The sequence below is a fragment of the Lissotriton vulgaris genome, chromosome 6, assembly GCF_964263255.1.
Source record: "Lissotriton vulgaris chromosome 6, aLisVul1.2, whole genome shotgun sequence".
Taxonomy (NCBI): Eukaryota; Metazoa; Chordata; class Amphibia; order Caudata; family Salamandridae; genus Lissotriton; species Lissotriton vulgaris.
The window spans coordinates 1,431,798,839-1,431,870,927 of NC_141694.1; positions in this window are offsets into that span (position 1 = coordinate 1,431,798,839).

Here is a 72,089-nt window from a genome sequence, read left to right on the forward strand (position 1 = left end):
ATACCTCACACGGGTGCTCGGACGACCTTTAAGATGGCGTCGAGCTGAAATGGGGGCCCCCAACAAGACAAGGGAAATTGGAGTTGGCACGGAGGGTACAGTCCTCTGCGCGGCCGCCACTCACACCGTGAGGGCGAGAGTTTTGGTAGTAGGGATCTGACACCGGTTGTGACCTTGCCGTTGGCCCTTAATGCTAGGATGTACAATTTTAATTTAGAATGTATGCATTTGCAGGATGTTAGACTCGGCTAGGAAACCTTTGTATTAGAGATTTGTTAAGGTTAGCCAATGAACATGTCTTCATCGAAATGTAATAAATGAAAATTGTACATGATATGAAACTTTTATTTAATGTTTTAATTTTGTTTCATATTTTAATAAATACGGCCGGGAGGGTGACTCCCTCCCGCCTTCCAAAAGTTCAGAACTGCGTCCGTCTTCCCATCCTTGGGGATTGTGTTGGGAGGGGGTGACAGGCATCTCGGCCATACGGAAAGGGGCGACCACTCGGTCCCCCCGAACGTATGGTTGGGTGCCCCGATCCTCCCGGGAAACCATTTTGGGCGGGGGGCGTGTCTCGGCTGGTATGCCCGAAGCGGCGTAGCTGGGGCGCGCCTTTTCCCACCCAAGAATGGTTGTCCTAGACACCTACACCGATGGCCACGCCCAGTAGGCGTACCGGCGGAGGGTACACGCCCTCCCGAAGAAGAATAAAGAGAGCGGGAATCCGAAGAAGCGGCCTCTTGTTCCTGTGCTTGGAAGCTGCACCCACTCGTTGCACGTGAGCCCTCGACGGAACAAGGAGCAATTTTGACCCACCCACCAGCCCCTTATGGCAATGTTAGTTTTGCAATAAAGTTTTGGCTCTGATAACATCTTCTTTCCCTCCGTATAGCAGAAAATGAATGTCTAGTTTAAAGATGTAAGTTCTGTTTGTAGGTACTGTTTTCCTTAGGAGTAAACAATTGATACAAGTAGACAGGATGATATTTTCTCCCTTAGTAGGTAAACAAATGTCGTATTTATTTTGGTCGGGCGGTAAGGTCATGATCGGTGAGCAGTAATTTCAAGGTCCCTAGAGGGGGGTGCCACCCACTATGGATGGGAGCGCCCGGGGGGAGGCGGCCATTGGCCCCTCCCACTGGGAGGCGGCACCCACTAAGGATGGGTCGCCTAAGGGGAGACGGACATTGGCCCCTTCCAGGGGAGGAGGCGGCTATATGCCCCTCCTACGAATTTCCCGGGGCCCGGATATCCGCGACGGCGGATGTGAGAGAGAGTGTGGGGTGGGGGGGAGTTCACGCTGTCCTTCCTACAGATACCTCACACGGGTGCTCGGACGACCTTTAAGATGGCGTCGAGCTGAAATGGGGGCCCCCAACAAGACAAGGGAAATTGGAGTTGGCACGGAGGGTACAGTCCTCTGCGCGGCCGCCACTCACACCGTGAGGGCGAGAGTTTTGGTAGTAGGGATCTGACACCGGTTGTGACCTTGCCGTTGGCCCTTAATGCTAGGATGTACAATTTTAATTTAGAATGTATGCATTTGCAGGATGTTAGACTCGGCTAGGAAACCTTTGTATTAGAGATTTGTTAAGGTTAGCCAATGAACATGTCTTCATCGAAATGTAATAAATGAAAATTGTACATGATATGAAACTTTTATTTAATGTTTTAATTTTGTTTCATATTTTAATAAATACGGCCGGGAGGGTGACTCCCTCCCGCCTTCCAAAAGTTCAGAACTGCGTCCGTCTTCCCATCCTTGGGGATTGTGTTGGGAGGGGGTGACAGGCATCCCGGCCATATGGCATGTCAGCGAGTATTGGTACCCTCGTCATGGGAAATTGAAATGTATGCTAAGAAACTTAGGAACTCCTACATGGTTCCTCACTCTTAGCTGTGCTGAGTAGGCTTGGGAAGTCTTACTTCAATTTCTACGAAAGGCAAATAAAAACATTGAAAATATTGAATACAAGACACCTGGAGAACTGTGCTCTTTGGATCCAGGTAATGTATGCAGGTATTTCAATCATAGGTTTGAAGCTATGATGTCTTTTATTACAAACAAAAAAATCCTCCGCTTGGAGAGGTTTAGGATTTCTTTTGGAGAAAGGAGTATCAAGCAAGAGGTGCTCCTCACATACATATGCTGCTATGGATAAAAGATGCACCAACATTTGGAACAGATTCAGATGAGAAAGTGATGAGTTTCATTGAGCAGTATTCCACATGTGCTGTTCCGAAAAGTACAGAAGAAAACAATTTAAGACATCAAGTTTTATGCTTTCAAACCCATCGTTGTGGAAAATACTGTCGTCGAAAATACAAATCCAAAGACAAGTTCTACACAAAATGTTGTTTTGCATTTCCACGCCCAGTAACATCGAGAGGAAGAGTGACCAATTTGATGTCTTCTCTGCGACATACTGTGACAAGAATATCACCTAAAAATACCTACAACCTAAGAAGAAATGAGGAATCGAAATACATAAATTACTACAACCCAGTCATATTGTCCATGTGGAATGCTAACATGGATATTCAATATGTTGCTGACAACTCTATTGCTGAGGCTCGATATGTGACACCTTACATCACAAAATCAGAAAAGACGGAACTGAAGGAAATGTGGGAGGAAATTTCACATGAAAAGGGTCTAAGCAAGAAATGATACAGTTACAGTCTGAAGATGTCGCATCGAGAAATTGGAGCTTATGAATGATCTGATCGGTTATCATCAGCAAGTCTATATGCCAAATCTAGAACCATCATTTGGGTGAATCTAGGTCTTGCTGCAACACAAAACCGAGTTGTGAAATCTGTACAAGAAATAGAGTATTTGGCAGAGAAAGAACCAAACAGTACAGATATTTTGAAGACAAACATGTTGGATACATACTATCCAAATAGAAGTAGTCATCTTGAGAACATTTGTCTGTATGAAGTTCTGCAAACCTATACTTTTAAGAAGAACGTCACAGAAGATATCAATAAAGGTGTGTATGCTATAATTGGATGTGAAGGCTGTCTGGTGAAAGAAAGAAAAGGCCATTTGATTAATCATTGAAAATTGATTTGTGAATCTCCAGACAAAAGAGAATTTTATTACTGAGCTCTTTTGCAAATCTTTAAGCCTTGGCGTACAGAAGAGGAACTACTTGGAGATTTTCTTACTTATGAAGATTCGTTCAATGCAACCAAGGATACCATAGGATGTCCTGACTTTTCAAATTATCTGCAAATGTTGAACGAGGAAATACAGCAAGAAGCTACAATTGCAGCAGATTGCTAGAGACAGTTCTCAAGACAGTCAGAGTTCTGTTTCATTGAGTCAGAATCCACTAGGAGGACCAATTATCCAAAATGAAGCTGCCACTGCCATGGATGAAGTTGAAAGAGCCATGGAACAAGCTCAGGAGGATGTAGTTAACTTACAAGATTTTGAAAAATAACTAAACGTTGAGCAGAGACAAATATATAACGAAGTCACAAAACAGATTGAGCATGGTTTATCTCATGAGAAAAAAGAGTGGTCATGTACATCATTTATACCTGTCCGACTGTACGTGAGTGGAGAAGCAGGAACTGGAAAAAGTTTTCTGATTAAAGCAATTGCAACTTATCTCCAGAAAAGAACGGAGTCATCGCTGTCTTGTGTTGTTACCGCTCCAACTGGGTTGGCAGCACATAACATTAAAGGAATTACTTTACATCGGTTATTGATGCTGCCAGTAGAGCATGATAATAAATTACAATACTACAAGCTATCTGGAGAAGCTTGTTGTGAAGTTTCCCGAGTCTTGTAGAAAATGAAACTTCTTATCATTGATGAGGTAAGCATGGTATCAAATGTAATGCTTGCTTTTGTGCATGTAAGAATGCAAGAAATTCTTAAAACAGAGTATGATGTGTTATTTGGAGGCAAACGCATCATTGTTTTTGGATATCTACTGCAGCTAACTCCAGTGAAAGGACAACCAGTGTTTAAAATGCTTACACATGAAGATACAAGGAAGTGCCTAGGAAGCATTGGAAATGTTAACATATGGTTACATTTCAAATATGCAGAACTGCTACAAAATATGTGACAGGCAAAGGATGAAGATTATAAAAATATTCTACAAGATGTTAGAATTGGAAAAGTAAGTGAGCATGGGAAAGCAGCTTTACATGCACGATTAATTTCAAATTTGTTTCGAAACGAAAACATTCTCCCAGAGAATATTTTTAAGAAAATTCCTGAAAACAAATCTGTCATATGCTTGATGCCAACTCTGCAAGAATATTCAATCTTCAACAACAAAATGTTAAAGATGGAAAGTCAAGAGATTGTGAAACTGGAAGCTATTGATAAAATAGAACATGAAGGGGCAACTATTATTTTGTCAGAAAAGTTGAAATCAAAATTGGATTCTTTAGAGAAGACAATATCTAAAACTGCTGGTTTGGGAAAGAATCTGTATGCATCTTTAAATTGTCGTATAATTTTACGACGTAATTTACATGTGGAAAGAGGTTTAGTAAATGGAGAAATGGGTCATGTTGTTGATTTTGTGAATTACCGAAATAGAGATGGAATTGAATTTATAAAAATTAAATTTGATGATATTGAATAAGTACAACAAATCAGTCGTTGTTGTGCCCGATTTATGCTTGTGAAAGATTTATATGGCCGCAGAAAACAGTTTCCTGTTTCTTTGGCATATGCGGTGACTATTCATAAATCTCAAGGTTTAAGTGTAGATAGTGCTTTAGTGAATATTGGAAGTTCTGTGTTCAAGGAGGGTATGGCATATGTCGCTTTATCTCGAGTCAGAACTTTATCTGGATTGTACTTGATTGATTTTGATGAGACAAAGATTAATGCAGTTCTAAATTGTGTAAAAGAATATAATAGGTTAAGAAGAGAGTATGCTCCAAATTTACCTCAATATCCTCTATTTGAAAAGCGTGTGGTAGGCCGAAAAAGAAGAATTGAGAAAAATTGTAGTGAAGTCGTAGCAAAAAGAAAAAAGTAGATGAACCAGTTATTGTAAGCAGAAAGGAAAAGGATTCAGTTAACCCCTTCACTGCTGGCCCGTTTCCGCCTCTGTGCGGTAAACAAACGAACAGGGTGGGGCCGTAACGAACCCCAGCCGTCATCAGCACACGAGCACCGCGGAGCGTGACGGCTGGGGTTCGTCACCAGCATACAAGGGGTTAAAGATGTTGTTGAATTTCAGTTTGAAAACACTTCTGGTGTCAACGGCTATGCTAATGTAGTGGTTAATGTTGTTTTTTTCTCCAAACTGTACAAGAACAGATTGCTGAACATCGGGATCAAAGATTTTGTTCTTTGTTGAATTCTGTGTTTGGGAAATGTAGCAGTGATGGAACAAAAATACAAAGTGTTTCTGAAATTCGAAATGTTTTAGACATATGTTCTGGTCTAAATCAATTTTCTCAGAATATTCAGCAAGATTGTCAGGAATTTCTAATAAATATGCTTGTTGTATTGCAAGATGAAGGTGTAGATGTAGAAAATCTGTTTGGCCTTTCTTATAAATGGCAGCATGACTGCGACAATTGTTCCTTTTCAAGTAGTACTACAATAGACACTGAAAGATTTATATATTTGACTTTACCAGACTGCAAATCAGTGTCTTTTAATATTCTAGTTAGAGAAGCAAATCAAAACATGGTATGTCCTAAATGTAAATCTGCAATGCTATCAACATTATTTATAGAAAGATATGGACAGTATACCATTTTAATGTTCCAATGAAATAGACCTGATGGGACTAAATTGAAAACTTTAATAAAAGAAATTGTGGCTTCTCAATTATCAATTTCAGGAAGAACCTTTGCAACTGCAGCAATTACTTACCATGGTGGTCCTTCAACAACATCAGGACATTACACAGCTTATTTAAAATGTCAAAAAGGCTGGAAACACTGTAATGATACTCAATTGACTTTCAAACAATGTTTGCCTTCTGACTTACAACTTACTTAGTGTTCTTACATCTGAAATTTTAGGGAGGGTAATTGGCCTATGAAGATTGGAGCAGTTAATAAAACTTAGTTTGCTGTTCAAAATTACTTTCCAAATGAGAGTGATCAAGATAATAAAATACATGTAGTTCTCATAGAGGTAGTACAAGTGTATCACGTAGTGTGTGATGTGAGTATTATAGGAAATATTAATAAAAAGTAAGCTAGAGGTGGAAATAAAACTATTGATACATAATGTAAAAGATGTTGGAGCTTTTCTTTCAGAAACTCGGGTAAATGGTAGATTAAGAATACTCTTGAGTAATTTCCAAAGAAAAGGACTTCCCATATACTATTTGGCCTCGTGGAAAAGTATGTGGATCAAAAGTGAGTTAAGATATGTTTTTTCTAAATTTTACATTATTTATTGAAACGTTGTATGGGTTTTTTAAACACAATCATTTTATTGTGTTTTTTTTTGCCTGCTGTCATATGATGAGTAGTATTGAAGTCACTGTTTTAAGTGAAATTCAATATATTCTGAGAACAGCAAAAATAAACCATATAACATGTTGTACAAATTATTTAGTATTTTGTATTATCAAATATATATATTTCTACCTTCTTTTATGCTCACTCACCTTTTTCCACCCTCTATCACTCCTTTTAACTCACCCTCACTGGCTTTCTCTCACTCTCCCTCATCTCCCTTCCGTTATTCCACTTCCCTCACTTATCTCCATTCCTTCACTGCCCTTTCCCTCTCTCCCATCCACCACTTTCCAGCTGTCAGTCACTCTACTTTACTCCCCTTCTCCTTCTTTCCTTTCTTTGCTCCCTCAATAATTCTCCTTCTCTCACTCACCTTACTCCACTTCACTCACTCCTTCTCTCACTCCCTCTGTCCTCTCACATCCTCACTTCCCTTCCCTCACTCCCTCTCTCTTAGCCTCACTCTCTCGGTCCTCTTACTCTCTCACTTCTCTTCCATCACGCTCACTCCCTATAACTCACCCATACTCCCTTACTTACCTTTCTCTGCTCTCTCACTCAGTCCCCTTCTGTCACTCTTTCCTTCACTACCTCTATGTCCTCACTCCTTTACTTCCCTTGTTTCATGCTCACTTGCTTTTATCCTCCCTCTATCTTCACTCTTTCCTCAACCTCACTGCCCTTCACTCACCCTCCTTCACCCTTGTTCCCTTACTCCGGTTCCCTCAGTTATCCTCATTCATCATCCTTAACTCCCCTTCCTCTTTCTCTCCTCACGCACTCACCTTTTCCCAGTCCCTTTGCTTCACTTCTCTTCCCCTTCTTTCCTTCCTTTGCTCCCTCAGTCATTCTCCTTTCCTTACTCACCTTACTCCCCTTTACTCACTCTTTCCCTCACTCCCTCTCTGTTACCCTCATTCCCCTTGTCCCCTCACTGTCTTACGACTCTACATTAACCCTCACTCACCTTCCATCCCTCATTGTCATGAATCCACCGTCACTCACTCCTGCTTCCCTGTCACTCACTCCCCTTTCTTTACTCCACTTTCTTCCTTTAGTTTTCCTAATGCGCATTCCTTTAGTATCTTACTCACCTTCACTTCATTTCTCTCTCCTGCTCTTCTTCTCTGTCACTGAATGTATCCATGTCATTATCCTTTTAGTAATTTGCTCTCCCTCTATTTCCTTTTCACTCTCTCTGACCTTCACCATTCCTTTGTTTGCCTTTCTGAGTCCTTCACTCCTACTTTATCTCTTACTACCCTTTTATGACTTTTAATCTCCTGCTTTGTCTCTTGTATTGTAAAATCTATATTGTAAATATTATAACTTACTTTTTTTTCTCTTTCACAGATATTACATTTACTGAAAATATGTAATTAAGTTTACATTACTTATAAGTTAAGTTGGACGTACAAAATTTACTTTCTCAACACTCTTTTCCTTAACCTCACTACTCTTCTCTCACCCACCCACACCCCTGTTCCCTTACTGCGCTTCCCTCACTTATTCTCAATCCCCATGTTTACTCCCCTTTTCCTCACTCCCCTCCCACACTCCACCCTCTTTCATCCCTCTTTACTCATGCTCTCTGCCATTCTTTCACTCCCGTTCTCTTAGTCTGGTTCCCTCACTACCCCTCATTCCATGTCTTTCTTTCCTTTTCCCTTTACTTTCATCCCCCACTCACCTTCTCTCAGTACCTATGCTTCAGTCCTCTTCCCCTATCTCTCCCCTTCTTTAGCTCACTCACTCTTTCCCCTTACCTTACTCACCTTACTCCACTTCACTCACTCTTTTCTCACTACCTCTATCCTGTCATATCCTCATTCTCCTTCCCTCACTCCCTCTCTCTTAGCTTCACTACCTCCATCCCCTCACTCTCTCACTCTTCTTCCATCACACTTACACCCTATAACTCACCTACACTCCCTCACTTATCTTTCTTTGCTCCCTCACTCAGTCCTCTTCTCTCACTCTTTCCTTCACTTCCTCTGTCTCCTCACTCCCTCACTCCCCTTGTCTCATGTTCACTTGCCTTTATCCACTCTCTATCACCACTCTTTCCTCAACCTCACTACTCTTCTCTTACCCTTCCACACCCCGTTCCCTTACTCCGCTTTCCTCACTTATCCTCATTCCCCATGTTCACTCCCCTTCCCCTCACTCACCTCCCACACTCACCTTCTTTCAATCCCCCTACTTGACTTCCCTTCCCCTCTCGTCCCTTTCTTTGCTCCCTCACTCATTTTCCTTTCCTCTCTCACTGTACTCACTTCACTCACTCCTTTACAATATATAAAGAATATAGCTCTTTTTGGAGAATTGTTTTTTTTCTTCGTTTTTAGTTATTTTTTTTTTACTTTTTCCGAACGTTTTCAATTTTTTGTGTGTTTTTGTTTCAGAACAAAAAAAAAACTAGGGAATGCCAAACTGCTCAACAGGAGCAAAAAAAAGGGAAAAATTAGGGCTGGGGAGGGCAGCGGTGTTCATCTCTTTTTCGAACAATTAGTAGGATACTCTGCTCCCAATAACAAAGCAGTTGGTCACACTGCTTACACCTAATGGCAATGTTACTAAAACAGGCTGAATGTTTAGTATCAGCTCGACTGCTCTTCCTCTCCCCGATGATGTTGCTCCTCCGGTGAAAGTCGAGGCGCCATCTCTCGGTGCATTCCGTGCCAGGTCCCTGACACTCTCTTGGGCACAGTTCTGGGAGTGCCTTCTTTGCACATGCCTGATCATGGTGGAGTTCCCAAAGCTGTATTTTTTTCTGGGGTCAACACGAGACAGAATAGTGTTGCAGATCTTACATTCCACCTTAGGAGCATTTACCTTCTTCTCCCCTACTGGAATGCTAAAAAACCTCCAGATGGAGTGCTGCTTCACTTTTGGCTGAAGAGGTTCCTCCTGGAGAAAATCATGAAATGAAATGAAATGAAAAATTGCACTTGTATAGCGCGTAACTACCCGGAGGCCTCGCAGCACTTGTGACTGATTGCTTAACGCAAGCTCAGGGTAGTTCAGCAGGTTTTGGCAAACAGGTGTGTTTTCAGAGCTTTCCTAAAAGACATTGGTTGCTGTTTTCTCGAAGAGAGAGAGGGAGGGAATTCCAGAGTCTGGCCGCAGTATGGGAAAAGGAGCGGCCTCCCCAGCGGGCTTTATTGACTTTGATGGAAGTAGCCAGCTGAAGGGTGCAAGAGCAAAGGGGGCGGAACGGAACATAAGGCGTGACCATAGGATGTAGAATTGCGGGACCAGTTCGGTGAAAGGATTTGTGTAAAATACACATAGCCTTAAATTGCACTCTTGCCGCCACTGGGAGCCAGTGAAGTTCCTTTAGGGCATTCCTCGCTGACTGCCAGAGGGGTAGGTTATAAAGTTAGCGAGCCGCGCTGTTTTGTGTGACTTGGAGCTTCTGAGTGACGGAAATCGGGACTCCCATATAAAGAGCATTCCCATAATCCAGGTGGGAGAGTATCAGGGCCTGGACCATGACCCTCCTCGCCTGGAATGGGAGCAGAGGGAGCACCTTCCGCAACATCCTCATTAGCCCGAAACAGGTGGCGGCAGTCTTGGTAGCTTGGACCGAGAAGTCCAGTGCTTTGTTGAGCCAGATCCCGAGGCTCTTTATCTGGGACTTAGGGGCAGGGGGCGGGCCCAAACATGGTGGCCAGATGGATGCAAGGGCAGAGGGGGGAGGATTGCCCAATAGGATGATGTCTGTCTTCTCCCCATTGAGTTTCAGACAGGAAGATTGCATCCATCTGGTGACAGCCTCTAGACAGGGGCCTAAGGTGGAGGACGATCCCTCAGAGTGGTCTAAAGAGACCACCAGTTGGGTATCGTCCGCGTAGGTGACAATACGCACACCAAAGGGATGGACTATCCTGTCTAGAGGTTCCATGTAGGCATTAAAAAGGGTAGGGCTTAGGGAGGAGCCCTGGGGGACCCCGCACCTAAGTGGGTGTTTGGGAGAAGCCGCCTCACCCTCAAAGACCTGAAAGAATCGTTCATCCAGGAAGGATGTCAGCCATTCCAGGGCCACGCCCGACACGCCCATGCCAGCCAGACGTTGTAATAGCGTGGCATGGTTAACCGTGTCGAACGCGGCGCTGAGGTCCATAGGATAATGGCGACCTTTCCTCCCCGGTCCAGCACGGCTCTCGCTTCTTCTGTTACCGCTAGGAGGGCGGTTTCAGTTCCATGCTGAGGACGGAACCCTGTCTGAGAGGCACGCAGTAGGCTATTGGACTCCAAATAGTCCACTAAGGTGTTATTGACGTGCCTCTCAAGCAGTTTACTCAGCCACGGAAGTAAAGAAATAGGGCGGTAGTTAGCCACGTTACTTTGATCAAGGTTGGGCTTTTTTAACAAGGCCTTCACCATTGCACACTTCCATGGTGGTGGAACAGATTTGGAAGTGATGGATGTGTTGAGAACGTCTAAGATAACCGGACGGATGACGTCCATGACCTTGACGAGGGTCTGAGGGGGTGCTGGGTCGTTGGGAGAACCAGAAGTGATCTTAGGGATCAGTCTGTCTAATCCAGGGGTGTCAAGAAGTGGAATTTTATCAAGCATACAGGGGACAGAGGAGTCAGAGGTTGTAGGCGAGGTGGATTTCATATCATAGTTAGTGTTACTGAATGAGGAGTATATGGCCTGGATTTTCTGGGAAAAAAAGACGGCCAAATCGTTACAGCGGTTTTGGGCACCTTCAACAGGGGGCCGCTCAACGAGGGGTGAGATAAGGGATTTAGCTATTTTAAAAATTTCCTTGGGAGCATTCGCAGCCACGTTAATTTTCCCTTCATAAAAAAGAACTTGTGTTGCCTTTATCTCTATTTTATAGAGCTTTATAGCAGCCCTGTACTCAGCCTTTCTAAGTTGAGAGTGGTCCTGCCTCCATGCTCTCTCAAGTTTACGGCAGGCTAATTTCATGAGTCTAAGGGCAGGTGTATACCATGGGGCAACTTTGGGTCTTCTTTTAGATTTACAAGAGTGTTTAGGAAGAACCTGGTCAAGGGTACCGGAGATCCAATTGTCGAAGTTAATAGTGGCCGTATTGGGATTAGTTGCCTTCCTAGGTGGATCACTGGCAAGGGCGGCTTCCCAGTCAGGGAGGGGGAGTGAGTGCCATTTCCTTCCCCGGTGCTTAGTGAGGTTTTGAGAGGAGGAGGGGGGGTTAGTGCGCCAGGTGAGAGGTATTAAAAAATGGTCGGTCCAGGGTAGTGGTATAGGAGTCTCCACCGTGAGATTATCTATATTACTGTAGATGTGATCAAGAAGATGTCCCCTATTGTGCATTGGATGAAAACCCTTTTGGCATAGGTCAATGGCTTGCAAGTTGGACGGAGGTTATTGGCTGATGTGTCGTGAGGGTCATCTATATGTAATTTGAGATCCCCGAGCAAAGTAAGGTTAGGCGAGGTCAACACGACACTTGCAGCGAGGTCTGTTATCTTGGTGATAAAGTTGTTAAGGGCGCCAGGTGGACGATAGGCTAGGATACCAGAGAAGGTGGTAGTGGGGGAGAGTTCTACTGAGAAGTGAAGGCTCTCGCAAGTTGGTGTGGTGGTTGGAGTGACGCGGCATCTATAGCTGTCTCTATATATAATAGCCAATCCACCACCTCTCCCAGTCTGGCAGTCCAGTCTTTTGAGCGTATATCCTTGAGGAGTGACCCACACTGTGGTCGGGTCATTGTCTATCTGGAGCCATGTTTCAGTCAAAAAAAGAGCCTCAGGGTTGAGCTCTTCAATCAACATGTACAGTTCACTATAATGTTTAGGTAAAGACCGACAATTAAGGAGAAACATTCTCCATTTCTGTACAGGAGGCGTATAACAGCTATGTAGGGGAAATGGACTCCAGTCACAGTCTTTGCAATGGTACTCTGTGTTGGTGGGTAGGAACGAGTGGCGCCATGACGGATTGGTAAGGGGTCATAGGGCGAGAAGCGAAGAGGAGTTATAAGAGAGTGGAGCCCCTACCATGATGGGAGTCCTGTCCAAGAGCAGGCAGGAAGCGTCTGGACGCGGACTGGCGCAGACTGGCTTCTCTTTGGCGCCTCTTCGGTGCGTCTATGGCGCTACCGCTGCGCGCTACCGCTGCGCGTCACCGCTGCGCGGGACAGAGAAAGCAGATATAGATTAGGCGAAGGGGGAGACTAGCGCGTCACCCTCCAAAGATGGCCGCCCAATGTGGAGCAACCAGGAAGTAGTGCTGCTTTACCTCCCTCCACTACAAACAGCACTGGTTGCTGCGGTGGACCGGGGAGTGGGCAAACAAAGATACAGGTATTTAAAACACACTTTTAAAACAAATAGCAAAACAATTAAAATGCTTGCAGCAGTCCCTATTCACTGCCAAGCGCTGGCGCAGCGATGTTATCAAGACAACAAACGAGCGCGAGTGATTCCAAGCCCTTATGTAGTGAGGGCGAAGGGGGAGACTAGCGCGTCACCCTCCAAAGATGGCCGCCCAATGTGGAGCAACCAGGAAGTGTTGCCGCTTTACCTCCCTCCACTACAAACAGCACTGGTTGCTGCGGTGGACCGGGGAGTGGGCAAACAAAGATACAGGTATTTAAAACACACTTTTAAAACAAATAGCAAAACAATTAAAACGCTTGCAGCAGTCCTTATTCACTGCCAAGCGCTGGCGCAGCGATGTTATCAAGTCAAAAAAGTCATCAGAGTCATCACTGCTGCTTGGTGGTCTTGCAGCCATTCTTTGCAAAGAATTGAAGAGAAGAAGTTAATAGGTCTTGCTCTCTCCAAAGTGAAAGAGGCAGTGTAGGAAATGGGTGGGGTTTTCATTAGTTGTAAAAAAAACTGTTAACAACCAATGAAAAGTGTTATTTTAAGGTTACATGACTTTACGCGCTTACTCTACGCGCTCCGGAGCGCTTCCGGGGGCGCTTACGCGGCACATACGTAGGTGCTTCCGGGGGGGCTTACGCAGCACGTACGTAGGTGCTTCCGGGGGGGCTTACGCAGCACGTACGTAGGTGCTTCCGGGGGCGCTTACGCGGCGCACCTGAATGACATTTTGTTAGATTTTAGGAAATGCGTTTAAAGGTGAAATACGATTATTAAAAATGAAAATTAGTACTTTTATGAGTATGCCACTGAATGTCTTGCATTATTATTTACTTAAAATACATAATTATATATTTTTTCGCACGCGAGAATAGCGCTCTCGCTACGTGTATGGGTGCGTTTACATGTCATTCACTGATGACATCATTTGAGATGTTATCAGTGATGTCATCAGTGATGTCACTGACCATGTCATGAATGATGTAATATGTGACATCATCAGAAGGGGATTGCGAACGCGCGAGTTATAGTGAGTCCAACTAACTATAACGTGGGAATTTCAATAGTTTTGTATGAGTAAAATGTCCAGCTAACTAAAACTGGTGTGAAACCTATTATTTTTTCAGTGAATATATATATATATATATATATATATATATATATATATATATATATATATATATATATATATATATATATATATATATATATATATATATATACATATATATATATATATACATATATATATATATATATTCACTGAAAAAAACATAGGTTTCAGACATGTTATAGTTAGGAATTTGCATTTAAAAACCTTGGAAATTCAATGAAAAAAACATAGGTTTTAGGGGTGTTATAGTTAGCTGGACATTTCACTCGTACAAAACCATTGAAATTCCTCCGTTATAGTTAGTTGTGCTACCTATAACTCTCGCGCCCGCAATCCACTGCTGATGATGTCACATATTACATCATTCATGACATGGTCAATGACATCAAAGATGACATCACTGTCGACATCTCAAATTACATCACTGATGACATCACTGATTACATCATCCAGTAAATGCGGTTTGGTTCGATATTTAAATAAGTATTATATATATAGCAATCTGCATTGAATAATGAGTGGATGTATAAGTGTCTGGATGGAGGATTTAGTAGCTCTGTGATTGACTGTCTAAGTGACTAATTTAAAGTGTCTCACTAAATATATGGGATAGTGATTAAACTGTGTGAATATCTATATCACTCTATCTCTTGTTGTGTAAACTACTACATACTTTGGTTACTAGCTGTGTTAAAGTCTATATTAGTATTAATTAGTTGAGTGAGTATTTGTGTAGGATAGTGAATGTGTGTGTGGTTGGGTGGGAGGTGTGTGACTGTCCAAAGATGTGTAAATAGTTGATTTAGTAGGTATATGAGGTTAAGACTACATGTGGAAACAGTTGTTTGGGTAAGTGAATCTCTTTATGGGTGTGGTGATGAGTAAATATATTTCTCAATGATACATGTCCAACAAAGTAGAAATATAAAAGGCAGTGTATGTGACAGTTGTTGTATATACATATGTATACATAAGACTAAGTGATTGTATGAGTGACTGTATCGAAAACTTTATACACGTAATAGTGATTTTATAAAACACTAAGAATGAGTTACTATCTATATGAATAAATAAAGTGGTATTTGTATAAGTGTGTAGCTTAGTAAATGTAAGTCTGATCAATTTTTTGCATACGTGAGTGGGATGACTGCATTAGTGAATAGGATGTTTGCTGGTGTGTAATGTGGATGTAGGTGTATATGTATATTTAATAGTGTTCTATTGATCTTTGTTAGCATGTTTGAGTGAATCTATAGGTAAGTGTTTATATGTGTGTGTAGATAGAGGAATCACTGAGTGGGTTTTTTTAAGCTTATATTGGTGTGTCAATGGTTTCAAATATGGTACTCCATATTTTATAATGAGTGTTGAAAGGTTATACTAGTGTATGATGAGATGTATCAGATTGTCACGTGGATGATGTCATCAGTGATGTCATTTGAGATGTCATCAGTGATGTCACTGACCATGTCATGAATGATGTAATATGTGACATCATCAGCAGTTGATTGCAGGCACGCAAGTTATTGCTAGTACCACTAACTATAACAGAGGAATTTCAATGGTTTTGTACGAGTGAAATGTCCAGCTAACTATAACACCCCTAAAACCTATTGTTTTTTCAGTGAATTTCTAAGGTTTTTAAAAGCTAATTCCCTAACTATAACATGTCTGAAACCTATGGTTTTTTCAGTGAATTTCCAAGGTTTTTTAAATGCTAATTCCTAATTATAACATGTCTCAAACCTATGTTTTTTCAGTGAATTTCAAAGGTTTTGTAAATGAAAATCTTTAAGACTCAAAAATCGACACTAAGAAACTTTTTCAGCAAAAAACAGGCAATGATATCCTAGGGAAGAAAATTCAAGTTACTGGTAATTACGGTTAGAATTACTTTTCAGGATCAGTACTGGGCTCAAAGATGCAGCACTGAGGTCTCTCCTGATAACAGGTGAGTAAATCAGAATTTGTAGTTTGGCTGGTTTTAGAGGAATATGTGTAGGTTTCAAAAATGGACACTTGGAAACTTTTTTAGCAAAAAGCAGCAACAGCTCCATCTCGAGCAACTCCAGCACAGGATCCAACAAACCTAGAGGTAGAGGATGGCAAGGACAACATTGGCAACAACCATGGCAAGGGCCGAAGACCACGCGGAAAGAGAAGGAACACCGCACAGGTCCAATGGGCACCGGAAGAGGAACCAGTGAGCTCCAACACAAGGAACAAATCCAGGGACCGAGCAAATAGTATCCCCCCGAATCACCAGCCCATTAGTCTTCAACATCTCAAGCACACAGCTCACTAATGAGGAAACGGAAGTCCTGAATAAAGGCCTCTCCTTCGTCCCCACAACCAGACTGGATACCTTCAAGCCACATGTAGAACTAGCCGAGTTCTTCAGGAAGCTTAAGCTCAAAGCTTTCTTTGAAAAGTAAGAAAACACAGACAACAATCACGATGAGACCCCCAATGAGACAGGCCTAAGGCTAAAGTCCAATTTCATCCCACCACCAGCCAGCATTCCAGTAGAAATATCTACCTTTGAACAGGCAGTGTACACAGATGTAGAAAAACTGCAACACAGGAACACCTTCAATTAACTGTCCCACCGAGAACGCGAAACGATCAAACGTTTACAGAATGACCCATCCCTCATTATCAAGCCTGCGGATAAAGGTGGTGGCAGAGTCTTGATGGACAGAATGGACTATGACAAAGAGTGCCGCAGACTCCTGAGCGACACCAGGAATTACAAATACCTCAAAAAAGATCCCACTGAGGAGCTACGCAACACCATCAACAGAACAAATCGCAACACAAGAAGCTGATTACCTGTGTACCAAAAATGCCAGAACCCTGTACTTCTACACTGTCCCCAAGGTGCACAAAGGAGTCACTCCTCCACCAGGGAGGCCCATTGCGTCAGGGATCCTATCGCTTCTAGAACTATTGTCAACATTCTGTGATTTCTTTCTCAACCCCCTGGTTCAAAAGACACCATCATACATCAAAGACACCAAACACCTCCTCAACATCATTAAGAACACAAGCTTCGACCCGGCAACTCAACTCCTTGTCGGGCTTGACATAGAGAGCTTATACACCAGCCTGCCACAAGATGCCACACTGAAGGTACTACATGATGTCCTGATGGAAAACACCTGGGACTACCAAACCCCCGAAGCTTCATCATTGACTGCGCCACCCTCGCGCTAAAAGAAAACTACTTTGAATACAAGGGTAAATTCTATCTGCAGACCAACGGAACTTCCATGGGCAGTGTTTTTGCCCCAAGCGTGGTGGGACTTTATGTCGCCCACTACGAACAGACCCACATACAACCTCCAACCAACCCATACTCAACCAACATAAAAACATGGCGTCGCTACATCGACGATATCTTCATCATCTGGGAAGGCAAACAGGAGACGCTTAACAATTTCCTACTTTGGATCAACAGTCGGGACAACTACTTACGATTCACAAGCACTAGCAGCCCAACTAAATTAGTATTTTTGGACCTTAACATCAAAGCAGACCAAGACGGCTTAACCACCACTAACTTTTACAAACCCACAGCAAGGAACTCCCTCCTTAGATTTGATAGCTTCCACCCAAGACCCCTGAGGGAAAACCTCCCCTACGGGCAATTTCTGCGCCTCAGACGCTACTGCAGTAACATCCAGGACTACAAGCAACAATCCACCGCCCTAGTTCACAAACTGGAGGACAGAGGGTACCCTGCCAGGATCATTAGAACCACCTGTAAAAGGGCACAAAACCAAAATAGGGATGCCCAGCTTGACACCACAGTCAAACCACCTGAGGAACCCACTCTCACCTGTGTGACAATATACAATACTGCATCCAACCAGGTTTCTAACATTATCCAAAGAAACTGGAGGATCATTAACTCAGGCACCAGAAACTTGGAAAAACAACTGTTTGCATACAAAAGAGCAAAAAAACTTGAAGATCAGCTTGTCAACACAAGGCTCAGGTCAAACCCCGCCCCGACCAACAACACAATCCTCAACGCCTGGGGCCTACCGAAACTCACAGGCCACCAGCCATGTAACATCTGTAGCATGTGCCACTTGACATCACCATCCAAAACCCTCAGTTTGGAACCGGGCAAAACATGGACGCAACACCAGTTCACAAACTGCAACTCATCCAACCTGGTACACCTGATAACCTGCAGATGTGGCCTAAGGTATATCGGGATGACTACCCGAAAAGTCAGAACTAGAATGACAGAACACAGGAGCACCATCCGGTGTGGTAAGAATATAAGTAAACTGACGGACCATTTCTTGTCCCACAACCACACCCCTAATGACTTCACATGGACTGTCATTGAGCAGTTTGATGTAACAGAAAACAATGAAAAGTACCTCCTCCAGAAGGAACAACGCTGGATACACAGACTGTCTACCCACACAGTGGGGTTGAACGACTCTATCCCGTAGAATTCACTAACCCCCTGAGCAATCCACTCTTTTACAGCCTTCTGCTAGACATACCTACGGAGGTTCCCAAATGTGAACACCATGCCATGTGTCCCAACCAACTTTATCTCTACTCACAGTGCAACCCAGCATAGCTATTCATACCCTTGTGCATAATATCAGAGCCCAAGCCTACATGTAGGCACCTCTGTGTACAGCATACTATATAAAACACTGAATACACATAGATGTTTTTTGGTATGCCACCGTTTTTCGAGCAAGCCATCCTTGCTGCCGGCGCAAAACCGCGCTAACTTCTGAGCATTCTCTGCCCCTCAGCCTTACCAGCAATAGACTGCAGATACGTCTACGCACATGCGCAGATCCGGAGGCACTCCTTGTCCTTCCAACACTGCAGAGCGCATGCGCGAGAACCACTGTTCACTCAGGCATGCGCTCCGCCGCAGAATGACGAGGCACCTAGCGCGAGCGCATCCCTCCTTCTATTTCCATACTTACCCAGGTGAAAGCAATAAACGGGGCTAGTTAAACACGACGGGCGGGCCTCCGCTTTTCATTTCAGGCACCGCACATGGACGACAGGTCCAAGGAGGATCTAGACCGGCATTTCCGTGAGTAAATCCAGCACACAACTGCAACAACTGGGGTAAGCTGCTGATATCTTTTTCCCTACAGGTCGGATGTAACCAAATACTCTCACAACCTTCTTTCAGGGTCTCTTTCTCTGCCAGGTGACCCAAGGAAGCTTTTTACAGCAAATAGCCTGTGTAAAGATATTGTACTTTACTTACCTGTACCTCACCATGCTAATATCCGTTGTTTTGCTCACCACCACTACAATCGGTTTTAAGATAAAACCCACGCAGGTTATGTCTCTGACATGACCACACCCTAGCCGAATATAGGTCAAGCACCCACCTTATAAGTCGGCAAATGATGTGGAAATCATCATATCATACTAATATGACTCTACCATGAACGTCTGTCTACGTCTTATATGTTATGTGTAGTAAAGCAAGAGGGAATCCCCCTCTAACATATAACACACCTTAGGGAGTGCGCACACATAGCAAAATATCACAATCACTATAATTTAGTAATTTTATTTATCTGCGCCCTTCACATGCTCACTTGGTCCTGAGGAAAGCCAGTTTTAAAATTAAAAAAGGCCTGGCTGAAACATGTAGACCACACAGGACGCAGGAGGTCATAATTCGCACTCCAACACGTCCATTTGCCTTTTTAAGTAGCTAACGAAAGTTTATCTATTTACCCTCGGGTACTGGTACCCACTGTATAGCTTTTTAACCTTCACTTTCTCACTCACTACACTGCACACTCAGCGAACATACCAGCTCCGCAGTAAACTGGCGTCAAAGCACACCTGGAACACACTCGGTGTCACTGTGGTGGGCCCGATGATGAAGCATGCCACCAACTAGGTTGGTGGGTGAGGGCTTCATGAACAAACCAATGGGTTTGCCGGCACGCGTACTTCATTGAGTCCCCCCTCCCCCAAATGTATATATATATATATATATAACTGTGGCAAGTCGCTGACATATAGCCAAAGACATTGTTTCACCTTTAACATTAGAAAGAATAATTTCCGAGACACCAGGAAAATTGCCTACAAGTACCATCCCCAAATCAAGAGAAGGACCTGCCCCATGTTCAATCTGTATTTGTTTGATGGATTGCAATGACAAAGAGTGTAGACAGTGGCAAGAATGGTCCCCCAGGTATTGCAGTCCGCTAAAGTGGCAACCAGTCCAGTGGGTAAGCACGTACTGAGAATTCTGTCCTGTCTTGTGGTCCCATAAAGGGAAACAGAGATTTAGGTTAATTGATTTTTTGTGCAATCCATAATTTAATCTCTTCATGATTTGTAGGTAGTTTGCCCATAAATGAATAAACCATTACAGGGCTAGACAGGTGCTGCAGGCAAGTGGGCTTGCGCTTGAGTGTCAATTCTAGCTGGACCAGCTAGCAAAGTATGTGAAATATACTGAGTAAGATGTCTATATAGGACAACAAGAACATTACGCAAAGCGTGAGTTTGTACCAAATTTAAATGACCTAAACCTGGATAGGGGTATAAACTGCCAGTGCCTGCCACATGTGACCACTCCATTACTAAGGGGGCCCATTCAGACAGTATAAAGGCACATGCGGAAAGATGCCATTAAACCAAGGTTGGTGTTTCCAGACGGTATGAGAAATTTCAATAAGTGCACATGGGCGATATGCAGCAGGTACCTGGGGTGTTGTGAATTAAAAATCTTCAAAGCGGAACACTGCATCCACTGCTACAACAAAAATTACAGGAGCTCCCACTAGGGGCATTCCATGTTGTGTCAAACTTGAGTTACTGCTGGGCGGCAGTTAACAGCAATAGCAATTGGTTGTGCCATAACTCGTTTGTAATGGATTCAAAGCATAGCACAGAGTGTAAACCTTATAATATTCAAGCTTGAAAAACCAACAGAGCTAGGTGCTCCCTAAAATCTATGGATATGGAGGATAAATCCTTAGCACCACAGATATCTCTGAAAAAAGTGCAAGGGTATCGTGGACAAGCAGAAGCACTGCTCAGGATTCATGTCAGTAAGCACCTGACTAAAACGTTGACTGTGCCATGTTGCAAGGATTCAGAAGACAAATGGATAGCAAAAGCAGTGCTTGCATGGTTAACAAATCTTATATGATAAAAAGCCCTGTCATGTTATAATACAGAGTAGCCTAATTTGCCCACCCTTTCTAGTGAAGCTGAATGATTATAAATCTTTGGGATTAGTGGCCTACAGAGATGGAAATTCTACATCTCTGCTGACATAACAATCTTGTCTTCAAACCTTCTCTCAATATCTTTGCTTAAACTCTTCAGTTCAGTTATATGACAAGACATGTGTGCTCAAAAACAACAGCTGCGTTCTCATGTTGTGCCTAGGTGCTAGTCACTGACCAGAGAGAATAACAAGGGACATTGTTATCTGAGTTTGTCTGTGGTGTTCAGACCTAATCCCAAGAAAGAACAGAACATGAAAACATATGCAGGTTATGTGTGAAAGTACACTTTGACATAAAGGCAAGCATGTTTCTATAATAACTAGGCCTGGGTAGAGTTCACAGAGTTCCGCTATGTGGAACTCCACGAATTGACCAAAAACCTCTGCTGCTACAGGAAATTCTACAAATGGTGGCATGTGTTACTTCGCACCATTTGTGCCGAGTTTGAGTGCTGGGTGTTTTTCCTGGGCTGTAAATTTAGCACAAACTACACCACGTGCAGCACAAGAGGACCCTGCTTTTTTCAGCTGCTTCAGTAGATATTCTTCTCAAGCAGCAGCTTCCTCAACGTGAATGAAAAGTTTCTCAACATGAGTGGTAGTGGCTATCCAGGGCCACCTACATTGAGAAATGTGTGACTTACCTATACCTCTTGCAGTATATGTGGAGATGTCACTTCTTCGGTTTACACTGCACTAAGACAGGCAGCATGCAATGGCAGTTTGCATGGTCTTTGCAATGAGTCACTAGGGAGGTACAATGTATGGTGCAGCCTTAGAGGATGCTCTTCAGTACCCATTCCCCAAGTACCAGTTGTACCATTTAATAGGGCCTTACGGGGGGTGCTGAAGTTGTGCCAATTGCGATACTGTTTTAGGAAAGAGATATTTCACTCTGAGCCTGGTTGGTAGGGAGCCAGTGCACTTACATTGAAAATGACATCAGTCAAAAAGTGAGGACCAACCATGTCAAAGAGGCACTTTCCTACACTTACCTTTTAAACACACACCACCCTGCCCTATGGGCTACCTGCAGCCTACCTTGGGGGTGACTTATATGGACAAAAAGGAGAGTTTAAGGCCCAGCAAGGGGTTTAAATGCAAAGTCAGCATGACAGCAAAACTGTATGCACAGGCTCTGGAGTAGCAGGCCCCAGGCATATTTAAAGGACTACTTTTCTGGATGGGTGACTTGGTTGTGTCAGTAAGTTAGTACATACTTGAGTCAGTGTATCAGTCTATGTGTGTGTGTGTGTGTGTTCACTGGATGACTAAGTAACTATGTTTGTATATGACTGGCTCTCTTAGTGACACTATGGGTCTCTAAATGTGTGTAAGTTGCTGTATGGATTGCCTGCTGGCTGTGTTAGTGAGTGTTGGGGTATGTAACTTTGTATGCAACTGGCTCAGTTACTGCTGGGTGCATAAGTGCTGTGTGGTGTGTGAGTAATAGTGTAAGTGTTTCTGTCACTGTCTAACTGTGTCTGTGAGTGGCTCTATGCATTTGTACATAGGTGTGTGAGTTGCAGTGTGGGTAGGAGACTGGTTTATAAATGGGCATATGGGTCCCTAAGTGAGTATGTAACTCACTGAAAGTTCGATATCTTACCTTTTACCTACATACTCGCCTTACCTAAAGCCTACCTACAGCCTAACTTGAAGTGACTCTCATGTAGTAGTAGGGTACTTTAAGGGTTGACAAGAGGTTTTTAATGCCAAGTCGACCTTAATAAATAAATCTGCACACACAGGATCTATGCTAGTAGGCCCAAAAAAAGTTTAAACAACACATTTTCTGGATGGGGCTTAGTAGTGTCAGTTCTTCAGGACATATCTGAATGAGTATATGTTCATCTGTGGGTGTGTGGCTGGATATTTAAGTAACTATGGGCCTGATTTAAATCTCAGCAGATGTTTTACTCCGCTACCACTGCAACAGATATCTTGTCCACCAAAAAATAATTCCCATTATATCCTATGTGATTTGTATTTTTTGCGGATGGGATATTCATCGCCATTGTGACATGGTGACTCATCCTCCAAGATCTAAATCAGGATCTATGCCAGCATATGGCTGACTCTCTTAGAAACTCTATGTTTCTGTAACTGTATATGTAAGTGGTTGTATGGCTGCTTACTGGCTGTCTTAGTGAGTGTCGTAGTATCTAACTCTCTGTGCAACAACCTTAGTTACTGCTGGATACAAACATGCTACATGTGTGTATGATTGAATTTGTAAGTGCCTCTGTCACTGTCCAAATGGGTGGGTTAATGGCTTCATGTTTTTGTACATAGGTATATGAGTTGCAGTATGGGTGGGAGACTGCATGTATAAATGGCTGTATGGGTCTCTAAGTTTGCATGTAAGTCACTGAACCATCAAAGCACATGTCATACCTTTTAAGCACATAGCACTCTGCCCTATGGCCTACCCATAGCTTACCTTTCGGGTAACTTATATGCATTAGAAGGGAAGTGTCAGTCTTGGCCAGGGGTTTTAAATGTCTTGCAGTAAAGTTGCAAACACAGGCTCTGCACTAGTACACCGGACACCTATTTATAAGGCTACTAGTCTGGATGGGTGACTTGGTAGTGTCAGTTGTTCAGTACGTATCAGAATGAGTGTATCATGGCTGTATGGGTCTCTAAGTTTGCATGTAAGTCACTGAACCATCAAAGCACATGTCATACCTTTTAAGCACATAGCACTCTGCCCTATGGCCTACCCATAGCTTACCTTTCGGGTAACTTATATGCATTAGAAGGGAAGTGTCAGTCTTGGCCAGGGGTTTTAAATGTCTTGCAGTAAAGTTGCAAACACAGGCTCTGCACTAGTACACCGGACACCTATTTATAAGGCTACTAGTCTGGATGGGTGACTTGGTAGTGTCAGTTGTTCAGTACGTATCAGAATGAGTGTATCAGTCCCCTTGTGAGTGTTTCATTGGATACTTAAGTAACTATGTCAGCATCTGTCTGGCTTTCCTAGTGACTCTATGAGTCTATAAATGTGTATGTAATTGGCTGTATGGACTGCTTACTGACTGTCTTAGTGAGTGTTTAGGTATGTAACTCTCTGTGCAACGAGCTTAGTTTAGGATACATAGGTGCTATGTGCTTGAGTAAGGGAAGGTATAAATGCCTCTGTCACTGTTTGACTGGGTGTGTTAGTGACTCCATGCTTTTGTACATAAAGATGTGATTTGCAGTATGGGTGGGAGACTGGTTGTGTAACTAGGCATGTGGACCACTAAGTGCACATGTAACTCACTGAAACTTCAAAGTACATGTCTTTCCTTTTACGAACATAGCACTCTGCCCTATGGGCTACCTACAGTCTACCTCTGGGGTGACTTATATTTAGAAAAGGGGGAGTTGAGGGCTTGATAAGGAGTTTTACATGCAAAATTGGCCTGACAGTAAAACTGCACACAGAGGCTTCGTAGTAGCAGTCCCACTGCTACTATTTAATTTAAAGACCCAAGGCATACATAGAGGACTGAACTTTATACTTACAAACAAATCAAATATAGCAATTGGGGATAAGTAATTCAAAACATATTTAGGGGACTACAACTTTCACTTTACCACTATCTACTGCCAGCATACTTTACTGTTTCTTAGTTGTAACTACCTCGGTATGTAACTTGATTTATTAGTGACTGTTTCATTGCTGAAATGGGTATATATCTGACTGCATAAATGCATATATGGGTTACTGTACTAAAGGGTGACTACTTGCATCAATATTTGACTTCATATGTTACTGAGAATATCATTACCTCCTTGGACATGTGTCTGGATATGTATAAAACCTTCCCACTCTCTTTCACTTTAAATGCACTCATAACTCAGGATAAACATACATAAATTTAAACATACACTGTTATTAATATACCTGTGAAATCTTGTTGCTTTTCTTTAAGGCAGTATCACTTGAAATCTTTTCTGAGGCAAAGTGTATTATCTAAAATGCAAGAATAGTATACCACTCTCAGTACAATAAAACCAATAATGGCAATCTTTCCCACTCTTTTTTCAGTGATATTGATGTACTGAAATCATACCCTTCTTTTTTTATTTTTTGGTGTTCCACATCTTGATGGTCAGTTTCTTAAAGCCTTTTCTTAGTCTCTTGTTAAGAAGCACAATCTGGTAGTATTTGTGGGGAAATTATTTGAATCCACTGCAATGCGTAGTGCACCCCCCCATTTAATTTTGTGACAGATTCATGAATTTATATGGGAGTCCATTTAACCACATGGCTGCTAGGCGTTTTCCCGTCCTGTGCTGGAATTTGTTGTTTTACTTTATTTCATGACGAGCTCAGCTCGTCATCAGCACAGCTCAACCGTGCATCATGACGAGCTGAGCTCGTCATCAGCATCGAAAGGGTTATACATTTAACATTGTACTGTTATCACTTTGCATCTATATTTTACTGTATAAGATAGTACTGAATTAGAAAACACATGTACTCCATATTAAGCAATGTGTCTAAACTACTCTCCTTTAAAGTTTCAATTTACAGTCTCTGTGTAACCCTTCCCCCACACTCTGCTCGCTCAGCTTCCATAGCAAACCCCTTTGGAACACTCACTTGTACCAGTAGGTCAAGAGTTCACAGCATTTTCTGTAAGCAGCCTACTAGCTTCAAGTTCAAGTGTAGCAGGTTTGTTGACTATTTTCAAATATAAGCATATATTAAGTCTTTAATTTTGCCAGAGGCAATCATAGAGCTACTTACTTTTTGCTCAAAAACACTACCTAATTTTAGTTACCTGTGCATTTACATCATTCAATCAAAGGTTTTCTTTATTAAATTAGGTGTTGCCATCTGTTTTAAATACTGATTATTTTTAAATCTCTCATTCAAGCTCCAGATTTCTCCTCAGTGATACTCTTACTTCCCTTGAAAATATTTAGAGTGTGGATTAAAGGTCATAGCTTTGTGTTTTTTTGTCAGAGAGTCTGCAAAAAAGAATGGCATTGACAGGGACTTAGGTCTGCCTATTGTGGACATTACTTGAGTTGGCCACAGAGGGGTAAAATGTCATCAATTAATGCCTTTGGTAGAAAGCATTGTGGATTGCTAACATCCATACCTCATGATTGCCACTGTGGCGGTAATGCCTTAGGCACACTTACTGGAGTAAGATTGGAAATTCTAATGGAGGATAACTTTAGTCAATTAAGGTATTTTTCCCTCATACTGTCTTAGTGTTCTCCAACATTTGCCAAAGGCAGAAATGGAAGTGGTCACACAAATTCTGTCCAGAGATAGAAAAAGCCAGGAACCATGTCAATAAAACTGTTTCTGCATTCCTTAGAGAACATAACATGGGCTCTATATAACACAACAATTTACGCTTTGACATGGAGGGTATCTATAGAACTGATGGAGTTCATTTCACAGAGAAAGGCAACAGTGTGTTCCTCAACAACATAAAGGGCTGCAGCCTCTTTTATGCGTAGTTAACATCTAGGCACAATAAACACAAAGGCTCTACTCAGAGCCACCCCTTTTCCCCAACACTAGTTCATTTTCCTTTAAAATGGCTTTTTTAATTTCTTATTGAAATTCTCGAATCTGTTGTAAATCCACAAACCAAAAGTGCACTTTCAATACACAGCAGCACAATTAGGATTTCTAACTGTGTGAGTGACTCTGTGCATATGTCAATGGCTGACTGGGTGTGTGAGTGACTGGGGTACATCTCTCAGTTGGTATGTGAGTGTCTAAGTGGGTCTATGAGTGTGTGCATGATTGTCTCACTGAGTCTGTGAATGGGTGTGAGAGTGTCTGACTGAGTCTATGAGTGGATGCAAGATTATTTGAGTGGGTATATGAGTGCCTGTAAAGGTCCATACATTGATGCATGAGCATCTGAGTGGCCCTCTGGATAGATTTGAGAGTCTATGAGTGGGTGGGTAAATGGGTGTAAGAGTGCCTGAGTGGGTACATGAGTGTTTCAGTGGCTATGTAAGTGAGTGTAAGGTGTCTGAGTGGGCGTGTCAGTGTTTGAATGAGTCAGTGAGTGGCTGCATGAATGTCTGAGTGGGTCTCTGAGTGGATGTGAGAGTACATGATAAATGGGTATATGAGTGCCTGAGTGGTTTTCTGAGTGGGTACATAAATGTCTCAGTGGCTCTGTAAGAGGGTGTTAGGGTATCTGAGTGGGTGTGTCAGTATCTGAATGAGTCAGTTTATAGTTGTATCAGTGTCTCAGTGGGTCTGTGAGTGGATGCATGAGTGTCTGAGTGGGTATGTGAGTAGATGCGTGAGTGTCTAAGTAGGTATCTGAGTATGTGTGACAGTGTCTCAGTGGGTATCTGAATGTTTGCATGAGTGTTTCATTGGGAGCATGAGTATATGAGTGGGTCTATAAGTAGGTGTAAGAGTGTCTGAGAGGGTTTGTGACTAGGTGTAGGAGTTTGTCTGAGAGTGGGTGCACTATGCATCAAAGAATAATGATTTTGCGACTGTTGGAAAGAGAATATAACATTTCTGAATGCTCTGTGTTTACCTAGTACAGAAATAGTCCCCTGATGAAGGGCGCGGCCGGCCCAAAATGCATTGCGCATATGATTGAAAGAAATGAAGACTACAATTTGGTGTTATGCAAGAAGTATTTGAAAACAAGTAAATAAACATATCAATGAAATTAGAAATGTAATTTGTTGGAAAATTATTGAAACTACCTCCAAGTGTACCAAGGGGACGTTTTCCTCGTTCAGGGATAAACGCAAGTCTTAGCCCCTTACCTCTGACCACCAGGTGCCCAAGTACACTACAGTCCCCTTGTCTATCTGGTATTTACTGGCCGTGATAGTCAGGGCTGCACTACCTGCAGGTGAAAGAGGGGGTCCTCCCAGATGATACTGAAGAACGCTATATCATTTGGTAAGAAGCACTGAAGGCCTCCATCCCAGGCAAAACCTGGTTCACCAGACTCTGTAAGGGGAGGGGCATTTTTCAGGCCAAAGGGCATTACCTTGAATTGAAAGTGACCCTCTGGTGTGGAAAATGCCATCCTCTCCTTAGGCACTTTGTTTAGGTGAATCTACCAGGACCCTGAAGTCAGGTCAAAGGATCTCAAGAACTTTACAGTCAGCAATCAATCCATGAAGTCATCAGCTTGGGGATTAGGGTATCAGTCTTGGTGACTAAATTGAACCCCCTGTATTCTATATAGAAGTTACATCCTGGAGTGGTGGCTGGTGGCGTTGCCTTTGGAACCAGCACCACTTGGCTGGACCAGGAACTACTGGAGTTCTCAATCATTCCCATCTCCAGCATCTTGGAGACCTCCTCTTTGATGCTGGCCCTCACATTGCCTGAAAGGTTGTACATTCTCTTTTTGTTGGGAGACTGCCCCAATGACAATATCATATGTGCACAAGTGTGTAAGCCCAGAGGTGAGGGAGACCCATGTGGCAATCTGTCTGAACAGCTGGTGACATTCCCACTGCTACTCTAGAGTTAGGGTAGGGGAGAGGTTGACATCTTATAATGACAGGAGATCAGGGATAGATTCACTCTCCTCCTCTACTCTGTCATCAATCATCAACCACAGGGTGACCTATAGCCAGGATGAAACTCGACCAGAGTGGACTTCTGATCATACCATTGCTTAATAAACTTGCGGCTCAATTCTAAGTTTTCAGAACCCTTCTTCCAGAACTTTTACAATTGGTTGCATAGGGTAAGCATGTAGCTAATCACATATCGAAGGGGTTTCTTGGGACCTTGCTCCTACCTCTTCTTCACCAGACTGGGATGTCCCCCACTGGGTGATGTTAGAGGAATTCCAAAGGGCTGAAACCTACTTCTTTTTAGTGGTATTTTTCAGTATGCAAAGAGTAGAAAGGGTAAGTGGACATCCTACTTTCACCTCACGGTTTCAGGTAGGCCAATAATCATGCCCTTGAGGGTCTGGTTGAATCTCTCAACAAGCCCATTTGTCTGGTGATGGACAGGTATGGAGGATTTAGAGTTTACCCCAACACCTTTCACATGGACTTAATGTCTGGAAACATTAAGCCAGTGGCCCTATCTGACACCACTTTCTTGGGGAAATCCATTTGGGTAAAAATCCCCATCAGGCCCTAGAGGTGCCATTATAGTCCTCAAAGGGATGGCCTCTGGGAACCTTATGGCATGGTCCACCCAACCAGGAAAAAGTTGTTGCCCAGGGCAGTTTTGGGGTCTAGAGGCCCAACAATGCTGATGCCCACCCTCTCAAAGGATGTGTCAATAACAGGTGTGTTAGATAGGGAGCCTTGAGCTTCTTCTTCCTGTTTTTCCACTAGCATGGCAGGTGAGACAAGTCCTCATCTAGGGCCAATAAAATTGCTGACACGTCTGGTAAAGGTCTTGTCTTGCCCTGGGTGTCCTGACAGGGGTAACTCATGAGTCAAAGCAAGTGGGAAGACCTGTAACACTAAAGGACCACCAGCACACATACTGTCCCATTTTCTCAAACCTTAAGCTCAATGTATAGTAGGTTGTTCTCCTAATAAATAAGGTGATCTTTCAAGGTGTCACCAGCTGCCTGGGCTTCAGGCTGCCACTTCAGATTCTTTAAAGTTGAACACTCTCACTGCATCTTGCAGAATTCCTCCCTGGGCCCATGCTCAGCTTCTGATCCATTATGTTCAGGCAGGTCTCCTAGAGAAGCATTGCCATCCTTGGGTGGCTCCTGGGTGCCTCCACCAGCAACCTGTCCACTGGTACTGCTGGAAGTTCAGAGGCTGATTTCCCATGCCTCCTGCCTGTCACCTTATTTGTAGCTGCCTGGGCAACTCTTCCAGGCTCCAGGCTCTCTTGAATCTTCTCCTGGGCAGCCATGGGCCAAGTGGTAATGCAGGCCCACCCAGGCAACCCCATTATTTCCAGGTACAATTTTAGCTTCATTTCTTTCTAGGCAGTGTGTTCCAAGTCATTCCCTAGGAATTTGACCACAGACATGGCTAGGCTCACAGCTACCTTAAGAGAACCTGAGACCTCCCCCACTCGAAGGAAAACAGTGCCACCAGGTAGCGTCTCTCCCGGTTGTCTGCTACTATAACCTGGTGAACTGTATTGGGTATCACCTGCTCTAAGGGCATGAGATAACACCTGAAACTAGTCATACTTGCTCTTGTTCTGTGTCTCCTGGAGCCTCCACCCTCTTCCTATGGATGGTGACCCACTGCCTATGCTTGCAAGTGTTGAATTCAACAGGCATGTGGGCCTTAGTTACCATCTCTTCACCACTCAGGGACACTAAGTTAACTCAGCTATCCCCTCACATTGACTGGGACCATATCCTTGCCAAGTGCTAAACTGGTCAACCCCTGGTACTGCCCACCACTAGGAGGCTGTGTCTCTTAGAGTACTTAGGATCTCCCTTGATGTGCCCAAACTGGTACCACTAATAACTATTAGGGACGAACATAGCAATATTTTACTCCACAAAAACCTTTGTTTTGGTGGCCAGTATGGGTATGGGACCTTTCCCTTGTGGACTATTTGGGAACCTTGTGAGAACTCCTTCTTGTTTTTACTTTCCTTTTCCTTCTTCTGGTGGGATCCCTGACCATTCGTTTGGGAGTCCTCCTCAAATGCCTTTTCGGACAATCTGGTACTGGCCCAGAGATCTGCCTCTTCAGCAAACTTGATCAGATCAATCAGCTTGCAATTCACTACATACTGGGACAGCTCTGTAAAACAAATATTGAGCATGATCTCCCTCACAATCAGGTTGTACAGCCCATCATAAACTTTAACCTTGCTGCCCCTTTCCTAGCCATTGAGTGCCTTGCTGGAATAATATATAAAATCCCCCCAACCACTGGTTTGGAAGGTTGTGGCTTTTCCTGAACCTCTGATGGTACTTTTCAAGGTTCAGTCCAAATTTGAAGACAGGTATGGCATTTGTGGGGGTATACCTTGTCCGGTCATTTTTTACTTAGGGCCCTATTGCGGTCCCACCGCCATTGAACCCTGCCGGACTACCCACCGCATTACAATAGTGGGTGGATGGAGGGCGGGCAAAGAGACCGACTGCCACCAATCTGACAGGCTCTCGGAGTCTGCCAGACCATGAGAGGGACTGCAATCCATTTAACAGTGGCTGTGCCTGCTCAGGCACCACCGTAGGGATTACAATGTCCCTGTTCTCCGGCCATTTCATGGTGGTTAACCCACCATGAAAAGGCAAGTGGAAAGTGACTTGGTGGCCTGTAGCATGCCCCCTATCCCCCGGCTCTCTGATATGGTCCTGGGGGGTACCTACAAAGTATGCACATTGCAACAGCCTTGAAGGCAGTCTCATTGTAATGTGGCAGTGGGACCGCTGACTACTAGTAGGACAGTCCTGCTTCCGCCACAGTGCCGGTAGTCCGACCAGCATCGTAATGAGGTCCCTAGTGTGAGAACTGTATTCTTTCTCTCAGCAGGAATATGTTTGCACAAGCTACAACCCTCCTAATATTCCTTTGGGACCCTGGGCTCCCTCAGATCTACTTCATATGAGGCAAACCATTTGTTATTATTGTCTCCCACCACGAAGTTGGGAACCAGTTCTTTAGAGATGTATAACTTATTGTATGCCTCAGACACTGCAGGTATTCTGCCACTATTGCTGAACTCTGCTTGCCTAGGTTTTATGTTCAGGTCCCTGAGACTTAGCTCATGGGCCATTCTCTTCTCCATTTTGAGATTGGACATTTGCAGACTGAGCTCCATTTATCCCTTCCTGCCCGCCAGCTCCTCTGAGGGCAAGTTTCTTGAAGACTCATTGCTCCCTCCCCTCACACTGGTCTCTCTTTCAGTGGGCAAACGGTCTCCCTCTCAAGGGATTTCCTGCTCAATGCCCACAGCTAGGCCATTCTCTTCTCCCAATTCAAGTTACCTCTCATTAGCACCCTTCTCATTGAGAGTCCCTGTGAGAAGTTGGCCTGGTATATAATGCTCACTAATTCTAGTGATCACTTTGTACCATGCCAAGCAACCCTTATGATGATTGGTTGTAATTCAACCTTGTAGACCAGTTATCCTAGTGGTAACGTGGACAAAGCAGTCTTAGGCTAAACTCTGAAAGGCATGTGAAGCCAGCTGTATTACCATACACAACCCCCTTGAATACCAAATGAAAGGGACACCACACAGATATATATTGAAAATATATATTGATTTATTAACTATAAAATCCCCTGGACTCTTTATGAGCACAGAAGCACAAGCATTAAATCACAAGACAGTTTAAAATACACAAAAGTTGCACAATATGGATGAGCCCTAGGGGCCACCTAAACCATATACTAAGAAAGTGGTATAAGAGATACCAATCGGAATGGGAACAGGCCTAGGGCCTTGGGAATCGCTGGAGCTATTCGAGACTAGCAGTGACTAAGTCGGGAAAGGCCCGCGGGACTCGGGTGCAATGTTCAAAGTGCACACACTTTCCAATGTAAAGTCTATGGTGCGTAAAAAGTACAAAGTTAAAGAGTTAGGAACCTTCCAAGTGACCTAGAACGCTGAAACTTAAGACACAGGCCCTTGAGATGAGTACCAGTGTAGGAACACTGGCGGAGCTGAGTTACCTCACCCACAGGAAGCGGGTGCACAGGGTCGAAGTAGTGTCGGGTTTCGTCACGCTGGTCGATGGTGCTTGGAGCTGAAGATGCTGCAGGCGGCTCGATGTGAAGAGTTCCGGTCGATCCAAGGGTGGATCTGAAGATGTGAAGACCTGAAAGCAGAGGGGACAATGTTCAAAGTCACTAGCCAGTGACTACCGTGGAACCAGATTGGAACCAGGCGATGTAGGGTGCAATCAGGCATTGTCATGTAGCTTCTCTCTGCAGCCACGTGGACACCGGGGGTCGAGGACGTCCAGGAGTCGGTCACAACCTGTCCCACGCAGGCTTCTCGCTGTTGGCGGTGTCGGCAACTTGATCGGAGCAAACAGGCCTTGGCTAATGCAAGCCGCGCTGGAATCGAAAGATGCTTAACACTCGGACCAGCAAGGTCAGAGCGAGTGCTCCTTTTCACAGGAGCTTGGGTGAGTCTGGAGCAACCAGACCCGCTGTGTAGTTTGTCGGTTTCGTCGCCAAGATGGCCGCTGACCACGTGGCTAGTGGCCGGGATGGCGCGTCGAGTGGCACAATGCAAAAGGGCCCCACGCAGATCGTCAGCTTTTCGAGTGTCTTCCAAGAGGTCCGGTCCCACGTCACTCGGTGACTCCACGGGTCCCTTCTTTGCAGGGACTGTGGATCGGGCTCTGAGAGGTCTGGGAGTCTGGTTCTTGTCGGGCTCTGGGTTAGGGCTCCGGCGGGAGGCGGCGGTAAAGCAGATGTCGAGTTGCTGGTTGGTGCCTGTATTCACAGGGTGGCCACTCCTAGGCCACAAGGGAGATTCTCTTCAGTCTTCTGAGCAGCAGAATGTCGAAGTCCAGTCTTCTTCTTGTTTAAAGTTGATTTCAGGATGATCTGCCGTGCAATGGCACTGCTCCCACTCTTATTCCCAATCTGAGGGGTGGATCACCTACTAGGTCCCTCCTCTGGGAGGAACCAGGAAGGGGGGCAGTTACACCCCCTTTCCTTTGTCCAGCTCCTCGCCAGCCCTGGGTCTGGAAAGTCCCAGGACCGGTTTGGACTGGCCTATGCACGGGGACACCTTGTGTGCCCCGGGCATGTCTGATTCTATTCAGCCCTGTCCTACCCAATACACAAAACCTTGTCTGGGGTGGTGCTCGCACCTCCCAAGGCAGGAAACCCTTTGTCCAGGCCACCATCTGCCGAGTTTCGGTCAGCAGCAGGAGGCCAGACTCGTGTCTGTGTTGGCAGCATCCATTTTGTGATGCTGAGGCTCTGGTTAACTTTAACCGGGGTTAAGGCTACACACATGTCGTGTCCCTCTAGAAGGGTGGAATGCTATCCCCGTCGACAGAACTGTCGAGGGGATAGTATTCCAATTCGTATGACACCTTACTCGACATGTTTTGATAAAGCCAAACCAAAGATAGCATTTAACCGCGAGGATTATAATGCACTTAAGAGTATATGGTATGGCAATATCCCGGAACAGCTTAGGGAGTGGTTCCCGACAGCTGCAGACAGGCTCAGCTCATGCTAGAGCACCATCTCACATATTTCCAAGCACTCTGCCTCCAGGATTGATGAGGCCTTCCATAGGAGTGGCTGATAGGAACATATGTGTCCAGTTTAGGGTTAGGCACAGGCATACTGTACCTAAGTAAGAGGTGATTACACCAACTTACCCCAGCTGAGTGATCAACCAGTTGTGTCAAATATGGAGGCCAGGCCAGGGGTGGCACAATACATGCTGCAGCCCCTGGTAGGCCTTGGATGCACCTATGCCCTGGGTACCTAGGGTACACTGTTACAGGGGCCAATAAGGTGAACCAATTCCAATTGTGTTATGCACCTAAGGTACATGGAGTCCATTTTAAGGAGAGAGCAATCAGCCTGGGGCCCTGAATAGCAGGATCCCAGGCCAACTAAGTCAAAAACCAGCTAAACACCAGGCAAAAAGTTTGGGGGTAACCATAGTCAGATATCCACCTTCCTACATAACCCCCCCCCCAAACGAAAGGAGATAAGGCTATCCTTGACCAGGTAAGCCTATATTGCCTAAATGGCCATATAAGGAAGTACCAGCTCTGGCTTGGTAACCCCCTGTCTCATGGTCCACTAAGCAATCTCTCACCCTAAGGGTATCTGAGGGTCTCCACCATAGGGAATCTCTACCTGTGGTGTGTCTTTGCAAAGTTAAAGGCTGGTGTTGAGATGGAGTACTGAAGTGAGTTTCCTCTGTAGGGCTCAGCTTCCTCCAATCACTCTCCACCATGTGTGCCTTTCTTTCTCTAACTGAGTTGCACTGTGCTCTCAGGGTCAACCTCTGGCTACCTAAAGCTGGAGGCTGAGTCCCTCTGTTTGGCTTACTGGAGGGACAGTTCAGGTTTGGGCCCTTAGGGTCCCAGGTTTGGCTGTGCCCAACAATATCCATCTAGGGGAGGTCCCTAACTACTTTTAAGGGGGGATCCCTCAGGAGTTTTTAAAGCTTGCACCTCACTAGGGCTACTAGTTTTGGTGCCCCTAATCTTTTGATGGGGGAGCTTTATTTGACAGGGGGCCCTTTGGGTCTCACTGTCCTTCTTGTCCTCTGCAGCCCTGGGCTGAGTAAGGCAAGGTAGAGAGGGGCAGGTTACCTGCTCCAGACTGGGTCCCACCTGGGAAGGGTCCACTGCCATCAGAGGCTCTGTCAGGCCAGGCCTAACAACCTCTGGGACAGTTCCTTCATCAGGGGTAAGATCAGTTCCCTGAGGAGGCTGATCCCTTCCTAAAGTCTGGTGAGGGGGAGATTTCTCTTCCTCCTCCATGCTCTCAGTTTGGGTGGAGTGATCCATCATTTCAGGCTTCACTACCCATGTATCTGTTTGAGTTTGGGCTGTGGCCATCACAGCCCCACCAACCTTTTCAGGAGGAGACTCAGTTTGGGTATGGGCTGTTACTAGTACAGCCCTGCTACTCTTTTCAGGAGGGAAGTTATCTAAAGATGGGGCTGAGGTTTGTTCAGCCCTCCCAACCTTTTCAGGAAGGACATCTTGGATTGGGGCTGTAGCCATCACAGCCCCACTAACCTTTCCATGGAGATTTACCATTCTAGAATGGGTTTGCTGTTCAACCTCAGCCCAGGCTGAGATTTCCAAATCATTACCCAGTAGTAAGCATGAGCGAATTTTGCGGATCTCGCGTTCGCGAATTTTGCGGATTTGCGGATTCGCAATCCGCAAAATCCGCGAATTCCCGCGAATTTGCGGATTTTTTTTTTTTGTGTTCGCCCGTGTTTCTGCCAGTTCGCGAGGGTTTTGTACACTTTCGCAAATTGCGAACTTACCTGTCGGGTCGCAAGTTTCGCGAACTTGTTGTTTCTACGTGTCCAGCCTGTTTGGGACCTCTTCTTCATCACTGCCACTCTCTGTCACCACTGCCACTCTCTGACTACTCATGCCACCCTCTGGCCCACCCATGCCACCCTCTGTTTCATCACCACACCCTCTGGTTGTCCAGTGTACATTATTTTCGGCAAAGCAAAGCACACCTTCCCTGCCTCAAGTGACCTGAATTAATTTGGGGCTGATTCATGTGTCACAGAATATTTTTTTAGCTGGCACCTGCTTCCTTAGTGCGCCCTGATTAGTGATCTTTTGCACTTGCTAAGTGCTTTCATTGTTGCAAAATTAGTTACAACACCTGCCCTGCCCCAACTGACAATAATGAATTAGGGGCTGATTAATGGATTTTAACTTCCAGCCTGGCTCCTGCTTGTCTCCCTTAGCTGTAATTCAGGACCTTTGTGGCATATGTGTAACTATTCTGAGGTTCAGAGCAGGGTCACATAATAGTTTCAACTGGCAACTGAACTCTGGAGGGGCCCCTCAGGAAGCACTCCAGGAAATGGCTACTAATGATGAGCCTGAACTTTTGAACCTGGTAAGTAGTTACTTTCAGTTTTGCTAAGATCGTATTTCTGCAATTTTGCACTTATTCGCGGGGCGCGAACTCACGCGAACAGTGCGAGCAGTGCGAGCAAAATCCGCTGCTCGCGGATTTGCGGATTTTGCGGGAAATTCGCAAATCTCGCGGATTGCGGATTTCCCGAAAATCCGCAAAATCCGCGAGCGGAACGGATTTTCCGCCCACGCCTACCCAGTAGGCAATCTACAGGCAAGGTTGCTGACACTGCCACTCTCTTTGGGCCAGTGACACCTCCCCAGCTAAGATTGACTACTGCCATGGGATGATTGGTTTCTATGCCATCAATGTTTGTCACCTGATATTTGGCATCAGGTAAAAGTTGCCTTGAGGGAACTAGACATTCAGCCACCATGGTGATGCTAGCCCCTGTGTCTCTGAAGGCCTCAACTTTCAAACCATTGATGAGGGGCTCCTGTCTATACTTGCTCAAAGTGTTTGGGCAAGCAGTGAAATTGGCAAACCCCATGCCAGTCTCATAGACAAGAGTATCTGAGTTAGGGGACCTGGATAGGCCAGAGTCCAGCTGTCCTCCAAAAGTAAACCCACCCAAATTCTTGGGGGTGCTCCCACCACCTGGGGGACCACTGCTAACAGTGACAGGAGGTGTTGGAGCCTTACCTGGAGGTATATTCTCCTTATTGCCATTCTTGGGACAACAGCTATCTGTTTTGTAATGCCCCACCTGTTTACAGGTTTGACAATAAGGCTTTTTCTGGGTTGTAGAAGTGTCTTGGGACCCACCCCCATTCTTGGAGTTTTGGGGATAAATGGAAGTCTTTTCCTTACTTTTATCCCCACCCTTCTCTTGAGGCTTGGTAGTCTCTTTCTTTTGGTCACCACCCTGGTTCTTAGGCCTGATCCTGGTTCTGACCCATTTGTCTGCCCTCCTACCCAATTCTTGTGGGGAGGTCAGATCAGAGTCAACCAGGTGCTGATGTAGAAGCTGATTTTGACAATTACTTAAGATTTGCTCTCTCATAATTAAATTATACAATCCTGTATAGTCAGTAACCTTACTTCCCAGCAACCAGCCCTCCAGAGCCTTAGTGGCACATTCAACAAATTCAGACCAGTCCTGAGTCTGTGTCTTCTGGGTGTCTCTGAACATTAACCTGTACTGTTCAGTGGTTAAGCCTAACCCATCAATCAGAGCACTCTTCAGGACCAGGTAGTTTCTAGAATCCCCATCACTAACTGTGAGGAGTCTGTCTCTGCCTCTACCTTCAAAGGAGAGCCACAAGATTGCTGCCCACTGCTCTTGAGGGATCTGCTGTACTCTGCAGGCTCTCTCCATTGCAGTTATCCATTTATGAATGTCATCCCCAGCTTTGTAGGGGGGCACAATCTTACTCAGGTTTCTGTTATCAAAAGACCTGTCTTTATCCTTGTGGATATTGCTGCCACCAGTGGGTTCTATTACCCCACTCTCTCTAGGCTGTCTTGCTCTAGCAAGTCTCTCTTGGGCCAGGGCAACTTCTAATTCTCGCTTCTGGATCCTAAGCTCAGCCTCTCTCATTTTGGCCTCATGTTCCCTTCTCTGAGGGCTAGCCAGCTCCTTTCTGGAGTGGCCATGAGAACCTCTAGAAGCATGGGAGTTGTTAGAGTCACCTGAGTGAGTCCTTCTCCTCCTAGGCTTCTGGTTAAGTCCACCTGGGGGTCTGAATGGGTTGTTACCTGATTCAGTCCCAAATAGGCTTAAGTTAGCCTGGATGAGTCTACTGACCAGCACCTGACTATTTCTGTCATCATCTGACTCACTGCTTCCCCCCTCTGTCTCTTCTTCCTCTTCCTCTTCCTCCTCATCTACCTGAGGAGCTCCAGTGATGGGGGCTTCCTCATCTACCAGGATGATAGGGCCAGGGGTGTCTACAGTGTCATCCTCTGAAGGATGGCCTCCTTCAGCATCCCCTGTGGGGTCTGTCTTAGAGGTCTTTAGAGTCTCAGACTGATCCAAGATCTCTCTATGGTGGTCTGTGGTAGGGGAAGGCCCTGTCCTCAGACCCCTTAAGACACAAAGCTGTCTTAATTCCTTAAAGGAAAAAATAGCAAATTTGGATGGTGCCCTTGGAGGGTCACTCTCAACAGGGATGTTCCCAGTGGAACCCTCTGCTCCAGGCATTGCTCTAGTGTGGGTGGATGTGTTGCAATCTACCTACACTGGTGTTTACCTACTAAACCTATCTAGTAGTTGTAGCTAGGGTGTGCTACTCCCTTTGCTCTACAACAACTAAGTTCAGTAGAACTTAAGTATACTAGTCTTGTTTAATATGTACCTAGCAGGTACCTGTATGATCTTTCAAATGATAATCTCAAAGATTGTAATGGTAAAACAACAGCAAGCTCAGATCCCGATCCGCTGCTCACCAATGTGAGAAGTTGGCCTGGTATATAATGCTCACTAATTCTAGTGATCACTTTGTACCATGCCAAGCAACCCTTATGATGATTGGTTGTAATTCAACCTTGTAGACCAGTTATCCTAGTGGTAACATGGACAAAGCAGTCTTAGGCTAAACTCTGAAAGGCATGTGAAGCCAGCTGTATTACCATACACAACCCCCTTGAATACCAAATGAAAGGGACACCACACAGATATATATTGAAAATATATATTGATTTATTAACTATAAAATCCCCTGGACTCTTTATGAGCACAGAAGCACAAGCGTTAAATCACAAGACAGTTTAAAATACACAAAAGTTGCACAATATGGATGAGCCCTAGGGGCCACCTAAACCATATACTAAGAAAGTGGTATAAAAGATACCAATCGGAATGGGAACAGGCCTAGGGCCTTGGGAATCGCTGGAGCTATTCGAGACTAGCAGTGACTAAGTCGGGAAAGGCCCGCGGGACTCGGGTGCAATGTTCAAAGTGCACGCACTTTCCAATGTAAAGTCTATGGTGCGTAAAAAGTACAAAGTTAAAGAGTTAGGAACCTTCCGAGTGACCTAGAACGCTGAAACTTAAGACACAGGCCCTTGAGATGTGTACCAGTGTAGGAACACTGGCGGAGCTGAGTTACCTCACCCACAGGAAGCGGGTGCACAGGGTCGAAGTAGTGTCGGGTTTCGTCACGCTGGTCGATGGTGCTTGGAGCTGAAGATGCTGCAGGCGGCTCGATGTGAAGAGTTCCGGTGGATCCAAGGGTGGATCTGAAGATGTGAAGACCTGAAAGCAGAGGGGACAATGTTCAAAGTCACTAGCCAGTGACTACCGTGGAACCAGATTGGAACCAGGCGATGTCGGGTGCAATCAGGCGTTGTCGTGTAGCTTCTCTCTGCAGCCACGTGGACACCGGGGGTCAAGGCCGTCCAGGAGTCGGACACAAGCTGTCCCACGCAGGCTTCTCGCTGTTGGCGGTGTCGACAACTTGATCGGAGCAAACAGGCCTTGGCTAATGCAAGCCACGCAGGAATCGAAAGATGCTTAACACTCGGACCAGCAAGGTCAGAGCGAGTGCTCCTTTTCACAGGAGCTTGGGTGAGTCTGGAGCAACCAGACCCGCTGTGTAGTTCGTCAGTTTCGTTGCCAAGATGGCTGCTGACCACGTGGCTAGTGGCCGGGATGGCGCGTCGAGTGGCACAATGCAAAAGGGCCCCACGCAGATCGTGGAGATGCTGGGGGGCTGATCTTCGGTGCAAGGGCTGCTCGATGGTGGGGGTTCTCAGTCCCCAAAGCACAATGTCGAGGATACCTCAGAAGCTGCGCAGTCAGCTTTTCAAGTGTCTTCCAAGAGGTCGGGTCCAACGTCACTCGGTACCTCCATGGGTCCCTTCTTTGCAGGGACTGTGGATCGGGCTCTGAGAGGTTTGGGAGTCTGGTTCTTGTCAGGCTCTGGGCTCGGGCTCCGGCGGGAGGCGGCGGCAAAGCAGACGTCGAGTTGCTAGTTGGTGCCTGTATTCACAGGGTGGCCACTCCTAGGCCAAAAGGGAGATTCTCTTCAGTCTTCTGAGCAGCAGAATGTCGAAGTCCAGTCTTCTTCTTGTTTAAAGTTGATTTCAGGATGATCTGCCGTGCAATGGCACTGCTCCCACTCCTATTCCCAATCTGAGGGGTGGATCACCTACTAGGTCCCTCCTCTGGGAGGAACCAGGAAGGGGGGCAGTTACACCCCCTTTCCTTTGTCCAGCTCCTCGCCAGCCCTGGGTCTGGAAAGTCCCAGGACCGGTTTGGACTGGCCTATGCACGGGGACACCTTGTGTGCCCCGGGCATGTCTGATTCTATTCAGCCCTGTCCTACCCAATACACAAAACCCTGTCTGGGGTGGGGCTCGCACCTCCCAAGGCAGAAAACCCTTTGTCCAGGCCACCATCTGCCGAGTTTCGGTCAGCAGCAGGAGGCCAGACTCGTGTCTGTGGTGGCAGCATCCATTTTGTGATGCTGAGGCTCTGGTTAACTTTAACCGGGGTTAAGGCTACACACATGCGGTGTCCCTCTAGAAGGGTGGAATGCTATCCCCGTCGACAGAACTGTCGAGGGGATAGTATTCCAATTCGTATGACACCTTACTCGACATGTTTTGATAAAGCCAAACCAAAGATAGCATTTAACCGCGAGGATTATAATGCACTTAAGAGTATATGGTATGGCAATATCCCAGAACAGCTTAGGGAGTGGTTCCCGACATCTGCAGACAGACTCAGCTCATGCTAGAGCACCATCTCACATATTTCCAAGCACTCTGCCTCCAGGATTGATGAGGCCTTCCATAGGAGTGGCTGATAGGAACATATGTGTCCAGTTTAGGGTTAGGCACAGGCATACTGTACCTAAGTAAGAGGTGATTATACCAACTTACCCCAGCTGAGTGATCAGCCAGTTGTGTCAAATATGGAGGCCAGGCCAGGGGTGGCACAATACATGCTGCAGCCCCTGGTAGGCCTTGGATGCACCTATGCCCTGGGTACCTAGGGTACACTGTTACAGGGGCCAATAAGGTGAACCAATTCCAATTGTGTTATGCACCTAAGGTACATGGAGTCCATTTTAAGGAGAGAGCAATCAGCCTGGGGCCCTGAATAGCAGGATCCCAGGCCAACTAAGTCAAAAACCAGCTAAACACCAGGCAAAAAGTTTGGGGGTAACCATAGTCAGATATCCACCTTCCTACAGTCCCATCCTTAGATTCCTCATGCTGTGATTGCATCTTTGTGACCTCCTCATTGGCACAGAGGGCTATTTGCAGGTCCAGCTTTGTGGGCATCTTTCTTGCATGCAGTTCCCACTCCTTGCAGAGTTTCTGTATCTCAGCATTGCTTAGTTTGTCCACATTGAGCACCTCCATCTCCATAATGTGAGACAAAGCAGTAGGGAACTTAAATTTAGGACGATAAAAATACTAGTCAATCAGAAAACTAGGGAGAATTTAAAAAACTGAAATTGTTCTCAGACTACTTATCTGCGATTTTCAAAGTAAAAGAAAATCACTGTATGGCACTGAACAAACACAAGTCCTTATCATCAACACTGAACACCAATGTAAGAAAGTGGGTCACTGGTTGAGAGAGTTGAAACCCTACTCAAGCAGTAACTACAATCCTTGTCAGAGGGAATTCAGAAACAGACCCAAATTAACTTGTGCTTAACCCCTCTGGTAGCTTAGCTCCAAAGTAGTCAGGCTAATCGTAGAGGCAATGTGTAAAGCATTTATGCAGCCCTTAAAACAGTAACAAAGTGAAAATAAAACACAAAAAAATTCCCATACCAATTAGAAAAGTAGAGTAAAAAAAAAGATGTAAGACCAAAATGACAAAAATCCAATCCTTAGAACCGGAGATATGCAATTTTGAAGATATAAGAAAAATGGCGTCAAAATCCACTTGCGGCTATCTGGTCATGTGAAACTGGATGAAAGTCACAAGTTCAGGCTGACTGCGATGGAGCGTGAGCTGGATACTTGGGCCAGGTTTGTCCTGCTGAAAGGGTTACCTTCACAGTCTAGTGCAAAGAGTTCAGTTTGTGGTGGAATGGGTCACGAGGAGCACGAAGAGTGCTGTGGATGACCAACAAAGTAGCACAAAGAGCAGGCCGATGTCATGGACATTCGTTGTTGTAACACGAACATCCTGTCGCTTGTAGGAAGATGGTCATGGCTGGAACTTCACGTTAGTGATCCCAGCAAGGTGTTGATGCTAGCATGAAGTGCTGCTCTTGTGCTGCAGGATTTCTTTAGTGGTCATTGTAACCCCAAGAGTGGGGTTCACTGGAACAGTGAGTTGGCTGGCAGTGCGAGTGGCTAGATCTTGGCTGAAACAGACATGTTCGTATTCATGAGGAGTCAAAAAAGCTCAGGGGAGATCAACTGAGGCCACACCAAGTGTCCAGGACCTGAGGGGCACCACTTGGGGTTCAGGAATTAATTTCAGTGGAGGCCATCAGAGCTCAGGCTGGTCCAGTTGCATGTCCAGTTGGAGATCCAGGAAGAAGGTCAGCTTGGCAGTTTCAGGGAGCCTCTGGAGCCTATGATGTCTCTTTAGCTCAGAACAGGAGGTCAGCAGACTGACCCTTGGAGTCACTTAAACCTGAGAAGAAGGGTGTAGGTCCAGACTTTCTTCTTAGAAAGCAACGCAACAGGCAGCAGAGTAGCAGGGTAGTAGTATGGCAGTCCTGCTGGTGGCACAACAGTCCTTCTGTGTTCTGCTGCATCCACTGATCCAGGTGTGTACTCAGGAATTGGGGGTCTGAGGTCTAATATTTATGTCTGGTGCCGACTTTGAAGCAGAAGCAGTTTCCAAAAGATTTTACCCTCCAGTGATGCTAGTCTCCCTGCCTTGGCCCCAGAGTGTCTGGGGTCACAATAGACTGGTGTCAAATCCATTTGTGGGAGTAGTCAGGCAGGGCCTTTGTGAACTGCAAGTGCGGTACGTGACCGTACCTCACCCTCATCAAGTCAGAGTGCCTCATCCTGCCAACACCTAAATCTTCTTTGTCTCATTGTCTGGGGGCAATACACAAAGACCAACTGCCAACTACACCTAGTAATGTGACCCAGGATACAGGCAGCAGACACCAAATGGGTGGGATTTGAAAATGTCCACTTTCTAAAAATGTTACAGCAAACAAATGATGGACGAAATGCTGACAATGCAAACTTTCTCCCCCAGTCAAAAGATATGGGCTAAATTCATCATTCTTTTGCTCACTACACTACCCCAGTTTGGACCCAGCCATATGCAAATCAGTCTTCACCCTGTGCCCCATGGGAAAAGTCCAGACTGAACTGCCAGGCCAGGTCCTCCCCGAACTGCAAACAATCTGGTCCAAACTGGGGTGGCGTAGTGGGCAAAAGAACAATGGATTTAACCCAGATCTTTTGAATGGGGGAGAATATTTGCATTGTCAGCATTTCGTCTAAGCATGGGCGGAATTTGCGAATTCGCAATACGTGAATTCACGCGATTTCGCGCGATTTCGCGCAAATTTGTAATCGGGATTCGCAAAAATCCACCAAATTCTGCAAGCCTGCAAACTTATTTTTTTTGCGAGTTCGCAAGATTTTCTTACCAGTTCGGGAACGAGAACTTGCCCATGCGGTCGCAACGGTCGCAAACATGTTGTTTCCACTTAACCAGCCTGCTCGCGCTGCCTTTTTTCTGTTTCGGGTCACAATGACGTGTTCGTATTCGCAATTTCCTGTTTCGGGTTGCAATGACGTGTTCACGTTCGCAATTTCCTGTTTCGGGTCGCAATGACGTGTTCGCGATCGCGGCGTCGCTCAGCCAGCTACCAAAATCTCGTAGTGCACGCGAACAGGGAGGAAAAGTCATCAGAGCACGCAGAATCATGGTAAGTCCATGCCGCACGTGCAAGATTGTATTTTTGAGGCGCGAACAAGAAAAAAATATCTGCCAACTCGCGAATTGCAGACTTTTGGGCAATTTTGTGCGATTTGCGCATCGTGAAATTGCCAACAATTTGCACATTCCGCGAGGGGAACAAATTTTCTGCCCATACTTAATTTCGTCCATCCTTTGTTTGCTGTAACACTTTTCAACCTAGGTGGGATGGGTATGTCCAGACGTGGGTCCCTTGCACACTGTGCCACTGGATTCAAGCTAGCCTGGCTGAAGAAGGGTGACATACCCTGAAACCAGTCCCAGGATGCTTGTTTCTGGTCCAGTGAAGACCTGGCCTGGCAGTTCGGTCTGGACTGTTCCCATGAGACACAGGGTCAATACTGATTTGCATATGGCTGAGTCCAAACTGGGGTGGCGTAGTGGGCAATAGAACAATGGATTTACCCCAGATCTTTTGACTCAGGGGGAATATTTGCATTGTCAGCATTTTGTCCATCATTTGTTTGCTGTAACACTTTTGAAAAGTGGCATTTTCAGAAGGATGTCTAAACATTTGCCTTTACCATTAAAAAGGGCTTTTAAATAGAATTCTTTACACCCTAAACATGGCCTATCTACTTGCTCCCAACTGAAATTTTCACTTATTAAATGTAATAAGATAACCCAATGTTATCTTAGGTCAAGAGGTAGGCCTTACCGTAGTGAACAACTAATTTAGGGGCGTTTCACTACCCGGACGTGATGCACTTCTTTTCCTACCTCCGATTTTATAAAAGACAGCAACCAAGTTGCGGTCTTTTTCCGGAAATGCTTCAAGCATATGGAACTCCCTACCGTGTGACCTTCGAAGCAACACTTCCTTCCCTTGCTTCAAGTGAAACCTGAAACCCCTCCTTCTCAACAAATACTTTAACTCCTACTGTACAGATCATAGTGAATTATCGATTGATCAGATCTAGACCTTTTGTCCGAAGCGGCTGTTTATTTGCTTATTCTGACTATTAGATCTTCTCGAATAGTGTCTCTAGTGTTGGTTACTTTACTAGCACCTTTGATGGTTACCACTATTTATTGAACTCTCGCCTTATATATTCATTGAATGACTGCTTTACTGTATCCTATCACGATCATGTGAAGCATTCTGGCACCTATGAGTTTAGCTAGTACTATATAAAACGTATGTAAATAAATAAATAAAAACTTAAAAGTGAATATCTAATGTTTTAAATATACTACACCCTGCCCTCTGGGCTGTTCAGGGCCTAGAGTAAGGGACACTTATATTTACTAAAAAGGAAGGGTTATGCCTGGCAAGAGGTTTATCTTGCCAGGTCAAAATGTCAGTGTAAAACTGCACATATCTGCTGCAATGTCAGGCCGGAGCTGGTTTAGAAGGGCTACTTAAGTGGGTGGCACAATAACTGCTGCAGGCCTACTACTAGCATTCAATTTACTGGCCCTGGGTACATGTAGTACCACATTACTAGGGACTTACAAATTAAACGTTCCAATTTAGTGTAGCCCAATTTTACCAAGTTCAGATGAGAGTGCACAAGCACTTTAGCACTGGTTAGCGGTGGCAAAGGGCACAGAGTTCTAAGGCTAGCAAAAGCAAATTCAGTTAAAATAGGAGTGGGAAAGGCAAAAGCTTTGTGAGAAGACCACCTTAAGACTGACAGGGCTAACAATGGGCTACAGAAATACGCATTTATGTTGGTGTCCCAAGAACAGCCCTCTTCATCATTTGGGCCTGAATCCAGAACTTCAAAAGTTATCAGGTTCTCACAACTCCAGTCCAGTGGTTGCACCCCGATCACCACTCCTTCTACTAAGGTTGTCTTCCATGAAAAACATTTGCTTAGGATGAAATGTTAAATGGACCACCCTTTAAGATCTCTCATGTGACCACTCCATCTTCCCCTCTTTGTGACTCTCTTCCTGATTTCCAGGAAGCCATGAAGAAACTGATAGCTGGTTAGTGGGTGATCTCTTGGGGCCTTGGGGAGGTGGTGCAGCAATAGGAGCCAATTAGAAGGCATATGCTAACCAGCATTAGCAGATGTACTGTCTCCAGTCCTCCTGAAAACCAACCATTTCTAATCATGGCCTAATGGTCCATTCTCAACATATTGTCTCTGTAAGACCCACTAAATCTTCTTCCTCTTGCCCTCAAACATCCCCAGTGTGTGATAATTTTTAGGAGATGTCTGTTCGTGATATACAACCCACCATGGCTGCTTGAGGACCTACATGTGGTCTAGTTGTCAAATGTAGAGGATGACCAGGTAATCTTGCCTTCAACTCATGGCATAAGATATAATACATTGCTGGGTTGAAAGACTGGTGTTTGAATTCATTTGATCATTTTTGGGGATTTGGTATATTGCATTCGAACCTTTCGACATTTGTTTGGACTTTTTGTCGTGGTATTTTCTTTAAGTTGCTTCATTTATCCCATTGGATGGAATTTCATACAAACATATCCGATAACTTTCTCAATTGGTTTGTTTCTGTTGTCACCTCTCTTCAAGTTGACTCTTATTCTATCGATTTAGGGTCTATTTTAGTTATTGCTCCATTCCTTAGAGGCATATTACATCCTAACAATCCCACTTCATTTGTTTTTATTTAGATAAATATTTCAGATGAATCCTTGTGTTCTTAATCATAGTTTGGTATACTGTTACTCTGTAAAGACTGTGTAGACATGCCACTAGATGGGTAGGTGAGCATGACCTAAGGGTAAACACTGTTCATGACAATACTCTTATGCACCCACCTGCAGGCCATGTACATATAGGATGAATGATAGGTGGAAGGTAGGTGCAATTTGTTTATATTCAAAATTGTTAGCAAAATGCTTCTCTGTACATAATCCTTGGTGGTATGGGTGAACGCAAAAGTGGGTCTGTGCATTGTGTGGGAGAGGATTACATGGTGATAGTGGTTTCTGTCCATGCCTACAGGAGGGTGATCTGTATCGCAGGCCATGCAACGATGGATCTACATTGGCTTGAGGATCAGGATATACACTGTAAGTGGTTGATGACCCATTGCAGGTTCCTGACTTAGTTGTGCTTCTAGAGACAGGCCCCTGGAAGAAAAAGGCATATATGAGCTGTATGTCCATATTTTAGCAGTTTGCATCCCCTGCCCTCAACACTTAGGGGCCTATGTATCACATAAATGTGCATTTGAAAGCAGTGCAAATTGCCAATTTTTACTATTTGTGAATGCAAAAAAACGCCTTTCCAAATCTTTGAAAAGCATTTGCAGCCTAATACTAGGGAATCCCTAAATTTGTGATTCCCTAAAATTGCGATGCTAAATTGTAACTCACAAATTGCGATATGCAAGTAGGTAATAACAAATTCTAAGTATGAACCATTTCCAATTGTTCATGGTCGCAAAATGAGGATTTTGCATGTGCAATTGACCACCAACTCAAATCATGTGGTAACCAGATACAAACTCTATAAACAGACCCAGAGTGCATGAGTATTTTCTTCAATGGCTGCTCTCTACGTATTAGAGATAGAGAAGAAGACAAGAGTGCATTTTCAGAATGCACGTTAACATTGTTTAACAATACTGAAGAGCAAATCTATGGGAAGAATAGATTAAATTCTGCAATGATTTTAGACTTAATAGCAGAACTGAACCAACACTCACACTCACGGGACTAATGATATTCCCACCCATGTGCAAGTTTTATGTTCCCTACACCTCTTAGACCAAGTAAGCTACTAGGGGATAATAGCTGCAGCAGGAGAGGTGTTCCAAAGTGTGCTGTCACGCTTTTTTTCAATGCCTTTCAGGATGCAATGCTGAAGAAAATCAATCAATACATCATATTCTCACTCCATGGGACTTGCAGATCACTAAATTGAACTTTTACTAGATAGAACAGTTCCCAGACGTCATTGGCTGCATTGCTCAAATCTCTTCCCTCTGTACATGAGTATATCTACAGAAATAGAAAATGTAGCCATTCATTAAACATACAAATGATATGCAATGCTTCAAATATCATAACTGATATAGTGGCCGTATTCTCTGGTAGTACACAGGTTTCCTTTATTTTTTGCCACAGTGGAATGTACACATGGCTAATTGGTGGTGAATTTTGGAGAAGGTAATGTGCAGCATATAGTGCAGAAGCAGGAACTCATGACAGTGAATCATTATTTTCTCTTGTCATTGAAGGAGACAGTGCATATGCTGTGCGTTCATTCATCCTCACTGCATATAAGATTCCATCCACTCCAAACGAGCATCATTACAATGCAGCGCATAAAAGCACACGTAATGTGATAGAGAGGACCTTTGGCCTGCTCAAGAGTCACTTCATATGTCTACACAAGCGTGGTGGTGCACTACTGCACAGTCCTGGAACAAGCTGTAAAAACATGGCTGCATGTACCATGTTGCACAACATAGCTTCAACAAGAGGCATACCCCTGGCCTTGTCCGATTCCGATTCCGATTCAGATGATGATGATGAGGTATGCCAACCTACAGATGGCTCAAGGAGCAGCAGAAGGCAGACAAAGATTTGCTGAAATAACATACAATTATTTTTAAAGTAAGTAATGATGAGACAATGCATTTCTTGATCTTGCAACTAATCTTCATATTTATTACCTTAATCCTAGGTTACATATGCTATCACCAAGACAACAGCATTGCCATAATGCACAACTTGTCATCACAAACAATACAAATGTAAAGTTATGTCTAAAAACAACACACATAGATACATGTCCGTATCACTTTTTCATTCATGGCACTCCACTAGGCCATTCCGTGGGCTCTGCAGTATGTCTTGGTGAGGCCTCTGAAGCTGCACTGTGTCTAGAACTACAACACCTAGTTTCCATCACAGGGGCAGTGACAATATTGAGGCTATAGAGCTCCTTACTATCCCTTACACCTAAATCCGTGCTTCCTGCATTCCTGGTGGTCTGCAATTGTGACTTGCACCAAACCGCTTGCAACATCCCCACTACAAAGTGCCATCTCCACTTGCATGGTCACAGCGTGTCACAACAGCAATGCAGCTGCATTTGTCAGGCGATGGACAGATCTGGTAAACCCATCTCATCTCCCCATTAGTTAGTGATGACGCCTATGTTGTGTGACATGGTCCTCCTGCATGACTGTGCAAAGTTGCGGGTTTTTGCCATTCCGGCACTCTTGTATTCAGCTGCCAGAAACCATCTTTGATTTCACACATTTATTGTTCAGTGATACCGAATGTGTGTGCATTGACCTCATGTGCTTAAATTACAGGATCCTGCACCTCCAACATTGATGCATACAGCTGAGCCGTATTACAGTCACTCTACACCTCATGAGGGGATTGTATTGGTACTGGATAAGGGACTGACATCCGTTGGAGGCTCTTTCCTCAGATGTTGGTGCAAACATGTCTGTTGGAATGCCATCAGACTCTACATCAAGAGTCTCCTCTGTTTCCACAAGTTCAGTTTCTGCAGCATGTGGTGCAGATATTTCTGTGACATGAATAAGACATATCTTAGTACAAGAAAGTAATTGTGTGTCTCAGCTTACATTGATTGTTTGGAATAAAAATGTTTCCCTGTTATGGTGTTGCTATTTGTCATTTGCTACGTCAATTTGTAAGGGGCTACACGGTGCAGCATTACTTGCCATATGTTTACTGTTGTATTACAAACTATGTCACATTATGTTATATTACATCCATTTATAACGTACTTGGACACCCATGAGTGTCCCGGTATGACGCCAAAGGGGTAATGAGAGAGACGATCAAGCAAAGAAGTACGTTTTCAAGCTTCTTTGGAACATAGCTGGGTCCTGGATAGACCGCAAGGGGGAGGCCATTCCAGGTCGTGCTGGGCTTCACATCAAAAGAGCTGCCCCCTAGCCTCTGATACTTAAAACGAGGGACCTGGGGAAAACGAAGGGACATTGATCAAAGAGCTCACAAACGGACATAGGAGTAAAAGTGTCTCTGCAGATAGAGGGGGCCACACCCGTGCAGAGTATGATGGGCCAGAACCAAAGATTTAAATTTGACTCTGTCCACCACGGGGAGCCAGTGAAGAGAACACAACTGATGGTGCAAACTACTACTCCCATAATGCAATGTGGGTTAAATTAAATGTGACCTGGAATGTTTTTTGATTAAAGTTTAACACTGACTTCCTTATTGGTAATCTGGTAACTAAAAACTTTTATATGTTGCAATTTGCTGCTGAGGTGTCAACGTCTGTGACCCCAACAAAAGCTTCTTGCTCTTCCATTTCTCCAAAGGGGTGGGTGGTCGCTGGGTGGGTGTTCCTCTGCTAGTTCTCCTTTTATCTGCAAGGCTGATTGCTACCTTCTCTATGGCCAATGTCCATAGGTCATACCCGCGCCTGCAAATTTCCTCGACTGAGCGTTGCATGACACCCACCATACTGATCTTGGCCTGGATGTCAGTCCATAGTTTCCCTTTTTCACTATCTGGTACCTGCAGTGAGTGCTTTCTAAAGAGGTTATCATGGCTCTTCACCACCTCTTCTGTAAGCACCTCCTGTTCTTGATGACTGAATTTACATTTTCTTTTGCATCCTCCAGCCTCCTTGACATTGTCATCAGTGGCCATGATAAGTTATGTGTGCAAAAAAGCACTCCAAACAGTCACCTAAATAATCTACAGGAACAATCTGCCTCCTCCTCTGGCTCTGGTCCCTGCAAACAGCATGGATGAACTAACTTCCTCACCAACTATTATTGAATCCCTATTTGGTAATTTCAATTTGGGATCTCAAACGTTAAGCAAACACCAATCATTTCTATGATACATTGGAAATTGTGATTACCAAATGGCCATTTGGTAACATTTGTTATTTGATAATCACAAATTCCAAAATGTATACATATGCCCCTTGGAGATGTTCCCAGTCACAATATCCTCTAGGCATTGCCTATGTTCTCCAAAACTCAGTTTACATTTCACAGAGTACTGTGATTAACAGAAATCCTCTTTCCAGAGTGTAGCTCTTGCAAATGCCACCCCCCACCCCCTGAATCTATAGCCATTTGAGAAAGCCAACGTGTTGATCTCCATGAGGAGTGTTGAAACCTCGGGGGTTGTGGATTGGAGATTGTTCCGTAGGAGAGAAATTTGCCTGATCTAGGGTTTTCTCTCTGTGAGAATATTGCTGAAAGATTGGAAGAAACAGGAGATGCACCTGGCTGGTAAAAGGGAGGCAGATGAGGTACCTGCTAATGGAGAGTTGGTAGGAAGTGAGTCATACATAGCTGCAACTATAACCCATGGGTTTCATCCTGGTGTTTCTGGACAATACAGAAGACAGACCTCTATGGAAGACTGCTAACCGCCAATGAGGTTGTCTTTGAGATGCCATATTACGTGTGCTCACAATCGATTCATCCTTCACTTGTGGATAGAATGTCATTGTGGTCAGGTTGATTACCCATCGGCACTACTAGCAGAGACAAATGACAGTTTGAGTTTTGTCATTTGAGATTGTGTAGAGGTGCTTTCTCAAACAACAAGACACATTTTACTGTAACCTTAAGGCACAGGTGACACTTCAATAGTGACAAATGGGATACAACGTTGACATGTACTAACATCATATACAACATTCCCTGAAGATTCCTAAGGACATGTATCCCTTAACGTAGTAGCTGCAGAAAAGAGTAATGAAAACCTTCAGAATGTGACTGTGTTACTTTGGGTGCATGTGATAAGTGTGACTACTTGTGTCAAAGCTGATAGGTCTTAAATGGGGGATATGCCATATTACTTTCATATGGGCAAAATTATACATTTTAAAACATTTCCGATAAAATAGGAAAGTGGCCAATGAGATGCAGATTGATTTAGATACTGGTATATGTAGTAGGGCCACAGAACTACCTGACCTATCTGGGAAGAGGGCCAAATTGTTGGTTGCAGGTTGTCCGCCATTGTTTCCTGATGATTGGGCAGAGTGTGGATTCTTGGAACAGTTGCGTGACTGCAGCTTTGGAAAGAGGTAAATACATAATATCACAACACAAATAGTATGAGAGCTAATGGGACAATTGTATCAGTTGGAGACATCTATAAATGATACATAAGAGTGTTAGAAATTGCGACAAAGGACATATCACTGTATACTTGGCTAAAATCGGGAAATGGGTGGGTTGAGTGGATTGTAGGAGACATACATATAAAGACCAATAGTAACATAAACATAACACCTGTAATTTATCCCATTACGAATGTTAGTGAGACACGCTGAACACGGTGTGGTGATTTTGTTAAGGAAACACATGTTAACTATTCTTCCATCAATGGGAAAAGAGGGGGACAATAGACTAATGTCAACTAGCTAATATCAACTGTCTGTTGACTTACCAGGCTCTGTCATTCATCTGGTGTCTGAGGTCAGTCTACATGGTGGTCCAGGCAGGGCTGAACTGGGAACAGCAAGCAGCCCTGGCAGACTGCTGCTCAACCGGCCCTGGGACGGGGGCACTCCTGCAAAACCAGCCCCCAGTGACAAAACTGGCCCCCACAGCAACAAAACAGCCCCACCCCTCCAGCCCACCTGGGAAATGCCCTGTGCCCGCTACAGCCAGTCTGGCCTGGGTTCAGAAAGTACAGCTGCAGTGGGGGTGGTGGCAGGTTGCCTAGGGATTCACCACACAGAGCATGTAAAGGTAAAATGGCATCTGTGTATTAGCATACCTTAAACTTAAATGCTTGTCAAAGAACTACGCAATGTGTCTCAACATATTAAGACAATATACAAATATGGCTTTTTTGAGTTATAGTAATGTGCATATTTTGAAAATGTGGCTTCCTAATTTAAATGTTCGTTTGTATTAAATTCTTCGCACTGCTAATGAAGTTTGCAGAAACCTGTACAGTGCAACATGACTGGTGCTTATTAATGTCACCCCGTAACTGTGATCGAATGCAAATTCTTTTAAACTAATAACCAGGGTCAGTGCTTTCAATAAATCTGGTCACACAATTATATTTTAAATGACAGTGTATAGCAAATACTTCGTATTGCCTTCAACCTAATAAAGCAGCTTGCGCAAGGTACCTTTTGAAAAGAAACCTTTTATTTCATTTGCTATGTGAACTTAGATAATGTCGAAGAATAATTCATAACTTCCATCTAAAAAGGGGAAAGATGCCAATGTAATTAAAAACATTACTTGCTGCAGCAAAATGCCACCATTTAATTAAGTAGAGTAGCTATCATTATTTTCTCCTACCAAACACATATTTTTCAATCTAGACTAAAAGGTCAGACAAGACACCCCAGACTCGGTTTTGATTTTGCCTCTATTCTAATGAGCTAAATAAAGACACCCACTTTTCATATTGTATATACTCTCTACTGATAACATTCTTATGTCAACAGCCAAAGGATGTCTGCTAGTGTTATCATTCTCTCGTTTACCTATTGTTTCACTACCGAAAAATGTATCTTTTTGCTTCTGGGTTCAATGTCAACGAATGTTTTCCTGGGACTTTTCCTACTTCTCAGTGCTTACACAGACATAATTCAGAACTTCAGAAGCAGCTATCCCTAAAACACGATGAACTATTAATGCGTTCCATCAAGAACATAATTCTCGGTATATTTAGGTTTGGCACACTTCATCTGTAGGTATTGCATATATGCCGTTTACATCCTTTCAAACAATAAAACCGCTTATTTTTTCATATACCGCTTAATGTTGTTGAGCTATTTCTAAGTGCTGCAAGTAAATATGTTACTAATACCTAGCTTTTGACACGCAATTTACGGGTCTCTGAAGGACGGAAAGCAGAGTGTATGATTCCAGATTCGTATTCATGAATTCCCGATTCACTTTTTGTTAACAGTGTTGACTTCACACACTGCTACACGTGCAAGACTAGCAATTTGTAAAACTAAAGCCAATGTTAACGCAAATTTTACTTGCTGACAAAATTATTTTATTAATAATGCACGAAAACTCACATTTAAATAAGACATACGTTAAATTTCTGTAGAAGGTAAACATACTTAAATGTTATATACCTGCAAATGAATACAAGTACTGATTCAAGTCAGTCTAACTGCTAATGCCATGTTAAATGAAAAATAATGAATAAGCACCGAAAGGCAGTGGCAACTCTTCCGCTAAGGCGGATGAGCATCAAGTTAAAAGGAAAATGATAATAAATAGCATTGTTCTCGTTTTCCTTCCTGCTCGAATGCCGGTGGGGCGGGCGGTTGGGTCAGACTGGCCAGTGCAGTGGGCAGGGGGCGAGTGTAAAGCACACTCTAAAGTGCGCATGTTGGTTTGACCGGCCCAATACGGCCGGTCAAACCGTCATGCACACTTTGCTTCTTCCCCACCACGCTACATTAAACAGCCTGGTAAGAAACATGCAAAGCCTCCAAGCCCCTGTCTGTGCAAGCATTGTGATTGGATAGGGGCTTCTGGGATGCTGGGAGCTTCCTGTTGGTGTGGAGGACAGGGAGCAGAGGCAGCAGCCCCCAGCTGCATTGAGGTGTGTGAGTGTATTTGTATTATTTACCCGATACCCCCCACCCCACTACCGATGCTTAGTAGTGGCTGCTACTGCCGAAATGCCTATTTTTTCACAATGAATAGTTGTTTGCATTTAAAATGTTCCTTTTTTTTAAATCTATTTTTCCAGGAGCCTTTTGTTAGCTAGTAAATAGAATAGGCATTTGTTATGCATTAGAAATCTGATTGTGAGTACTTCAAAAGAGAAAGGGAGATGACTGGACACATTTTTCAAGGGAAGAACTGCCTGGACTAAAAAACACCTACACTGTAACTTTTCAAGGTTCAATCTTTGAAAACATATGATGCTTCTCTGAGAAAGTGGGGAGCTTGCTTCTTCCCAGGAGTTTGCTTAATATTCGATTGGTCAATGAGGAAGATGAAAAAAAATAATGCTGCAATATAATATTTGTGCGTTTATATTAGTGCTTGTTTCTAGAGAAGCCAGGAACCAGATGCTAGATTCTTGGTACTTTCCCCGACTCTTTGATCCGCAGGTCAACATGTAGCAACCTCTGTAGGTCAAATGGCTTTTTTAAAGGAATGAGTAGGAATCCCTATGTTCACTCAATCAGTTTCTCTTTTTGTTATTATTGTTTATAAACACACTCCACTATTTGTGGAAGTTTCTCACAAGTCAACCCCATCCCTCCTTCAGACATGAATTAGATATAAACCTACTGGTCATAAACCACAAAAGGATATTAGAACAGTATGCTCATCATTCCTGCTGAGGTATTAGAGCATGGAGCAATGAATTCTCCGGTGTACACCGAAGGGATTCACCTTGGCTTTCTGACTGAATTATCCAGTCTAGGGACTCCGCCTTGCCAGAACTGCGGTGAGGTCTTTTTTAAGCACCCCACACCTTCTGGTTGTTCATTTTCATTCACTTCTGCTTATCCGTACTCAGGGCAATTTAGATCATTGCTAAATATTGCCTTTTACCTATGCGGTGTAAGCGCAATCAGGAATTAAAAGATTATAGGTGGTCATTGGAGATTGGTTTCTCCATGAAACCATCCCTGTTATTATTAACATACAGGGCAAAGCAAGAAACTGACCTCTGATCCAAAAAGGGATGTAATTACATGGCATCCAGAGAACCCAGGAATCACTCATCTTGAAGAGACCCTGCAATCCTCTGCTGGGTCGATATGTTGTCGGCACTATACTTGGATACTCCCAAATTACCAGAAAAACAATCTGGTTTTGATCTGGAAATGTAATCCCAATCTATTAGACATCCTTTTGTTCCAATGACCTCTGTAAATAGAGCACCTTGTTTGAACAACAAGTTGCTTATGATCACTGCACTGGGGAAACCTATGTCACAACTATGTGTAGTGGGTAAGTTCCACAGGTTCTGGTGTATATTATGGGTTTTTTTTGTAGTGTGTATAGAATTGGTGTGCAAAACATGTTTTTTAAAGTAATAATCGTTTGGCAACAAATAAATATTTTACTGATTTTACTCAAGTGAGTAAAATCAGTTAACTTTGCAGGCTACCTATATTTCTGATTTTAGGAATATTGAAGGCAAATGTACTTACCTAATTTACCTGGATACTTTAGTCCTATTCCTCCGTTCTATGATTGAATCACAGCAAAAGAATATACCTGCTCAAATCTTATTATCCTTTGAATAAGTTCCATGTGAACGATCATAACAAGCTATATAGCTAATACCCAGTTCACAGGGACATATAAGTCGCTCTTGTGTTTTGAAATAGTGAGGTATTAAAGCAGGCATAACTTATTGTCACAGTTTTGTCAAAGGCCTACACCTGTTTTTGTACAACCTGGCTCCTCCATACCTTTTACACAATATTGTCGGAAAGCCCTCCAACAAACCAAAATTAGGGCACCATGTACAATTTTACTCTTGGATTTGTTAAGAATAAAAAAGAGTTCTCTTGAAGTTCAAGGTTGAGACTGTGGATATACGTAAGGTCCCTGGATGAGGACACTATGGTGAAACATGCCACTAGTAACCCTAATTGGTGAGAGTCCTTTAAAACGCATTAACTGTTGCCCATTTGGTGAGGGAACGAGATGGAAGAATAGTTTTTAGTGGGTTCCCTGTTGGTTGATTAATTTTGCTAAGGAATTGGGAAGTTGAGTTGACCCCTTCTTTTTCCAAAAACATAGGTTTCCATAGGTCATGGCCGGCAAGATGGTCTCCAGCAAGCAGTATCCTAGATTCTATCCTGCGCCATACTGCGATTCCCCTGGGTAATAAAGGGCTGAAGAGAATGTGCATGGCCTGTGAAAATTGGAGAGCCTTCGATTTGGCCAAAAAAAGGAGGTCTGTGCATACTAGTACCTGGTTTCGGCTCAGTGTGATGCCTACCGGAGAAGGCAAAATAATGGCGTCAAATTAAAGAAGCACGTGAGTTCCCCTACCCAGTGGAGTAGAGGAACGCCTACTGTGGTACCTGATTGGTAAGATTCAGGATGGTTAGAAGCGAATCTGGAGCAGGACAGCTACAGAGGGACATCTCTTGGAGCTGTGCGTCTTTGGTGGTGAAGAGGAGACAGCAGCTTTGGAAAGTGGCACACAACAGTTGAGAGCAGCAGGGATTGTGTGATAAAAGGGGTCGCAAGACCTTCCCGCCTTAACTACATTCACAACTGTTAAGGAGTGGACCACTAATGTCTGCTGGCTGAAACAGTTTAGGGCTTGCCCTTTTCTCTGGATTTGTGTCTCCGTTGGAGTGGCAGTAGCAGGTAGGTGGGGTCATGCGTGGATACTTCTTCATGGTAAGCCGGTGCTTCTATCCTGGGCTTCTGCCAAGGCCAGTTTTACCCTGCTTGGTCCCAAGCATTGATGGTTACCGGCAGTCGGCCGGTGACATTGAGGGTGAAAGGAGCAGTCTATTTAACTGGAGGACTCAGGCCAGCCTGGTACACTGCACACTTAAATAGGCCCTGAGATGGTAGGTGGAACAAATGAGGCCCAAGATCTGAGAGGAGCTGAACATGCATGTTGTGAAATGAGGGGGCCATCAGATGTGTGCTGGTCCCCCCTACCTGTAGCTGAACTGTCTTGGATAATTATACTGAGATTTCTTACCCTCGGCTGTTTGGATTTGGCGGTGTGTGGGCCAGGACGCTACTTTTAAAGCTCTTCCAGTTGACCGAGATGAGGTCTCTCCTGGTATAGTGGAGTGGGCTATTGCTGCATATTGCTGGCATTTGGTTGCCTTCCCCCTGTTTTATGTTTCCCCTGATATGGTGCCCCCCTCTCTGGACTGACTATGGGAAGATGCCTGGGAGAATCTACATGTTAGGATGGGGAAAGCCAGACAGTTGAGGAAAAAACAACAGACTAAAATAGTTCCGTTTGCTGCCTCTGGGGCTAGTGGAGGACGAGGTATGTCGACTGTCAGTCACCGAGGGGGACTAGAGGAGCTACAGGGTCCCTCTCAGACTTAGATTTTTGCTGCTAAAGAGAGCTCAAAGAGGCCAAAGAGAGAGGCCAAAATAAACACTTTCTCCTTAGAGATCAATCTACTCAGAGTTGACCTATGAAAGGTCAGAGGCAGACCTTGGAAGCTGAACAGAATGTGACTAAAGTGCAGGAGGAGGTGGAGACCCTTAAAACCATAATCAGTTCGCTATCTAAAGTCAATAGAGAGCTTGAGGAGAGGGTTGAGTATAAAGAGGGCCACTCCCAGAGATGAAGCCCTCACTTTGTGGGTTTCTCTGATGAAGTGGAGGAGGGAGCACCCCTGGATTATTCCTGGAATGGTTGATTAGGATGGCGCTTGGTTCCAAGGACCACTCAAATTTCTTTGTGGTGAAGTATTTTTACAGGGCAATGGCACCTCTAGCCACCATGGACCATGATTGTAAATCTTCTCAACTGTTGTGACAAGAATGCAATGTTACAGGCTGGCTAGTAATCAAGTAATCCTACTTTTCAGAAATATTTAGCCATATATTTCCAGACTGCACCCAACAAGTCCAAAGATTTAGATAAACCTTTGCAAAAATTGAACGCTATGGGTTTGAAATGCATGCTCCTGCTACCACAAAGCTAAAGGTTAGAAAAGGGAGCAAATCCTACTCATTCGCTTTAACGGAGTGGGTGTGGGACTGGCTGGAGAACTATGGAGATGGTTGTACCCCTGGTCTGACAGACAGTGTGGCCTTTCCTGGACCACATGTAGACAAAGACAAAGGGAGATGACTCTGTGGGAGCCAGAGGGGTACCAATTTGGAGTCCAGAGTGGTCGGTGGACAAGATGGGACACTGGACATGGAGGATGGATGGTTGGAGAGAGAAATAACCCAGGGCGGAGTTCGCATAGCCGTGCTACATTGAATTCCACAAAGGTGCAGAAAAACGAGTGCACGGAGGTGTTTGTTCCACCCGTTCGCGATGCGTTTTTGATGTTCGGGAATGCGTAGTGCATGTTCGGGGATGCTTATTGCTTGCTTGGAGGAAATATTGCACAAACCTCACCACGCAGTCACCTTGTATTTTGATTTTTGCAATGGTTCTGGGCCTGTTTTTCTATCCTCCCTATATATTTTCAATCCTTTGTTTCTAGAACCGTTTTTCTGATCTTCTTTATTTATTATCTATCCCTCTCTATTCCTGATTGTATATTTTGTGTTTTTTCTACTTTTTGTGTGTTTTTAGTGCATTTTCACTCTTTTTCTATTCTATGCTTTTAAAAAATGTTTTACTTACTTTCTTCCCACATTTTCTTTTCTGCCCCCACCTACCCAGAACCATGACGAAGAGTCTTAAAATGACTAATGGCCAGGGGAAGAGGTCAAGGAGCGAGAGCCGCGACCGCCTTCCTTGCGGGAGGCAGCACCCAGAAGGGGTGCAGCCACAGGCCTTATTCTCCGAGGTGTAGGTGGCTGCACTGTTTTTTTCTGTCCAGTGCCATCACCCCTTAACCCTGGCAGCAGGCCTAAGTCTGGGTACGGGCTCCAGGGAAGTCACCGGCGGAAGGAGCGGGTGCTCCAGTCAAAGTTTAGCTGCTCTGGGGGCCTGCACACCCATAACCAATTGACGCACCGGTGGTCTGACATCCTGGACTGGGAGCAGGACCTGCTAGACCTGCTAGGTGTTGAGGTCCCAGGGCTTGGTGAATAGCTAATTATATTACTATTGTGTTCTTCTGTTCTGTGTTATTGCTCAAATATTATTTTTTTCACAAATAGCTAACATGCTGCTGTTGCATGCAGGTAAATTATGTTTACAAATCTTATATTATGTGATTGTTATTTCCAGACAGGTGACTGGAGCTACTAACGATTTGTACTTGTTTGCAACTTTGCACTCTCTTGGGCTGGTTATGAAAGAGAAGTTAGAGAATTTAAGATGGGTAATGCAGATAGGAAAGACTCCAGTCCTTTCCTTTATCCTGTCAGGCTGCCCTATCACTAAGATAGTGGTAGTAGTTAGTTAGTATTATGTAATTTAGGGGCCTGCGTGATGCGTCCTCTCATATGAAAACGCGCCGACGAATGCAGGGACCCGGTAGGTCACTAACGCTTGTGCAAGAACATATTTTTAAAGCGCAGACAAGAAAATACTTCCGCATCGCAGCAGATTGCGGAAGTCTCGACATTTTCGAGATCACAGCAGAACGCGAAAATGTCAAAATATTGCAAACGAAATTAACTGCCCAGGCCTACTCTACTCTATTATCCGAATTGTGGATAGTGATGTGTGTGGTGTATGTGTTATTAATTATGTATGTTCAATCTTACTAATGAAAACAAATAATAGGGGAGCTTTATATGGCATCTAAAAAAATGTAACTATTTTACCAGGCATACCGGCCGCTGGGGCCAGCCACTCCGGAGGGAGCGGATGCAGAAGCTGCAGGGATTGAGTTTGGTTTGCCCTGTTCCCATCATGCACTGGGACAGGAACAGACTAATTTGCATATAGCCAGGTTCTGAGCTGGGATGGTGCAGTGAGCTAAAAAACGGTGTTGGATCTAGCCCTGATCTCTTGACTGGGTGAGAGTATTCTGCTTAATTCAGAAACTCTGTCCATCACCACCCCTTGTTGTTAAATATTTTGTCCACCCTAAGCGTGGAAGGGTATACTCAGATGTGAGTCCCTTGCTCATTGCACCATCAGGATTCAAGCAAGCCGGGCCGACGACGGCTGAAATGCCAGAAACCGGTCCCCGGAAGCTTGTTTCCTTCCCAGTGTAAGAATTGGCTTGGTAGTTTGGTTTACCCTGTTCCCATCATGCACTGGGACAGGAACAGACTAATTTGCATATAGCCAGGTTCTGAGCTGGGATGGTGCAGTGAGCTAAAAAACGGTGTTGGATCTAGCCCTGATCTCTTGACTGGGTGAGAGTATTCTGCTTAATTCAGAAACTCTGTCCATCACCACCCCTTGTTAAATATTTTGTCCACCCTAAGCGTGGAAGGGTATACTCAGATGTGAGTCCCTTGCTCATTGCACCATCAGGATTCAAGAAAGCCGGGCCGACGACGGCTGAAATGCCAGAAACCGGTCCCCGGAAGCTTGTTTCCTTCCCAGTGTAAGAATTGGCTTGGTAGTTTGGTTTGCCCTGTTCCCATCATGCACTGGGACAGGAACAGACTAATTTGCATATAGCCAGGTTCTGAGCTGGGATGGTGCAGTGAGCTAAAAAACGGTGTTGGATCTAGCCCTGATCTCTTGACTGGGTGAGAGTATTCTGCCTAATTCAGAAACTCTGTCCATCACCACCCCTTGTTGTTAAATATTTTGTCCACCCTAAGCGTGGAAGGGTATACTCAGATGTGAGTCCCTTGCTCATTGCACCATCAGGATTCAAGCAAGCCGGGCCGACGACGGCTGAAATGCCAGAAACCGGTCCTCGGAAGCTTGTTTCCTTCCCAGTGTAAGAATTGGCTTGGTAGTTTGGTTTGCCCTGTTCCCATCATGCACTGGGACAGGAACAGACTAATTTGCATATAGCCAGGTTCTGAGCTGGGATGGTGCAGTGAGCTAAAAAATGGTGTTGGATCTAGCCCTGATCTCTTGACTGGGTGAGAGTATTCTGCTTAATTCAGAAACTCTGTCCATCACCACCCCTTGTTGTGAAATATTTTGTCCACCCTAAGCGTGGAAGGGTATACTCAGATGTGAGTCCCTTGCTCATTGCACCATCAGGATTCAAGCAAGCCAGGCCGACGACGGCTGAAATGCCAGAAACCGGTCCCCGGAAGCTTGTTTCCTTCCCAGTGTAAGAATTGGCTTGGTAGTTTGGTTTGCCCTGTTCCCATCATGCACTGGGACAGGAACAGACTAATTTGCATATAGCCAGGTTCTGAGCTGGGATGGTGCAGTGAGCTAAAAAACGGTGTTGGATCTAGCACTGATCTCTTGACTGGGTGAGAGTATTCTGCTTAATTCAGAAACTCTGTCCATCACCACCCCTTGTTGTTAAATATTTTGTCCACCCTAATCGTGGAAGGGTATACTCAGATGTGAGTCCCTTGCTCATTGCACCATCAGGATTCAAGCAAGCCGGGCTGACGACGGCTGAAATGCCAGAAACCGGTCCCCGGAAGCTTGTTTCCTTCCCAGTGTATGAATTGGCTTGGTAGTTTGGTTTGCCCTGTTCCCATCATGCACTGGGACAGGAACAGACTAATTTGCATATAGCCAGGTTCTGAGCTTGGATGGTGCAGTGAGCTAAAAAACGGTGTTGGATCTAGCCCTGATCTCTTGACTGGGTGAAAGTATTCTGCTTAATTCAGAAACTCTGTCCATCACCACCCCTTGCTGTTAAATGGGATTGAGCCTGCAGCAGTGGCGGGCAGTGGCAAATCGTATTCCTTACTTATTAAGAATGATGGATACACTTGCTGCAATGGTGTACACTCAGTGCACTGTACCTCTGCTGAGTCTAAGTTGTTGTGAACACTGAACAGTTGAAGAAGACACACTTTACTTAACATTAGCATTAGCTGCGGGAGTTGAATAACTAATGGCCTATTCAAATCTATCTTAAACACAGCAGATAATGTTTTCTGACGAAGACAAAGAGTCAGACAACATGTAATATATGACTGGCAGAGAAGGATGCGTGGGTGAAGGAAGGGGTCCGGGATGCATATTGCTGGCTGATGATAGGATGCATGGGTATTTGAAGGATGGGTGAAAGGTGAAGGAAAGCAGAAAGGATGCCTGCCTGAGTGGGTGAAACTGTATGGGTAAAAGGAATCCTCCAGGGGGTTTGAGGGGTCAAACTCAAAGGCAAGCAAGGACGCATGGGTGGTGGTTGGTTATATCTATGACAAATGTATGTTGTCAGTGAAAGGTTTATGATAGCCATGTTTGAATGGATGGATGTCTGGATGTTATCATAATAGGTGAGAAGAGTCCGACTGGATGAGTATAATGTAAAAGAAAATTAAACTGTGCCAGATTGCAAAGGTGAACAGTAAAATAAAGCTAGAAGAGCAATGCAACGATAAATGAAAAAAGCCCTGGGAAAAACAAGGACTGTTTTTTTGCAATGTTTTTTAATCTGATTGAAGTTTTGAAGTTGTATTTCAGAATAGAATACTCCCTTGACTCACAGTAATTTGCAAGCACACCATATGTATTGTGCAATACTATTATGTACCCTATCGGGCCATCATCAATTGCCTCCCTCCGACTTAGAGGCCCACTTCCACTCCAGTCCCTACCCATGTCATTTTGACTGTGTCAGCCATGAGTGGCCTATCGGCTGAATGGTAACTACTTACAAATCAGCATGTCATCATCATCATCACGTGAGTGTGTGCCTTAATTTTGTGCTGTATATCATTATTCATAAGCATGTCATGTGCCTTATTGCAATATTCAGGGTGAAAGTGGAATTGAACATTTGCCATTGATTTAACAGAGTATGACAGTACTGGAAAAATAGATAATTGTGCAGTACAGGTGCCCCAACTGCAGACAGTAGTAAAGTAATGTGAATCTGCGACACACGTATGTCTGTCGGGTACAAGCTGACTGAGCTGGCATGCCTACAAGATTAATTGTGCTAAACAAGAGAGAGAAGAAGAATACTTGCCTACTCCATAGTTCCTAGTGCCTAAAAGTCTAATCATCACACCAAATCTTAGGGGCAGAGGAAGTGAAGAAAATGCCACAACTGCTACAACTGCTAAAGCTACTGTGCCACTATAATTTTATGTGTGTAATTTTGTTTTACTGTTTTGCTAAGAGTATTGGTTCCAATAGTCTTTTTTCTTTCTTGATATAGTTTCTTTTTCCCAACCCAACAGGCAAGATTTAGCAGCCAGGGCTCGGCAACGGAAGCTGGAGGCCATCTAGCAAGAATATCGCCAGCTGGTTGTCCTGGCAGGGGAGGCGGAGGAGGCAGCAGCTGCAGCTGCCTTCAATGCCCCAGGCCTCAGCCAGGCCCCCCACATGCCTCTGGTGGTATGGCGCCATGTTCTAGCAGCAGCCCGCCGCCCATCATCATCAAATTCATCATCCACTGCTGTCCACCCCTGTTGCTCCTGCAGGAACTTTCAGCGCTGCATGCTCCTCCGGATGGCGCGCCTAGTAGTCAGGCTCTAGGAGGTCCTGGAGCACACAAGCCTGACCCCCACCGCTATTCTTCAGTCTTCGACCGTTGCTCCTTTAAAAAAAACTTTGGGATGGGTGGGATGTTGGGAGTTGGGGAAACGTGAGGTTTTCTTGAACATCTTGACTTGGACAATCATGGACATTTATTTAATTTACTGGACATTGGTTGGGGTTCGGGAGAGGGGTGGGTCAGTGTTGTGGGTTTCTTCTTCTAGGTTATATTTGTTAGGGTAATAAATTAGTTATAGTTTACAATACATATGATGTAAATCTTTTTGGGGGTTACTCTTTTACATTGCCTTGTTTGTTTCTTCCTTCTTGCTGCAGGGGCGCAGGCATTTTTTGAAATTTGCCAATAGTGTAACACACCAAGAGATGGGTGCAGCACCCTCAGTTGTCCTACTATTGTCATTCTCTCCTCCGAGTCTGTGCATTCTGCAAGTAAAAATCCTTTTTAGTAGGTACTTGGATATGGGTGTGTGAATTAATTAATTTCCATAGTATATACATTATTCCCTCCCCTACACTTCTTCTCTTACCTGTGATTGATGTTTAGGCAAAGCAATGGCTGCATGGTGATGGTTTGATTTCCTAAGGTGCCATGTTGGGTGGTGGTAGCAGTTGTAGACAGTTTCATTAGCATCTGTCTGTGGGACACTAGGGAACGAGTAGTAAAAGTACACAAGAAGAAGACTGCCAAAAAAAGAAACCAAGATGATAAATGATAAGCAATGCGGAAGTAAAATAAAACATAATGGTGGCAGGGATTGCCTAGTACATGTTACAAACTGAAGTTGACTTGATATATGAAGTGGACAAGCGTAACCTTTAGTGCTGGAAGGATGATAACTCGATGCTGGCAATTATTAATAATGAGGGGTTGATTTTGTTCCTCTAGAAAAAAAATTGTATAGCGAATACTGAGCATGGGTGGGCAATCTAATCTATATGTTGCCATATATACTTAGAGCAGAAGAAGATCCTCACCCTGCCTTGAGTTTATCTTGTTTTTACCACATCTGCCCCAGCAAGTGAGTGATCAATTATTGGTGTAAATTTAATTTAGTTACACCTCAATATTATAAATCACACAGCCTGGTGGAAGATGGTTTGGGTTTGATGAATGGTTGGTAAGGGGTATTTAAGGAAAAGGTTTGACAAACACAAACACTACACATGGACATCACACAATCTTGGCAGAAGACCATCATAAATCTGTTAAGGGAGAAAATGGAAATGCATGCATGATGATGAATTGATGAGGATGAGTAATACTAGACTAGTAGTACAGGGCAGCAGTATACTATTATTTTTTATTACTAAGCAATCGCCTTGCCTGTCTGCCCCCAGAGAGACCCAAATTACATACATTTTATGTTCTGTTGTACCGGGCTTCCTTTTAAAGCTAGCAAAGAAAATAAAAAAATAGCTGTAGGGGTCAGATATATAAGCAAACATAATAAACAGCAACACACACAGTCGTAACGAATGAAGGGAAAAAATAAACTAATGAAAACTAAGAGATTGGGAATTTCATCTTGGCATTCTTCTTGGTCCTTCCTTCCATGGATGCTCCGTCCATCAATCTTGGGTTCCACTGCCTGCCTTGCGGATGCGGATTGGTATGGTAAGTGTGAGTTGTTTTTTCCAGTATAGCACAGGGTAAAAGCTGGCCTGTAAGTGTAGATGGAAAAATTAAAGGGATATTGAAAACTCAAGGAGAAAAGAAAAAATGCATAAATTAAGAAGGAGTGAAACAAGAATACTTTCAGATGTGGAATGGCTAAATCATGTCTACTCTGTTTCCAGCATTAACCTACAAGGACAGAGCAGGCCTGTAGCGCCCACCCAATCTCCACTTAGCTTAGATTTTGAGCCAGACAACAGTGATAACAAATACATAGCAACATAGCCTTTTCCAGATTAAGTAACTACATCAATGCACCTTTGTCAGTCATACCACTACACTCACCTCCACCACCACACAGACATGAGGATCTGGTATGGTTGTTGTTGACTTGTTTACCTTTTAGACCACTTCATGAAATGCCCGAGTTATTCCATCAAATGATCTCCAATCTTACTGACTGACTACGAGTATGGTATTGTCATCATGGTGTCCAACTCTGTGGTGTACCGAGTGAGTCCAGAATCAAAAATGCAATGGATCGGCCTGCAGTAGTACAATTTTGTTATGAAACAACAAGAAGGGAAAAGTTGACTTGAGTCACTTTTTTGAGTGTAGATTAAATACTAGTAGACATCATGCGCAACAACAACACAACACAAACACCAATCACTCAGAGTCAATGTCCAATGTATGCCATATACCTGTTCTTACGGGGCAGTCTGTCGTGGCTCAGGAGGATAGCTATAGTCAGGTTCTATGAAGGGAGTCAATGAAACAGGCAGACATTTCTTGAACTATTCTCCAACCAATGTCTGGCTTGAAGGAAGTGGATTTAGACAAGTCGGAGGTGGACTGGAGTAGTACTCAGAGGAGTGGACTTACTTCTTCACTGACTGCACACAGTTGCAATTGACAATAAAACTTTGAGACGTATCAATGGATTTGTTGTGATTCAAACCAGAAAGACAGAGACACACAAAAATAATAAAAGTAAACATGCAAGAAAGAAAGTAAGAAGTTGAAAGCCTAGTTGTTGTGAGGGAAGTAGAGCTTGTCCTCAAACTGTCAATTCACCCAGAAGTAGGTCACCGTCATAATCTTCCTGCTGTGCTACTTCAGGTCTGGTGTAATCCAGTGGTATAAAGCACTGACTAATTTTTTCATGATTAACCTCTCCACATTTTGGGGCAAGAGACTGGTTCTTCTCACTGCCAGAATGGTACCAGCAGCACCAAAACACACTCAGAAGAGATACTTGCAACAGGGCAAGCCAGATAGTTTATTGCCAGCCTGTTAAGCACTAGACATTGGTGCATTTTCCCATACCAATGCAGCAACAGGTTTTGATAAATGAAGACCTCTGTTGGATCATCCAGATAGGCCTAGACCATCCGCTCAATGCTCAGCGGTAATCCCCTTTGCTCGGCCTCTTTTGCCTTTGCCTCAAAGGCAGGACAGTCCAGATTCTCTTTTGACTCTGTTTCGGAAACTTCAAAGAAACCCACAAACATTGCCAGATATGCCACATTGTTCAAAAAAACATTTTTTAATTCCGCCTTGGACATACATTTGGTCGATCCTATTTTCATTTTATCTTTTTATGTCAATTGGTTTTGTGTTTTATTTTTTCCGCCTGATTGATGGTCACTACGTTAAAGAAAGAACAGGAATTGGGTACCTTAATGGAACATTGGCCCCTCTTTCCTCTTCACATTCAGCGCACAGACTGAAACGGAACTTAAATACAGTTAACATTACTGCTTGGCCTGTCCTTGATGGGATTGTGTGGGATGCGGTTAAGTTTCAGATACATGGGCCTACTGAAGTGATTAATGTTCCAAATGTGCTTAGAGTAAACATGGGAGATGTAATTAAACAAGATATACGCTCTGATGATTGGTATATTCAGGCCGTGGAGGCATTATTCTCTGATTTAAAGTATTATGCTGCCTTCGATGCTGAGGATCTGTACACAGATTCTATTAATTATGGTGATTTGTTTTGTTTTCAACACTATGGTAATCATTTTTTACATAAGACAAATTCCAGGAGGGTTGCTGTTAATTATACACAATGGGAACATTGCCCTACTCCATTTGGGGGTAGTTTGAATACATTTCTGAAAAAATACACCTATTTTACAGACTTTAATCAATCTAATCCCGAGTCATTTTATTTTAAAATGACACAAAAATCCATGTCCAAAGTTAGACTTACCGATACAAAATTGCTGTATTCGAAGTCCTTTCTAGACAGGTTGGCTGTAGACGGCTACGAGTTTTGGAAAGGAACAATTGACCTTAAATCGATTTGGGGTACCAAAGATTGGCAGGTACAAGGCACTGAGGCTTTGCACCGTGCATGTCTCATCCCGAATCACATGTTGTTTTTAAATTCATCCATTTTCCAAACAACATGCTTTGGATTGGCTACTTCTAAAAAATTGAATACACCAACCATCCCAGATTTAGAGGAATATACAGGTTGGGGTAATTTTACTGATTTGTCCATTCATGAGTTGCAAACTCTTATACACAATTCGTCCTTTAACATATCCAGTTTGGATTCGAAGGGTTGGCTGCTGTGGCATAAAAGTGCTGATTCTTGCCAACGCCGTTTTCTGGGTTTGGCTAAGGGGTTCACAAAAGTCAGACTCGATCCCCGTTTTGAAGAAGACTACACTGTCACTACTTATTCTGTGGGGAAGCTGTGTCAGAATTGGTTACAACATTCAACTTTAGCTGCAGTTAAAATACATCTGTCTCTATTAAATGATAATGTGGATTTGAATGATTTTATAAAAGGCCCAGCTAAAGGTAGATCTAAACGATGGCTGTATGCGATTTACAATGAAATTTGGAAAGTTACCCAGGTTGAGGCTGCTAAACGCCTGCGAGCTATTGATCAAGCAAATTTAGAGAAGGTGCTTGCAGTTGTTGATAACAGCATTAACACGCTTTCTTCCCGAATTTACACGTTAAACAATATTGTGTCTTCTGTTGTTGACATTGTACATGATGAAGTGTCCGTTTTATATCATGGTCAAAATCAATTGCGTTCTGTGATGCAATTTGCGTGGACACTACAGACTCTTAAAACTGGTCGAGTGCCATGGACTTTTATGAACGTCTCATCATTATTTGCCCCGTTTAATCTGACTGAAAAACAGCGTATGCTGTCAATGAGAGATGCAACATTTTCTATGTTACATATTGAAAAATTAGAATCCTTGCCATTTTCTGTGGCTGAAGTGACTGCTGCGACGTGGCTTATTCATGGTGTTATAACATTACCTTTTGCTTTGTATAAATTTACAAATTGTATGAAATATATAGCCATTGGGCGATATGAACCATTAGGCAGTGCTTTCCTCCATGAGACATGGTCTTTACCATACACTTACAGATGCCTTAAGGAGGGAAATGAAGTGAATCTGAATGGTGAAGAATGCACACAGTCGCCTGACCGCTCACTAATATGCAGACACATCCAGTTGCATGGTTCTTGTAATCAGGACAAACCTAATTTGGCCTGTGTTTTGAAAGGGACACCAGTTCCTGCAATTGTTCCCACGTTCACGTTGTTGTCCAACGGTAGTTATTTACTTTTGAATAACGAGTTTTGTTGTGGGTTAGAGGCTGGTATCGCTTATGTGGTTACCGTGTCAGAAAGAGTCGTTTGCTGCAAGAATGTCTTGTATCCACCCACGCATGGGAATTCAGAAGTTTTAATTTGGCCAAGAATACCAACCTTGAAAGCTGAGTTCAATGGTTTAGGCCGTATAAGAGCCCTTTTGTCTCAAAAACAGGTGGCCCTGAGCTCTGCCCGTGAAACTTATGTCCTTCACATAGCAAACACACGCACAGAAGTACAGGCACTTTTAAGTACTGATTTGCCGTTTCATTTTTGCGAGCTGGTTCATCAAATCTTCAATGCCTCCTCCACAACAAGCCTGGCTCATTTTTTTAAAATGGTTAGCAGTGGTCTCGTGACTACATTTGAAAAAGTATTTGGTATTATCCCTGCGTTCTTTAATTCTATATTCGCTAGTCTGTTTGGCGGATTTCCTGTTTTGCTGGCTTTGGCGGCAGGCGTTCTGGTGATATTTTATTTTATAAAACATGGATGCCCATCCTGCGCAAGGAAACGCACAGCAACTACTGATGCAGTTTCGCAACCGGATGCTTGATTATTATGGATCCCTGCCGCTTGCGACCTTAAGCACGGCTTTTGGATTATCCTTCAGATTTTCCTATTTTACCTGTGTCCAGCCTGTGTTTCATTGCCTGAGCTGTGATTTCGACTGGGCCATTGATTTGTGTCTCTGTTCACCGACTTCTCCTGACGTCAACTTTGATCAGCTGATGTACCCCGTAGTGGCTCACGAGCTGGTCTGTTCTGGCGAAAGGGTTATGGCTGTAGCAGCGATGCATGGACTAATGGGTCAGTGGGACATATTCGCAGCGGCGCATGACTTTCTGGCACAGAGCGTTCTCGAGAACCCACTGAGTTGTCCTCTGATGATGCTAGAGGAATCAGTGTTGGAGGAGCACGTATGTTCTTTCCCATTGCTTAATTGGATGGCTGAACTGTTTTCGGATGATGGCAGTAATTTCATGTTGGAAGCTGTAGCTACATATTTTGCATATTCATTCAATGAGGAATGACTCTGAATACTTCCATCTGGCACGTGACTTTTTAGTAATTCTGAATGGTGCCTTTTTTAATATGAACATTCGATTTTTTATATGTTCTAGACCTGATTAATTGAAATTAGGCCTCAAGTTCGACTTTTTAGGTTTTGTGTGGCCACTTATAGGCATTCATACTTAATTTTTGTGTTTTTAAATTTTACATACATTTACATACATTTAGCTTGGCTCAATATCATTGAACTCTGCTTTCATGTCTTGCCTCTCATAGAGTATTGGCTTATATTTTTTTAACCGTCCTCGGATCATTGGGGGGGTGTCATATGGTTACTACGTTTCTATATATTGTGTTAAGTTAGCATGTGCTTATTAAATGTTTAAACGCCATATTTTCTTTCTGCTTCGGTTTTGCACACAACACCTAATTGTTATTGCAGCTTTTAACCTAGACGAAAGATGTGTTTATTTGAGAATAATATGTTATTGCACTGATATCAGTCGTGCTTGGTACACTTGGTACAACTGTCTGCACACTGAGAACTGCACACTCTCAGAATAACCTAACACAAGGTTGCTGTAGGCCTGATCCTCGCACCACGTTAGTCATAACACCAATAATGTTTGTGCCAAATTATGGCTCTACGTAGGTTTAAGATACAGTTACAGGGAATGAATCAACACACTTGATGCTGAGCATGCCGAGAGCTGGTAGCTGTTGATGTGATCTCCTACTACTGAGAATTAGAGGTATGGGTCCGCCCTGCTAAGAACCCAGACGAGACCTTCTTAGATATAATATAATATGCTAATTAGGGTGCGCGAAATATAGGTGATACAGAATTCTATAGATTTTGCATCATAACATGTTATCACCTTTTGCTTACTATGGATTAGTGACTATGCTGCTGACTCTGATTTTTATAATATGTATGTTGATATTATACAAGATACTGCGTTTGAGAATGCTGCATTGAAAAATAAACATTTCAAACTTGCACGTGTTTTCATTGCCTCCCAGTTTCGGTTTGGAATGATAATATAACGAAAGAGTGTTCATGTGTTCCACGATACCTGAGGTATTCTAAGTTCATGTTCTGGATTGTCTAAGACATTGGGAAGTATTTATTACCAATGCGACACTGTAGCTAGCTAGGTAAGGG